The 61,722-nt window shown below is 34.2% G+C and overlaps 1 pseudogene across 1 annotated transcript; it reads right to left on the bottom strand.

Annotated features, from left to right (window-relative positions):
* Positions 1–16,847: 16,847 nt before the first annotated feature.
* Positions 16,848–45,889, bottom strand: LOC143246698 (uncharacterized; annotated as a pseudogene). The gene is made up of 5 exons (XR_013026098.1): positions 45,545–45,889; positions 24,796–25,067; positions 21,971–22,199; positions 19,656–19,819; positions 16,848–18,091 (listed from the first exon to the last, which is right to left on the bottom strand). The product of XR_013026098.1 is annotated as an uncharacterized LOC143246698 (transcript).
* Positions 45,890–61,722: the final 15,833 nt, after the last annotated feature.

Here is a 61,722-nt window from a genome sequence, read left to right as displayed (position 1 = left end):
AGATTTTTTTCTCGCGAAGCTGTGAGAAGAAACTAGGAGATGTAATTACATTACAACATACCAAAATACAGAGATAGCGAAAACAATAGGGCCTATTGTAGTAAGCTATTAAGGCATATTTTGAAACAAAACAATTAACGAACATTGATAAAAAGTTAAACAAAGCACGGCACGTGCTCCCGTAATCAGTACGATAGGTTATAGAAACAATCGCTTTTGTGAGGTGCATTCTTTATTCGTAAATCAAAAATAGCTTTAAATAACAACATGCGATAAACCACTGTATCAATAGCCGACTGGGAAACGTTGTTTTTCCTACGAAAATCAAGAACCGAATTTTGCACATGGTCATGTGCCCACAGAATGTAACAAATATTTATTCACGTCTAAATATGTTTGTTTGTTGGTTGTCAGGCGCAGTGTCGTGCCAACCGCAGGTGTCGAAACTCTGTTACAGGTTTTTTATAAGCTTTAAAACTCACCGTTGAGTGATGAGAGGGTTCACGGGTACGGATAAAAAGTGTTTGTTTTAAGCTACATAATGAACTATCTGTAACTATCTTGCCCACCACAGATATTAAAATCCGCATTTTTAGCGTTATAAGCCTTGAGGCTTACTAGGGTTGATAGTGTTGTGAACCCCCAATAAAGCAGAACACAAATATATACTGTTTAGTATTTGCTTGGTATAAAGTTGCACACAAAGTAACGGCGTCCTTTGCTAAACAGAGTAGAAAATTTACACTTCACGGGCATACCCACACCTGCCTATATTCAAGATTTACACTTCACGGGCATACCCATACCTACCTATATTCAAGATTCACACTTCATGGGCATATCCACACCTGATATTCAAGATTCACACTTTACGGGCATGCCCACACCTGCCTATATTCAAGATTTACACTTCACGGGCATACCCACACCTACCTATATTCAAGATTCACACTTCACGGGCATACCCACACCTGCCTATATTCAAGATTCACATTTCACGGGCATACCCACACCTGCCTATATTCAAGATTTACACTTCACGGGCATACCCACACCTGCCTATATTCAGTAACAAATGTGTTAATGAAGCTCAGAAAGAAAAGGCCAAGACCTGATGGTAATGCCATCCTTATTGTAGGGTTATTTCCGTGTGAGATACATAAGTGTGATATATCTCCGACCCCTAGATAAACAGTTTCGTCATTCTTTGCCTCGTACCTTATTCCCGGAAAGACCTTGCAGGTTTCTAACTATTTTCAGGAGTTTAGCCTACAAACGGTATTTAACTGAACCGTCAGGTAGTGGTTCCGTATTTAACCAGTATTATATTAGGGTACACAGTCAAATTTATTTACGAAATGATTCACTTTTCTGTGGCTCGGCGTATTAAAGTTTTCGGTTCCTAATCTGAGGGTCACGAGTCCGAATCCGAGTCGCACCAAACATCCTCGCCCTTTCAGCCGCGGGGGCGTTATAATGTAACGGTCAATCCGCCATTCGTTGGTAAAAGAGTAGCCCAAGAGCTGGTGGTGAGTGGTGATGACCAGCTGCTTTCCCTGTAGTCTTACACTGCTATATTAGGGACGGCTAGCACAGATAGCCCTCGTGTAGCTTTGCGCGAAATTAAACAAACAAACAAACTTTTCTGTACAGCATCTTCTGAGCTAGTTGAAGTACTCTTACCCCAAGATTAACCTTATAATTTAAGAAGTGAAATAAAATACAGACAAGTCCAAACCATACTATGGGGTATCAAATCCGCACCTTCAGGCTGACCACCCACCCTTTGTTTTTGATAATGGGATCATTCTGCATTCGAAGTTATTTTAACTTAAATTATCCATCAGTCGTTGAGGAGGTTTAGAAATATTACGTACTTGTTTCAATACGCGCCTCGAATCTTGGGATTTTTGATTCGCAACCTGAGAAGTTAATGACTCGCTTATCTTGGATGTTGTTATCCTTAAATGACTGGAGCCATTCTATTTAAATACACTAAATTAGGTTTATAATATTAACTTGGCTATTTTGAATATTTGGGTATCTAGGCCAGTACCACTTAAAATTAAATACACTATCTTGACAAAATTATGCAATATACAATAATAACCTTCAGCGTTTCATTTTCGTTAACCCTAAATTGAATGTCAGCCACTTCAGCTTATCCAATAAGGTAAGTTTAAAAAAACTTTAATATTATTATTTTGATAAAATTATTTGTGTAAATATTTTTGTGGTTTTTTTATGTTTGTTTTTAAATTTCGCGCAAAGCTACACGAGGGCTATCTGCGCTAGCCGTCCCGAATTTAGCAGTATAAGGATAGAAGGAAAGCAGCTTGTCATCTCCATTCACCACCAATTGTTGGGCTATTCTTTTACCAACGAATAGTGGGGTTGACCGTCACATTATAACGCCCCCACGAGTGAAAGGGCGAGCGTGTTTGGGGTGACGATGAAGAAAATTTGTTAAACCTGTCTCAGGCTCTGCTTTGCCGAAAAATTCATTATTCGTACAATGTGTTATTTTCATTCAATTGTTTTAAAATAGTTTTTCGAAAAATAGAAAAAATGTGTAAATTTTAATCAGCTACGTTTTTGTTTTTTCTAAAGTTTTGGTTTGTTTGTTTGTTTTTGGAATTTCGCACAAAGCTACTCGAGGGCTATCTGTGCTAGCCGTCACTAATTTAGCAGTGTAAGACTAGAGGGAAGGCAGCTAGTCATCACCACCCACCGCCAACTCTTGGGCTACTCTTTTACCAACGACTAGTAAGATTGACCGTCACGTTATAACGCCCCACGGCTGGGAGGACGAGCATGTTTATGCGACTCGGGCGCGAACCCGCGACCCTCAGATTACGAAGTGCACGCCTTACCATGCCAGGCCATTTTTTTTACTAAAGAAAAACATGTTGTAAAAGTAGAGTTATCATACGATTCGTGTGTAAAGTACGTTGTTATATATAAACATAAATTAATCTTATAATCATTAATTGTTTTCTCAAACTATTGAGGCCAAGGTTAAAGTTGATGTTATTTATAAGGATATATCACCTCGTGCTGAAAGCTAATAATACGTTATAAAACATTTTATCAGTTAGATTAAAACACAACAGTGAACTTTATGTTACCTGTAAGTAAAAAGTTATTATGCCAGCTGGTAACAGCCTGTAGCAGAGACCCTTAGAATACACCAAGTGTTTACATCTGTCCTATTAACACATATGCAAGAGTTTGGTCGCGGTCAAATAATGTTTTAATCCTGGTATGTTTCATTTTTCTGAATTTTATAAGTTTTTATAATAAGAATATAACACACAACTCAGCATGTCAATGTAACTAGGTCATTTATAAAATATAAAATGATAACTAACTAGAAAGAAAAAAATATGGTGCGCGTGCGTTGTCTCACACTCCCCGATTTGTGCGTTAGAACTAACACTCGCCACAGTGGCATGTGTTAAAAACAGTTTTTATCTTAGTCATATCATCCAACAAATTATTAACCCACCATATCTCTTTCCCTCACCACAACAGCTCGTGTTAGATGCACTTTATCATCCAACAAATTATTAACCCACCATATCTCTTTCCCTCACCACAACAGCTCGTGTTAGATGCACTTTATTATCCAACAAATTATTAACCCACCATATCTCTTTCCCACGTTTGACACAATTTTTTCATCCAATAAATTCTTAACCCACCATATCTATTTACTTTGTTATATGTAATTTGTATCCAACAACTGCTTAATCCATAGTATCCTTTCCCCTCACCACATCATCTGATGCGTTAGATCCAGTTTTTACCCAACAACTTCTTAACCCACAATAGTTCTTCCCCTCACCACATCATCTGATGCGTTAGATCCACTTTTACCCAACAACTTTAACCCACAATAGCCCTTCCCTCACCACATCATCTGATGCGTTAGATCCAGTTTTACCCAACAACCTTTTAACCTACAATAGCTCTTTCCTCACCACATCATCTGATGCATTATATCGGTCAGTTTTACCCAACAACTCTTAACCCACAATAGTCTTCCCTCACCACATCATCTGATGCGTTAGATCCAGTTTTACCCAACAACTTCTAACCTACAATAGCTCTTCCTCACCACATCATCTGATGCGTTAAATCCACTTTTTACCAACAATTTTTAACCTACAATAGCCCTTCCCCTCACCACATCATCTGATGCGTTAGATCCACTTACCCAACAACTCTAACCCAATAATAGTTCTTTCCTCACCACATCATCTGATGCGTTAGATCCACTTTTTGCCCAACAACTTCTTAACCCACAATAGCCCTTCCTCACCACATCATCTGATGCGTTAGATCCACTTTTACCCAACAACTTCTAACCCACAATAGCCCTTCCTCACCACATCATCTGATGCGTTAGATCCAGTTTTACCCAACAACTTAACCCACAATAGTACTTCCCTCACCACATCATCTGATGCGTTAGATCCAGTTTTTACCCAACAACTTTTAATGCACAATAGCCCTTCCCCTCACCTACATCATCTGATGCGTTAGATCCACTTTTACCAACAACTTCTTGATCCACAATAGTTCCTTCCTCACCACATCATCTGATGCGTTACATCCAGTTTTACCCAACAACTTCTTAACCTACAATAGTCCTTTTCCTCACCACATCATCTGATGTGTTAGATCCAGTTTTACCTAACAACTTAACCCACAATAGCCTTCTTCCCTCACCATATCATCTGATGCGTTGGATCTAGTTTTACCCAACAACTTCTTAACCCACAATAGTTCTTCCTCACCACATCATCTGATGCGTTAAATCAATTTTACCCAACAATTCTTAACCCCACAATAGCCCTTCCCTCACCACATCATCTGATGCGTTAGATCCAATTTTACCCAACAACTTTCTTAACCCACAATAGCTCCTTCCCTCACCACATCATCTGATGCGTTAGATCCAGTTTTACCCAACAACCTCTTAATGCACACAACCCTTTTCCTTACCACGGTATTTTCTAATGTGTTGGATACAACTTTTTTATCCAACAAATGGTTCACTAACCATGTCCCTTTTGATTACCACAATGAGCCACTAGGAATACGTGTATGAAGTGGAATGAAGTTTTGGAAGTAAAAGTTTTGCTTTATCAATGGCAAGAATAACGACAATTAATATAAAGCAGATTTTTTATACCCACTATAAATATTTCAGTTGAAGAGCTACACATCGTCTTTTATCACATGTGTTTCAGTTGAACAGTTACACATTGCCTTTTAACACATGTTTTCTACATCCTTGAACTAATATAGAAAATTTTTAAAGTTGGTTACTCGTGTAAGTATGTACAGTTTCCACATAATATATTGGTCTTTTAAGTTTCTTTTAACCTACATACCTATTGTTCAGTGTCATTCATCTGAAATAATACCTTTTCTCCTTCTATGTCAAAGTATCTTTTATCTGGTCATCTCCTTACACAGTATATTTTATTAAATCATCTCCTGTCAGAGTATATTTTAACTAGTCATCTCCTTAGACAGTATATTTTATCGGGTCGTCTCTTTACACAGTATATTTTATTAAATCATCTCCTGTCAGAGTATATTTCAACGAGTCATCTCCTTAGACAGTATATTTTATCGGGTCGTGTCCTAACACAGTGTATTTTATTTTAATTATAACAATTACTTTAGTGTCATTGTCACGGTAAAAGCTATGAGGCTATTGGACAGAAACACCACTGAACATTGTCAGTGAGGAGTCGAAGCAATAGGTGCCTGCCTTGGGGAGTAATCAGCAGTAGGTGCCTACCTTGGGGAGTAATCAAATCAATGTATATATGTGTGTGTGTGTACATTATAGAAGTAACTTTCGCAGCATATTATAATGATAAAAGCAAAGTGGATAAATGATTCAATTTGGTGGAAGACCCAAGCTGGAGTCGGGTGGGTGTGAGTGCGTAGTAGACTCAAAAAATAGGTAAACAATATTTTGTTGTTGTTGTGGATTGCTCCAGGTTAGACAGTCACACGGTGAGAATCAAGGATGAACAATAGCATGTGACCTTCAGAGAACAATATTCAAATTTATATTATAACGCGTTACAAAATGTTGGAAGAGAAACTCTTTCAAACCAGAGTCGCCTCAGAACAAAAATGCGGACTTTGAATAACATACGCCAGTTTGTAAAACACAGAAAAACACGAGCAAAAACCCAATCAAGACCTGGACATACCAGTCCATTTCGACCGCTGGTTTTACAAAAAAAAACAAAAAGTAAAACTTTGTTAGACTTCTACGTAACTATCTATACCTAATATTGCTGTACCGGTAGTAACGGAAATTATTTGTAATTATCTCTACCTGATATTGCTGTACCGGTAGTAACGGAAATTATTTGTAACTATCTATACCTAATATTGCTGTAGCGGTAGTAACGGAAATTATTTGTAACTATCTATACCTAATATTGCTGTACCGGTAGTAATGGAAATTATTTGTAACTATCTCTATCTAATATTGCTGTACCGGTAGTAACGGAAATTATTTGTAACTATCTCTATCTAATATTGCTGTAGCGGTAGTAACGGAAATTATTTGTAACTATCTCTATCTGATATTGCTGTACCAGTAGTAACTGAAATTATTTCATAAAATATTAAAGGAAAGTCTGTTTAAAAATTATTAACTTTTTTTGAATTTTTAAAAACATTAAACAGAGTAGGCCTCCCCTGATGAGACAACGGTAAGTTTATAACACTAAAACCTGGGATTCGATTTTCCCAGGTTGGTACAGCAGGTGGTTCAATGTGGCTTTTTCTTAACACACACAGCCACGTGGTCTTAACGTTGTCGTCCATTCACTGAACGCTCTGTTCTCTAAACCAGCGCTTCTGATTGGACAAGAGCTATGGTATTTCGTCTTGTTATACACAAGGTGTTAAACAGCAAAACATTTATTATGCTCCCTTCTCTTCATGAGAGGCCCGGCATGGCCAAGCGTGTTAAGTTGTGCGACTCGTTATCCGAGGGTCGCTGGTTCGCATCCCAGTCGCGCCAAACATGCTCGCCCTTTCAGCCGTGGGTGCGTTATAATTTACGGTCAATCCCCTATTCGTTGGTAAAAGAGTAGCCCAAGCGTTAGCGGTGGGTGGTGATGTCTAGCTGCCTTCCCTCTAGTCTTACCCTGCTAAATTAGGGACGACTAGCACAGATAGCCCTCGAGTAGCTTTGTGCGAAATTCCAAAACAAACAAACAATTCTCATGAGAATCGAATCGCAAACTGTTGTTCCACAAAGTTCATACTGTTAAACTATATTAAAAAGAAACGAAACTGTTTTAGTGGATGAAGATGAAGAAAACTGAATATATTTCTGAAATCACTTATATTTATTCTTCTCCTAAGATGACATGTTTAACACTGTCCACTTTTTTATATTAAAAGTGTACTTTTGTTTATTGCTTTGCACTGAGAATTTTATGTAAATAAATGATACACATTAATGATAAAAGTTAATGAATTAATGAATAGTTAAATTAGATGCAGTTGCACAGGGTCCCAAAAAAACTTTCTGTTTCAAGAACAAATAAAACCAGGATTGACAGTAACAAATATTTTTATTTCTTGCTTTTGAAGTTCATGTCATGCTGTGTTGCCTACCGAATGCATAATTCTTCTCGTGATTCATGGCATGCGCATATTTTACTTACCTCACAACAGTACAAATTCCAAAGTTAAGCGCCCCTGTGTGACTTAATTTCACTGTCTACTGACTGACAGACAGACGACATACTACTGTACAGTGGTTCGAGTGATTAAAACAGGCGACTCTTCCACGGGGTTTTTGGATCCCTTTCGGAGATGTAACATGTGTATAAAAAATAGTATGTTGCTGTTCCTGTAGTTCATGGTTCAACAACATAGACGGCACCACGCTATCCGGAATGCGCCTTGGAAAACGTGCTGTGTGACACGTTTCCATAACTGGAGGAAAATGGCTTGTGCTTTGTCCATCCCCCACTTCCGCTGGCCGAGTGGTAAGTCTGAAGAATTATAACCCTTCAAACCGGTTTCGATACTCATGTTGGGCACAGCAGATAAAGCCCATTGTGTATTTTGTGCTCGATAACAAACAAACATTGTTTTGACCGATATTTAAAAAAAATTCTCCCAGCGTGTAACTGTAACCATAATTGTTCTACGTTGAACACTTACAGTGTGAAGAAACCTGAAACCGTTTGTGATTAACTACCAGGTATTAAAAATAAAAGGAGTTAGCTCGTCAGAAGTTGGTTACGAGAAGAAAGGAAAAACGTATTTTTGTGGCTTCTTTTGAAGCCCCAGGTATCGAATCTCTCCAGTGAATCCTTTCAGAAATAGCGATCTTATTTATTTATTTATTTACGCCAAAGAAGTTCAACGGGTAATTTTATATGTTGGAAAAACACGTACGAAGTTAGGCCTAATATTTGCTTCCAACGTGCTAGCATTCACGCTAACGATCACAGAGATAATACTTTTTTGTACTTAAGCGATATTGTGAGATAACTTATTAACGTATTCTAAAGACGGCTTGTATGGGTAAAATAAAGTATTTATAATTGATTTTGGACACTGCATATCTATTTGTTAATATATTCATACTGGGCAGTGTAATTATATTCGGAACTGTATTTATAATTGATTTTGGACACTGCATATCTATTTGTTAATATATTCATACTGGGCAGTGTAATTATATTCGGAACTGTATTTATAATTGATTTTGGACACTGCGTATCTATTTGTTAATATATTCATACCATGCAGTGTAATTATATTCGGAACTGTATTTATAATTGATTTTGGACACTGCGTATCTATTTGTTAATATATTCATACTGGGCAGTGTGTAATTATATTCGGAACTGTATTTATAATTGATTTTGGACACTGCATATCTATTTGTTAATATATTCATACTGGGCAGTGTAATTATATTCGGAACTGTATTTATAATTGATTTTGGACACTGCATATCTATTTGTTAATATATTCATACTGGGCAGTGTAATTATATTCGGAACTGTATTTATAATTGATTTTGGACACTGCATATCTATTTGTTAATATATTCATACTGGGCAGTGTAATTATATTCGGAACTGTATTTATAATTGATTTTGGACACTGCATATCTATTTGTTAATATATTCATACTGGGCAGTGTAATTATATTCGGAACTGTATTTATAATTGATTTTGGACACTGCGTATCTATTTGTTAATATATTCATACTGGGCAGTGTAATTATATTCGGAACTGTATTTATAATTGATTTTGGACACTGCATATCTATTTGTTAATATATTCATACTGGGCGGTGTAATTATATTCGGAACTGTATTTATAATTGATTTTGGACACTGCGTATCTATTTGTTAATATATTCATACTGGGCAAGTGTAATTATATTCGGAACTGTATTTATAATTGATTTTGGACACTGCATATCTATTTGTTAATATATTCATACTGGGCAGTGTAATTATATTCGGAACTGTATTTATAATTGATTTTGGACACTGCATATCTATTTGTTAATATATTCATACTGGGCAGTGTAATTATATTCGGAACTGTATTTATAATTGATTTTGGACACTGCATATCTATTTGTTAATATATTCATACTGGGCAGTGTAATTATATTCGGAACTGTATTTATAATTGATTTTGGACACTGCGTATTTATTTGTTAATATATTCATACTGGGCAGTGTAATTATATTCGGAACTGTATTTATAATTGATTTTGGACACTGCATATCTATTTGTTAATATATTCATACTGGGCAGTGTAATTATATTCGGAACTGTATTTATAATTGATTTTGGACACTGCATATCTATTTGTTAATATATTCATACTGGGCAGTGTAATTATATTCGGAACTGTATTTATAATTGATTTTGGACACTGCATATCTATTTGTTAATATATTCATACTGGGCAGTGTAATTATATTCGGAACTGTATTTATAATTGATTTTGGACACTGCATATCTATTTGTTAATATATTCATACTGGGCAGTGTAATTATATTCGGAACTGTATTTATAATTGATTTTGGACACTGCATATCTATTTGTTAATATATTCATACTGGGCAGTGTAATTATATTCGGAACTGTATTTATAATTGATTTTGGACACTGCATATCTATTTGTTAATATATTCATACTGGGCAGTGTAATTATATTCGGAACTGTATTTATACTGGATAGAGTACATCTATCTGTTAATATAATTATACCGGATAATGTATTTCTATTTGGCAATGTATTTATACTGCATTGTGTATTTGTATTTTTTATGTATTCATATTAGACGGTGTACTTATATTCGGTAGTAAATTTGTACTGGATAGCGTATTTTTATTTGGTAGTGTATTTATACTGGTTAGTGTATTCTTCTTAGATTGAAACTGAAAAGTATTGATATGTTTTTGTTTTCTTTATTAGGGTTTTTAGATGGTCAGGTGGTTAGCGGGCTCGACTCGTAATCTGAGGGTTGCGGGATTGAATCCCCATCACACGAAACATGCTCGTCCTTTCAGCCGTGGAGGCGTTATAATGTTACGGTGGGTGGTGGTGACTAGCTGCTTTCCCTCTAGTCTCACACTACTAAATTAGTGACGGCTGGCGCCGATAGCCCTCGTGTAGCTTTGCGCGAAATTGAAACCAAACCGTCTTTATAATATTAATATCAGTTTAAGTTTTCAGAATGGTCTAGTCTTCAACTTGAACAACTATCATATAAATCAATTTGTAATCCGTTAATATAAACATATGTATCTAGATATGTGCGAAGTGTAAGGTTAAATCTATGTTTGGCTTGCTCTTTATATCTCGCCAATGAAACTTGAACCCGCCTTAGTCGCTGCTAACAAGTCTTATCTGAATGAACAACAGTTCACCTTTCATATCCCGTCAACAACGAGCAACTGAAAGTGTGATTTTCTATCTCATCTACATTAAACGGTGAACAGTCACCGTTAGCACGTAAGTGTTTATATTTAATCTAATATGAAAGCAAACCTCGTAAGTAAAATTCTCTGTTCTGAGCGACAGGACATTAGAAATTGGAACTGTAGTTTTTGCAGCTTATGATAAAAATGTAATTTTCAGAACACGGGATTTTAATAATAATATGCAGCTCTTACAAAATAGAATATAAAACTTAGGGTTCTGATTTTCAGTCGTTCTTTATTTTATTATAACAGCGTTATGGTGTTGGCTTCACAGCATTTATATAGTTTTACCGACTGAATGAAAATAACGAAACTCTGTCATAAATTTTATTACGTAACACAAAAAGTACACTTATTTATCAACGAACCAAAGGTTTAAGAAGAAGAACTTCTATCAGTCGGAAATATGTTTATACATAAACAACTAATATCTCTCTAACAGGGCCATGTGCTTAAGGTGCTTGAATCGTCATCTGAGGGACACGTGTTCGGTTTCCCGTCAAACTAAAATGCTCGCCCTTTAGGCGTCATAATTTAACAGTCAATATCACTACTTGTTAGTAAAATAGTTGGCGGTGGGTGGTGATGGCTAGCTGCCTTCCCTCTAGTCTTACACTGCTAAATTAGGGACAGCTAGCACAGATAGCCCTCGTGTAGCTTTGTGCAAAATTCCAAAATAAACACTCTCTCTCTCGTCTTACACTGTTAACCAGTTTAAATCAAATTTTTGTCCATTATTTTCTATCTTGAACAGTTATCAATCATAACACTGCATTTTAACTTAAGTGAATGTTAGTCTGTTTTCTTAGTGTGTTTTTTTTTCATTTCTCCTTATCCTATCTTTCTAATAAAACAAACTAATTTGATTTATATTAATAACGCACTGGGAAAGATAGCAGTTTGTTAATCTATCACATTAAAGAAATCCTTATAGCTAACGAGTTTATTTTTATATCATGTCCTGAATATGAAGAGTATCTGTCTTTACCACGTAATTGTTGCAATCGTACCCTTTGTATTGGTTTAACAATAAAAGTAAACTATATTTTACGAGTAAACAACAGTGTTGGCCTTTCATTGGATATTTATAAACTAGAAGATATACACTTGGCAACAAGCGAAACTGTTTGTACTTCATTAGTTTAACCATTGAAATATTCGTTAAGAAAAAAATGCATTTCGAATTGGTCCAATCGATGTAATTTTCATTAACTATAACTTGGTTCTCCGTGATGACGAGAAAACCCACTTGCAGCGAAAATTATATATGTAAAAAACGACTGGTATGGATAGAGGAAATATTATATAGAGGAGCTAACAACGTTTCGATCTTCTTCTGTCATCGTCAGGTTCACAAAGAAAGAAAGAGCTAACTGACCGATAGCTGACCTCATGTTTGAAGGGGGTTGTGTAATTGAGTGTATTAAAGCAGGCACAAAACTAAGGTCTACACTATGTAAAAACTACACTGACAAACACCACACCAACATTATTTATAAAATACAATGTGATAACTGCCACAACTTCTATATTGGAGAAACAAGTAGAAAAATGGAAACCAGATTTAAAGAACATAAAAAGTCACCTTCACACGTTTTCGAAAACTGCAAGTCAAATAAACACAACATAACCATAGAAAACATTCAAATACTAAATAAAGAAACAAACATAAACAAACGCAAAATTAAAGAAGCCTTACTTATGCAACAACTCAAGCCCAAAATAAACCAATATAAAGGAACACCTTTATACCTATATTAACAAATATAATGAAACATCTAAGCACACCCTCTACATTCCTACACTCAATTACACAACCCCCTTCAAACGTGTGGTCAGCTATCGGTCAGTTACCTCTTTCTTTCTTTGTGAACCTGACGATGACCGAAGAAGGTCGAAACGTTGTTCGCTCCTCTGCATAGTGCTTTCTCTACCCATACCAGTCGTTTTATACATATATAATTTTGTTCTAATCGCATAAGACTAAACAAAATAACGATTACAATGGCCTTAAAGTTTTCTTTCATACAAATTTACTGTTTGCGAGAAATATATCAATATTAACGTTTAAAGCAGTTTGTAAATTTTTCGCTACTGCCATCTGTCGGTGATTGTTTTAGTTTTGTAAATTAATATTTCTCCTACCTTTACGAAGAATACTTACGTTATATTTTCTTAAAACGTTACATAGGAAAACATAAACTTAGTTTAACAGTATTTGCTTAATGCATGAAAAAATTTGTAATTAAATTCACACAAAATATATTTAAATATCGAATGTTTTCTCTGGAATAAACTAAAGAAATTGTAATCTTGTATCAGTAAAACACGTTAAGATGTAAACGGTTTATCTTATAACTATAACTTGTTTCTAGTTATGCTACGAAAAATCATGCTACGAAAGAGTTGTAGAATCTTAATTAGAAGCTATTAGCTTATCAAACGTGTACCCTTTAAAATATAGCATCCGCACCATACTGTGACCACAATAATAATTAAAATAAAACTGTTCGTCCCAATGCGTATGTACACACACACAGTGTGTACAGTAAACAGTGCACGTTATTTAAGTAAAGACACCTTTTCGTATGAACAATAACGAGCACGTTTTATTTTGTGGTCTATTTTTCTGTTTCGAATGTGTTTAAAATTGTTACGCATTCTCTAAGAAACACGTATATAAGTCTACCAGTTTTTAGAGCCATCCTACCTTCTTTGTTCGTTCGACTCTGAGTGTTAGAATATTACATGTGGTTTATTTACGTAACTCGTTATATAGAAATTAGTTTCTAGTGTAGTTTGATGTTCCTGTTTACTGTAAATGGAGTATCAACACAAGTTTCGTTATTATATTTAATGTGTTCCACCATTTTAAAGACACGTGTACTGGTTTATATCGATTCGTAATGACGTAAACAGTAAAGTAAAGATGTCTTGCCGTGAAGCAAACATCACCTCTCAAAACCTTCAGAAACTATACTATGTCAGCAATGTCCTAATGTCAACATTCTCACTTCTCTTGTCCTCAGAAGTTCCAGCTTCTATTCTAACATTAATATCCCATAATAATATTATTTTCACATTTTCCGTGTTAATTTCAATTTCTTCATTAATTATCTCATAACAGCGACATCTCAACTATTTTAATACTATTCATACGTGTTTTACTCAAACATGAACATTATGACCATTATTATGCTTATGTGACATTATGACAATTGTTATCATTTCGACCATTGCTATGTTAAGATTTTGACCAATGTTATTCTAATGTCAACATTTTGACTAATTCCATGCTAGTACTAACTAAAATACATCATGCATTCCACAGATAGGCCTAAAAGATTTAACACCACCACTAACCATCAAAAATGTTCTATTACTATGAATTGTACCAATTAGTTGAAAACCAATTCTCAGAAATATTTACAAATCTCAAATTATTCTACACAATTTGATGTTCACATCGTTAGCTAGAAGTATTTACATCTCTTACATCATTCTACCTAATGTCATATTGATATGGTGACCTAGAAATAGTTACATCTCTTGCATCATTCTACCTAATGTCATGTTGATATGGTGACCTAGAAATAGTTACATCTCTTACATCATTCTACCTAATGTCATGTTGACATGGTGACCTAGAAATAGTTACGTCTCTTACATCATTCTACCTAATGTCATGTTGACATGGTGACCTAGAAATAGTTACATCTCTTACATCATTCTACCTAATGTCATGTTGATATGGTGACCTAGAAATAGTTACATCTCTTACGTCATTCTACCTAATGTCATGTTGATATGGTGACCTAGAAATAGTTACATCTCTTACATCATTCTACCTAATGTCATGTTGACATGGTGACCTAGAAATAGTTACATCTCTTACATCATTCTACCTAATGTCATGTTGACATGGTGACCTAGAAATAGTTACATCTCTTACATCATTCTACCTAATGTCATGTTGACATGGTGACCTAGAAATAGTTACATCTCTTACATCATTCTACCTAATGTCATGTTGATATGGTGACCTAGAAATAGTTACATCTCTTACGTCATTCTACCTAATGTCATGTTGATATGGTGACCTAGAAATAGTTACATCTCTTACATCATTCTACGTAATGTCATGTTGACATGGTGACCTAGAAATAGTTACATCTCTTACATCATTCTACCTAATGTCATGTTGACATGGTGACCTAGAAATAGTTACATCTCTTACATCATTCTACCTAATGTCATGTTGATATCGTGACCTAGAAATAGTTACATCTCTTACATCATTCTACCTAATGCCATGATGATATGTTGACCTAGAAATAGTTACATCTCTTACGTCATTCTACCTAATGTCATGTTGACATGGTGACCTAGAAATAGTTACATCTCTTGCATCATTCTACCTAATGTCATGTTGATATCGTGACCTAGAAATAGTTACATCTCTTACATCATTCTACCTAATGTCATGTTGACATGGTGACCTAGAAATAGTTACATCTCTTACGTCATTCTACCTAATGCCATGATGATATGTTGACCTAGAAATAGTTACATCTCTTGCATCATTCTACCTAATGTCATGTTGATATCGTGACCTAGAAATAGTTACATCTCTTACATCATTCTACCTAACGTCATGTTGACATGGTGACCTAGAAATAGTTACATCTCTTACATCATTCTACCTAATGTCATGTTGACATGGTGACCTAGAAATAGTTACATCTCTTACATCATCCTACATTCTTATTGTGATCTGTTAGAAATATTACTGGCTTATCATGATGTGTTGGAAATGTTTCCACACATACCATCAATCTCCTTCTATACTAATATCAACATATAGAAACCCCTAAATCACCAGTTCCATATTTTAGGGTAACACCAACTAATTATAATCTTCACCATATAAATTTGTATGGAAGATAAAGAAGAAGCCTGATCATCTCTGAATTTCACACATAACTAGCATCAAGTTAATATCAGAAACTCCCTTAGTCCAAACATGTGACTGTGTTTAAGTTAAGAGAAACTTCACATGTCACAAATAATTCTAGTAATTTCTATATCTTATTGTGAACATGATAATTTGTTTTGGAGGTTACATGCTTGCACGGATGTTACATCAGTTACAAGTGTTTTGTTAAGGTTATAATATTTTCTTTTTCTGACTACCTCTGGTAAGACACCATAACAACATTATAATAAAACTACTGTAAATATTATTAATTTAAAGAATTTAACAAAGTAGGTGGCGCGACGAGCTCGAAGACTCGTGGAATATGAAACAACTTTCTTCAGGACGAGAAACCCACTTGAAATAAAAATGTATCTCAGAATGACTGGTATGGTTCTTAACCTGAAGATGGCCTAGGAAGGTCGAAACGTTGTTTCCTCCTTATCAGTAAAAGTGTTAATACCCATACCAGCCGTTCTGAGATACATGAAACAACTTTGACGTTCAATAGCTTAACTGATGTCATTAAAAGATCTTTGGAGTGTTAAGAGGACCTCGGTTTAAGAAAGAAATGTCAACAAAAGTTAGGTACCTAGAGCACCAACACAAGAGTTGGCCAGGTACAAAATTCTCTGAGTGCCACGGAATTCTGGTTACATAAACAAGAGCGAGAAAACTGGAAGATTAGTAAACATTAAAAACTACTGTTATGGACACAAGCACTGGTCAGCTACAAGTGTCCAGAAGGCTAAGAAAATCAAATCACAGACACTGAAGGTAATGATAACACTTAAAGATTCCTGGAGTGCCGAGATAAAAGATAATAAAGATTATTAGAGTTTTTGTTAAAAAAACGAACACTGTTGTATTAGAGTTCAAGTAATTACACAATTCTAATAATCATTAAACACCATTTTCATAGATCATTTCTCTACCCTTTTTATATGATAAACATGGAAGTATAAAGATTTTATGGAGGAATAACTTAACAGATTTCTTCGGTTTGCAGCAGGTGGTATGTGCATCCGAGTTCTTATATTTAGACACCTTTACTATATTATGTAAAATATTTAACAACCTATAACAATAACATTCAGATAATGAATATTACCTTTTAATCTTAATGGCAAAAACGTGTTTAGATTTCAAATAGGCTCTTTATAAATTTCGTTCAAATACCATTCCATAAAAATTTGATATTCATTTATCTGCAAAAGTTTCATATCTGTGAAACCCTGGTATGGAAAGTTACAGACTAACCAGTGACATGCCCAACAGAGCTTGCCATGTCATGTTATTTAAACATTGGTATATCTCAGTTTTCCAGTAACAACGACATCTTTATATCTCAGATATCACCTTATTCCTAAAGACCCTTTCAAAGGACTGCTGTTGCTTACTGTGAGTTTAGCATTAAAAAACGGGGAGTCAGATTTAACACTGTTGTAAGCTTTTATCCTACGTTTGTATGGCTGCTTGAACACTGGCTGTCCATTCACTGTTAGGGGTATTATGTCAGGAGGCTGAGTAGAAAACGCAGATTTTTCAATGGTCAGTAAAGGTTGGCCATGGATGCTGCACGGTCGACATTCTTCTCCAGGAGGTCCTGTACTTCGAGAACTTTCAGTCCGAGATGTTTCATTTGAAGAACAGGAGACTAGATGGGTGTATTCCTTCTTTCCACTCACTATTGCATTTTTGTCTTGCTGAAGTTGACTGAAACTCCCTCTGTTGAACACACTAGTCAGAGGAGAATCTGGATGAATAAATGAAAATTCTGAAGTGGCTGAAGATACCCCAGTCTTCAGAAGTCGGGAGTCTGGGAGAGAAGGGACTTCTGGGTTGGAGAGTATATGTTGGGCATAGAGGGATCTTTGGGAGAGAGCCGGTGACACCTGCAAGGAACGTGGAGAGGATCTGTCCAAGTGGCTCCGCAAGGATCCTCGTCCGAGCGAGATAAGTGAAGAGTGGGAACCACCCGAACACTGAGGTGCCAGTCGAGGCGCAAGGATGAGACGAGATGGAGACTGATAGTCCAGTTCAAAAGGAATGCTAAGACTGCTCTCGTCCATAGACTCAACGTCATTAGTACCTAAGAAACATAAGACGTTTATACTAGAGGCAATAATTAGAGCAAGATGCACTGCTTAAAGTCAACAGTAATGATAACATAAAACAGATGACAATCAGCAGTTTCAAAACATAACAGGTGTCGCTGATGACTATGGAGCTAAAATAATTGTTTGTAATTAAACACAAAGCTACACAATGGGTTATCTGCACCACAGGTATCAAAACCCAGTTTCTAGTGTTGTGAGTCTGCAGACGTGATGCAACACCACTGGAGGACAGCTAAGATGCACCAGAAGGACATCAATAACAAGTATGGAAGTAGAACACAATACATATTTTATTCTTTTGATATTTGTGAAGCGTATTTATAGAATATAAATTCAATAATAATATTTTGCTGTTTTTCAAAATTTTTATTGCATACTGGAGAGATTTAGACATTATGGTAACAAAGATAGAGAGAAGAAACACGACCTTTACTCTCAAGATAATAATAAAAAATCTTTATTTCAGCCAACGTTTCAGCCTTGTGGCTTCACGAAAGTTAATTTTGCAAGAACTGTGAAACTAGCCCTGATGAAACCACAAAATGTTGGCTGATATATTTTTTTTATTATTTTCTGGAAAGTAAAGGTAATTCTTTCCCTAACGTTTTTGTCCAACATCTTCGTGTAATATAAAAGATTGAACATATGGTAAACCTCATTAGTTTGTTAGTAAATTGTGAAATACAATGAACACAAAAGCAAATATGAAACGCATAATTCAGAAAATATGCAACAGTTATAGCTAAACATTGGCTCCATTAGTGGATCAGCTACAGCATATGAATATTTATCCTCAAATCTAAAGTATATGAAAAGTCAACATTAGAAAAACAAAACTGAAACCGTTTACGATAAAACAAAGTTCAACATTTATAGCTCTTACTAAGTTACTGCATTGTTAAACTTTAACTTAAAGTTTTGTCTATTTTTCCCACAAAATAACCTAAATTTTGGTAACAGTATACAATATCACTTTTCTTTGAAACAAATATAATTGTTAACCCACACCAAAAAATGTCTGTTATAAAAGTTAACTTACCAATTTTCTCTAACCCTATATGTGCCCCCCGTGGCTCAGCGATATGTCTGCGGACTTACAACGCTAAAAACCGGGTTTCGATACCCGTGGTGGGCAGAGCACAGATAGCCCATTGTGTAGCTTTGTGATTAATTCAAAAGAACAACTAACCCTATATGTACTCAACACTAGCACCAATAGAGGGCTTTAAGGAAACTATTCAAACACGATTCAGGTATACAGTAATGCAATATGTCTTGTAGTGTGATAAAAAAAACGATTACAGCTTTTACAGTGAGGAAAACGAATGTCTTTATCCATCTCCAACACTTCTGTGGACATTATATATCTATAAAAGTTCATTTAATAAAAGAGAATTTAAGTATATTTTAAGAAACACTGTTCTTGGCAGTTATGATAATACTGTTTTATTTTTCAAATATAAATTGGTGGTAGGATTAAATAGTACAAAAATTTAACGGTACAACAAGCTGTAATGAAAAGGCCAATACACTCACCGCTAGTTTCATCTAAGTATCTTGCGGTCTGTGGTATCACTTGTCTCTCTGCTACAGGACGCAGGTCACATAAACGATGTAGGTCCATGCTGGTGTTGCGCCGACGCATTATAGGAGAGTCTACAGAGCTCTCAGACAGTGTGTGTTGCAGCGTGAAGAGTTGGCTGAAAGACAATGGACAGTAAGTCTCGACTCTTATTATGTTTTCTAGAGTAAATATGGTATTTATTATTATATTTTAATTTCACACAAGCCAGTCAGCTCTCGTTGTTAAACATGCTTGAAGGTGGTTAATGACCATTGGCTCCATGTAGGTTCTGAAAGTGAAATTATTCATTAACAGTTTATTATAGCTATTAAGCTTTCTTGGATAATTAGTTTTGTTTATTTTGAATTTCGCGCAGTTACACGCAGGCTACCTGCGTATAATGTTCCTTAATTTAGCAGTGTAAGAGTAGAGGAAAGGTACCTAGTCATCACCACCCACCGCCAACTCTTGGGCTACTCTTTTACCAACGAATGGTGGGATTGATCGTTGCATTATAATACTCCCACGGCTGAAAGAGCAAAGATGTTTGGTAGGACGTTAATTTGAACCCGTGACCCTCAGATTGCGAGTCAAGCGCCCTAACCACGTGGCCATGCCAGGCCCTTCTTAGATGGTATTAGCTACTGTAATTTTTGTGTCAGTAAACTTCGAGTTGTACTTAAAATGACATCTCCCCCCAAAAAAAAACAACCTACCAATCATATTTTTCTTCTTTTGAGTAGTCACAGCCTCATAAACACAACTATACAGAAACCGTTTCAAACCGAAAATTACAGAAACAGAAATTCAATTTCATTTATATACTAAATAACACAAAGTTTTAATATATGAACACAAACACTCAAAAGAATGCTTATACAAAGCGTGTCCTATCTAACTCTATATGTTATTTGTTCAAAATATTTAATTTAAATTAAATTTCAATACAGAGAAAATCTGAAAGTTTCGCTAAGCCTAATTTTGTAAGGTCGTAAAACCTTTAATCGTCAAAACCATATTTTATGAAGTACACAATGTGAAATAAGCTTTAAAACAACGGTTAATTACAACGAAGAAAAATTCTAACCTGTTCACCGGTTATATGTTAAGTTGAATCCACTGTCAAAATACTGTCTGTCTATAAACATAATTCTGTTTATATAACAAGGTTAAATATATATATATATTAATATTTTATAAACACCTTCTTCAGGTGAGTTTTTGAAAATATATAACGTTTCTCTAAAATATAAATATCTTTAAATTTCCCACTCACATTAGTGTTTCAAGTTTGATCGCTAGAGGTCTCAATATAGTACTTTGATGCTTTCAACGTTTATGTAGCCGATATGTATCGAACGCATCAAGTTTCTTTGCTTTTAAATCGCTGTGTTATTTAAATCTTATTTTGAATTTTAACTAAGTGTTTTTAACTAGTAGCAATATCTGAAAAAGGTATTGTATAAAAACAACGTTGAAAATAAATAACATTGTATTATTCTCTGTCACTACAGCACTGACTTTTAAAGGAAACCGACGTTAAGTAAATAAAACGAAAGTTGGTTCTTCGTTACTGATGTATATTCAAATATACATTCACACGACTTACGGTTTAGAAATCCAGCTAGCCATCTACAATATTTAATATTAATAATATGAAAAAAAAAACAGTAATAAAATAAAATAAAAATATAGTAAAATAAAGGAAGAAATAGATTTAAACAAAAGGCCGTTTGATTTAGTTTTAAAAAATTCAAACTCATAACGTAAAATAACGCATAAATCATCTATATTTAAATAAGAAATTTCAATAACGTTTTTCAACATTTTTATTCGAGTACAGCGCCCTCTATATAATTACCTAATGTAATGACAACGGAACGCTTTTTGTTTATGTATGTGTGAAACAAACCTAAAGTCGTGTCGCAATTTTAGTTTCCCTTTTCAGACATTAAAACTTAACTAAAATCTATAAGCTTTACAATATTATTATTTAATTTGTGTTTGTACTCTCAGCAGTTGATAGTAATATGAAATATGTTGACATTCTCGCCTGTTAATGTATTTGGCATTGTATGTTGGAGAACAAAAGTCGAGTGCTAATTTCCGTAACGCAAGAGTCTAGGCTAACATGGATTATTTTGAACTAAATAACTTATAATAGGAAAGAGTCTATTTCGGTGTGAAGCTCGCAGCAAGTGGACAGTTATACTGTAATTACCTGTGTATGAACTTTCACAATGATGTGCTTCATTCCTTGTGTCCAAGGAAACAAAAATAATCTTACCGTCTTGTTAAACCAGCATCAGACAGTTGGGGCACCAAAGTCTGTGACTTTCGGAGGACTTCCCGCCTCCCCTTACTGCGACTCATAGCATTTCGCAGAGAGAACATCCAATCATCTAAACCTTGAGGTGACCATAACAGCAACTGACCTTCTTGACCAACCCTTATTGCAATGACTCCATCTCGTTTTTGTCTGCCCACTGGAGACCATCAACATCTGCCAGATTAACCTGTCAATGACAGTACAAAAATATTACGTTAAGTATTTCTAGTTGTTTCTTTTGTAACCACGTAATTCCTGGTTAATAAAATGTAATGGTTATTGTTACTTATTTAAATGTCGCTGGTTTTTTTTTGTTTTTTTTTCAGTTTAAAGCAGATGCACCCAATATTGGAATGTTTAGGTTTGCTTGTCATTAAGCGGAATGCTACACAATTAACTATTTGAGCTATGCCCTACGCATGTCTAAGCCCAATTTTTAACACCACAGGCCCACAGACTTGCCGCTGAGCCAGTGAGGGACACAATGGCGGAAATGCAAAATCTCTTTGATTAGAAACTTCTGAAACTGAAATTATGTATTTGTCACGTGATTTTACTTCAGGGTGTTATCTAGTGGTTATTATATCAAAGGCTGTAAATCTGAGACTTCAAGGTTAGCGATCCTTTGCTACAGGAAAGCGCCCCGTTAACTGGAGCCGTGAGTGCTCTTTAAGAGTGATAGTCAGATCCTCCTATTCAGTCAGACAGGAATATCCTTCTGAGTTAGTGATGGGTAATGTTGACTAGTAAACTTTCCTGTAGTCTCTCAGTTCAAAATTAGGAACAGGTAGCACAGTTATTTAAACCTTGTGTAGATTTGAGCAAATTTTTGAAATAAAACACGTATATATTCGAATACATTAGACTGCAGAAATTTAATTACATGTTAAAGTTCAATACAAAATAACTTGTATGAAATAGGTCTATATAAATGTTTGTGTGTGCCAAAGAATTAGCCTTCAAATAACAACAATTTTGACAACAACTCTGGTTCCAACTGATTTATTTCCCCTAAGCTACAAATGGCGCTAGTTGTCATACAAAATGAACGAACACTGTTTCGACAGGTTTTATTTCCCTTGGTTAACATCACCACGTTAGTGGTGTCTCTCAGAGCTTTTTCTCTCTCTCTCTCTTTTAAAGAAACGTGCAACGCTGATCTTTCTGTAAAACTTCAAGATTTCTCACTAATGTGAAGGAACAGCTTCTTGGTTTTCGTGGACATTGTTATCAGATTATTTCTTTCCTAGTAAACGTTTTTTTTTTTTTTTCATTTCTTGTTATTTACCAATGTAGATAATTGTATCAAAATTAACCTTGGTAAAAATACTGCTACAACATTCACAAAAGGCGTTTTATTTTTAGGTCTAATTTGAATATTTAACCCGATTAACCATTATTTAAACCACTGATAATATGGCTGTTGTTATCGGTGATCTAGATTTTATATGCTCTAAATCTGCCAACATACAGGATGGCTCTTAAAACCCTACCAATCCATATATCTTATGTATCCAGTGCATCTGTGTGCTGTCCGTCATTCTCGCTGTATAATATTATGTCACAATACGCTCTTCAAGTGTAAATGGGCTTACATCGGCTATATTTCTAAAAAATAAAAGAAACAAATTTATAATACATGCATAAATGAATATAGCATATGGATGAATAAGGACTTACGGGCCTCTCTGTATATAAGCTAAGCCTACATTCCTTGGACTAATTGGTAAATTCGAAATGTTATAATTTATGTTTATTTATTAAGAATAAAATTAAAAAGTACTTGTGTTTAAGAGTCGATGTTTATTTAGCAAAGTTAAAACTAAAACAGATATGTTTAATTACTAACATCCACGCGATATAATTATCTAATATTTATGATTTTGTCATGTATAAAACGTTGAAAATGTTTAATATCTATCTATCTGTATACGTTAATTTATTAAATACACGTATCACTGTTACGTACCCGTATACACATTAAAGATGAGTTTGCTATTACTGCTTCATAAATACGTTTTATTTAATTTGCTACTGATGGATTTTTTTCTTCTGAATAGCATATTTAAACTACTTTTTATGAAAAAGAGCTGAGAAAGATGTTCTAAATCTGAGGCATTATGATATACGGTTAACCCTTACAGTTTTGGGCGCTTCGAGGCGTTAAGGTCCGTTAGTGTTTGAAAATAAGGGGGTCGTTAAATAAATTATTAACTTGTTTAATCGCTTCAGCAGGCTCGCACCTGCGGCTATAAAATAATTGTATGAAGCAGAATAAACGTTTTATCTGCTTTATATATTACAAATACAATGAGTTTACAATATTAAATTTCCAATAAAAAGCATCTTAGAACATATTATTTGAAATAGCTTTAGTAACATCTTTGTAAACATGTCAGCCCGGGGTAATAGCGGGAAAATGTTTGTTCCCTTCGATAAAATCGCCATCTAGTGAGATAAATAATTTCAGAGTCTATCACTTTTTGTTAATATTTCAGCAATCTAGAATAATACCAATAATCAGTTTGAAATTAATAAGAATTTATTTTGTAGGACAATTGTACGAGAAAATAGCTTCATTTCAAGTAACGGAATTGAAGACCACAGTCCAGTTAAATACATTAATAAAGTTATCCATGATTTGTCTCACGTTGTATAAATAAATTGAATTTATGTTTTTAATAACCTAGGCACGTATTATGTGCTTTAAGCTATTTTCACGTGCTTAAAGAATCTGAGAACTGCAAGAAAACACAAAACACGTGGTGGGGGGCTCGTCCTACCTTATAAAGAAAACTTCCCATCTCTGAAGTCCCTACTTTTGAACCTCTTTTGAAACAAGCTAAGTAGTCCAGCGTTAACATGAAATACCGCTCTTTCCAGCGACTGAAGAATTTATCCCTCTGTTGCCATAGTAACCCCTTCTTCAGCGTGGTGGTCTCTATCGTAACTGGTTTACAAGTTGATTCTGTTTCAGCGGAAGTCATCTTGCACGTTTTCAGAAATCGATTTGTGACTTATCTTCCGGTCATCCTTAGACTTGCTGACGCTTCATCTAGTTAAAAGGACAGACAAGGCTTGTGAACTCTCAAGCACAGAAAATAATAATATAATGTTAAAATGGAAACTAAAATTCGTTTTAATACTGCCCCCTATAAATGTTACTTTAAAAAGAAACATTATACTGCTTTTAATAGTTATTTCTTTTAAACACAGAAACCACGCTTGCAATTAACATAAAAACATCTGAGAGGTAACAAGACTCTAGCAGACTTAAGTTGTCATAAGCTGAGAGATAATAAGACTTGCAGAATTAAGTTGTCATAAGCCGAGAGATAACAAGACTAGCTGACCTAAGTTGTCATAAGCTGAGAGATAACAAGACTAGCTGACCTAAGTTGTCATAAGCTGAGAGATAACAAGACTTAAGTTCTCATAAGCTGAGAGATAACAAGACTAGCAGACTTAACTTGCCATAAGCCGAGAGATAACAAGACTAGCTGACCTAAGTTGTCATAAGCCGAGAGATAACAAGACTAGCAGACTTAAGTTGTCATAAGCTGAGAGCTAACAAGACTAGCTGACCTAAGTTGTCATAAGCTGAAAGATAACAAGACTTGCAGACTTAAATTGTCATAAGCCGAGAGATAACAAGACTAGCTGACCTAAGTTGTCATAAGCTGATAGATAACAAGACTAGCAGACCTAAGTTGTCATAAGCTGAGAGATAACAAAACTAGCAGACTTAAGCTGTCATAAGCCAAGAGATAACAAGACTAGCTGACCTAAGTTGTCATAAGCCGAGAGATAACAAGACTAGCAGACTTAAGTTGTCATAAGCTGAGAGATAACAAGACTAGCAGACCTAAGTTGTCATAAGCTGAGAGATAACAAGACTTAAGTTGTCATAAGCTGAGAGATAACAAGACTAGCAGACTCAAGTTGCCATAAGCCGAGAGATAACATGACTAGCTGATATTCAGGTTTATCATTGGCCTACATGAGAGACTACACACACTGTTAATTAGGGGAAATAAATATACAATATTCAGGTTTATCATTGGCCTACATGAGAGACTACACACACTGTTAACTAGGGGAAATAAATATACAATATTCAGGTTTATCATTGGCCTACATGAGAGACTACACACACTGTTAACTAGGGGAAATAAATATACGATATTCATGTTTATCATTGGCCTACATGAGAGACTACACACACTGTTAACTAGGGGAAATAAATATACGATATTCAGGTTTATCATTGGCCTACATGAGAGACTACACACACTGTTAACTAGGGGAAATAAATATACGATATTCAGGTTAATCATTGGCCCAAAACTTGCCCTTTAGATAAAGACTAAAACGAATTCATAGGGTAATCCTAAACACGAGGGTACCCAGTTTATAATGGCAGTCTAAAGTTTCACTGAGTGACTACCGCTAAGCATCCCGAACACCCGTAGGTACTGTGAGTCACCGTTAATAATGTATTGTACACATTACACAGTAAACCGTTATATTGATCCAAGCAACCCACGGTTCTACTCTCTCTTGGCGAAAATACTCTTTATGTGTGTTTATACATGAGCCCAACAGTCAAGTTGTAACAAGCTTGGGTGGAAATATTAAAAGTCAGTTCTCATGCTACGACAGATGCAGAAAGAACACGGCTCTTTATTTGTTGGACTGTTAAACTGCTCTTTTACTACCAAATGAGCATCACATTCAACAACCTCTAAAGAAATGGATTAGTCCATGACGTCCGTCAGAATGATGTGTCATTTGTAACTAAGCGATGGATAACTAGCAGGGGAAGAAAAGAAAAAAGTCGAATGTATTATTTTTCAAACTGTGAATTTTTAATCAACAAAGCAAGTTCTAAGAAACACACCATAGTGCACGTGAAAACTTTACATTATGGTGTGAAGTGCTGATATATTCAAACTTCCACAAATAAATTTCTAAAAAAAAAAACAACATTCGAATTAGACTTATCGCTCGAATGACATATAACTTCAGAAATAAGCAAATTTTGTAAGAGAATTCTAAAGAAATATTTGCCTCGAACTCCAGAGCTGCGAAGTTTCGTAACAGCTTTGCTAGAGAATATTTGATTTACATTTAACTTCAGATCTGAGGAACTGAAACATATATAAAGATTTAATAATCACTTGTATTTTGTTCTGAGAAAAGCCACATAGCAACAAGAACAGCATACGCTGGGTCTACAATTAGTCCTAGATTGTATGAATCGTTAGTAGAACTAAGCTATCTCACACTGAAGCCATTGAACTACAAAAGAGAACTATGTAATTAATGATACTGACCTACTATTCCTGTCACTATCGCATTGCATTTACAACATAACTATTGAGAACACCACCTACCGGTGGAAAGGAAAAGTGATTAAATAAATATGGCTAACTTCTCAAGCACTGTACCAATAACAGGTGTCAAATTTAACTTGATTTGCCTAAACCAAATCAAATTGGTAATCAAAAATTACCAATTATTCAGTTTTTTTTTCTAGTTTAAAGTCTTATTTAATTATTTAATTAATATATGAACGCACTTCATTTCAATGAAGTGTGTGTGTTTTTCTTATAGCAAAGTCACATCAGGCTGGCCATCTGCTGAGCATTTCAATGGAAATGAAAAAAACACCAAAACAAACTTGATATAAATATATTTTAGTAGACATTTTGTATAACGACTTGTTAAAATATAATAAAAGTTTTTAAAAAGAATAACGTTATAAGTTTGTTTACTGATAGTATAAAGTACGATAAAGTTTAACCCTAATTAAATTACAGGAAGAAATGTACACAAATTACAGTGTTAATTTATCTTTTTATCGAATATAGGCCGTACATAATAAAGGCTTAACTAATGTTAGGCCTAAGACAAATAGACTTACAGATTTCGGTGTCGGCGATTAGGATGCTTTTGTATTATTCTATAAATCGTGTATTTAAAGACGTATTGTTGCAATAAATATACTAAATTCACTGCATATGTTGTGCATGCTTCTACTTTAGATAATAATATCTTACATCAGCATACCCTATCAAATTAACATTACCTCTAGATGACTCAGTGGTCAGCTTGAGGGCTTATAGCGTTATAAAAATAAAAAGTAAGCGTTTAATACCCGTGGTGTATAATTTTGTGTTTGACAATAAAACAAACAAACAATAATTAACAGTATTGTAATTTCAATCAACAGAGGTTACGGCTTTAAACAATGTGTATAATAGGCCAACCTTTAACAAATCAAAGAGCCCAGCATGGTCAGATGGTTAAAGCACTGGACTCGTAATCCGAGGGTCGCGGGTTCGAATCCCTGTCACATCAAACATCCTTGCCCTTTCAGCGGTGGGGGTGTTATAATGTGACGGTCAATCCCACTATTCGTTGGTAAAAGAGTAGCCCAAGAGTTAGCGGTGGGTGATGATGACTAGCTGTCTTCCCTCTAGTCTTACACTGCAAAATTAGGAACGGCTAGCGCAGATAGCCCTCGAGTATCTTTGTGCGAAATTAACAACAAACAAACAATTTAATGAATAATTCATTTTTTTTCTCTTCTCGTTGTAACACAAATACATGAAAATTTATCGATACCAAAAGTTTTTGTAAAGTTATCGAATGAGTGATTCATACGAGTAAACGCAAGCAAAACAAATGATAGCTGAAGCAAGCGTATTTGTTTGATGGACTGGCGCGCATGTTCGAGAGAAAGCATCAGTCTTTTTTAGTTAAGGGTAATTTAAGAGTAGACGCGTATGTGTAGAATAAAATCAGAGGGGAAAAGAGCACACATGAAGTTTTCAACTCGTTTTAACACATAATTCATCAGGGACAGAATGATTAAAACTCCCTTTGGTCACACATTATACATTTTCAACTTATAACCAATCGGGAGCCCTTTTGCCAAAAACTGATATATTAGTAACCTTGGCTTTAATTTGCGGTCTTAAAACGGCCGCGGCCACATAGCCTACGTTATTTCTTGCTCAAACTTGAGGCCGCACCACGATTTTGGAGTTTGTAGCCTTAAAGATGTGACCGTGCATAAGGACCCGGAAAGAAATAGATAGAGAAAATTCGTGCCTATAGATACAGAAAGCATTATAAAAGTAAGTAATTATGTATCAAAATCACTCAGAATGAGTCCGATTTAATAACAATGTGGTCTTTGCTCAGTGACGAATGACATCTGCTCGAAACGTCACAGATAATAAACTGTAAAAAATGTCCAGATATGTCAGTTTATTATCTTTTATCTGCTATCTCAAAAAGCTGCTGTTCAGATGTTGTTATAATCATGTTTAACGATTCCATTATCGGCCAAGCCAACTCTACGTTATAGTTTTGCTTACCTTCGTAGCTTTAGGTTTAGGGACCGTTTTATCCAATGGGCTGAAAGAGCAGTTGTCCAGGCTCCACCGCGCGCACGTGAGAGAGAGAGTGCAATATAGTCAGGGGTGAGTGTGTGTGTGTGTGTGTGTGTGTGTTTTATAGCAAAGACACGTTGGGCTATCTGCTGAGCCCACCCAGGGGAATCGAACCCCTGATTTTAGGGTGGTAAATCCGTAGACATACCGCTGTACTAGCAGGGGGCTCAGGGGTGAGCGTGCGTTTTGTTTGTTTGTAATTAAGTCCAAAGCAACATAATAGGCTATCTGTGTTTTGCCTACAACTGATATCGGAACCCGGTTTCTAACGTTGTAAGTCCGCAGACACCTCGCTGTGCCATTAGGGGCTTTGGCTGTGAGAGAAGTGTCCTTCATTCATTTAATTTTAAAATAAAACAGTCTTTAAAATCGTAATTTTTCTCTTTTTTATTTATTTACTTATTTAATAGTCGAAATTGTTTTTTCCCAATCCCAATCCCCCAATTTTCGCGTATCTGTAAATCTTTCGGCCATGTCTTAATCCAAAAAGAATTCATTTAAAAATTTAATAAGAAATAGTCTCGTATCTGTAGTGGAAGTGATTTTGCAAATGGTTTTATGTCTCATAATTTGTACATAATTTCAAAATACTCTGGTTTGTTCTAACAAAAGCGCTGGAAATACGAAAACAAAAACACCAAAGAAACTGTAGTGTAAAAAAAAATCGAAAATATGAACAAAAGAAAAACAGGACTTAGATTTAGAGAAGGCCACCGGGCCTAAAGAAGAACAGGTTTAGAGTATGCGATAGGAAACTGAAAGATATAGTAAACAAACTAAAATTATTAAATAATAAATTGATATAAATGCGTAGAAAACTGTCATTACTAATACAACAGAAAACAGACTGTAGTTCAGTAAATGATAACAGTGATACTTAGCTTTACGAATTTCAAACACAAAAAGGTATTTGATTAAACTGTAATATAGGAAGGAACGTGAGCTTCAAAGTTTCGCTACGTTTCGGTCAGGCCCAACATGGCCAGGTGGTTAAGGCACTCGACTCGTAATCCTGAGGGTCGCGGGTTCGAATCCCCGTCACACCAAACATGTTCGCCTTTTCAGCCGTGAGGGCGTAATAATGTTACGGTCAATCCCACTATTCATTGGTAAAAGAGTATCCCAAGAGTTGGCGGTGGGTGGTGATGACTAGCTGTCTTTCCTCTAGTCTTACACTGCTAAATTGGGAGCGGCTAGCGCAAATAGCCCTCGTGCAGCTTTGTGCGAAATTCGAAACAAACCAACATCGGGATTTAAGTCTTGAATGCCTAGGAGGGTCAGGTGTTAAACACCCCTCTTCACTCCTTCTGAACTGTTGGTGTTCGAAGGACAGTGTGTATTTGTTTTTCGAATTTCATAAAGTTACACGAGGACTACTTGCGCTGGCCGTCCCTAATTTAGTTGTGACGGGCTATAAGGAAGATAGGGTCATAATAACCCCATAGCTAAAATTATGAGCAGGTGCGGTGACTGGATTCGAACCTGTGATTCTCAGGTTTCAGGTCGAGCACCTCAATCGCCAGGCCTATTTCTGTGGGATCAGATAAGTAATTGCACTATCTACTCATGTGTGCTAATACCAAATAATTTCAAACAACAGCTGTGCTTGTCACCACACCCATGTTATTTGGAACTTGGTAAACCTGTCCAAGCCAACGACAAGCTGTGTTTTCATCTCTTTCACTTCCTGGTACTGTTTCGTAATATTTAGTCGCTGAGTCAGATTGTGAAAACCACCAGGCAATCACTTCTCGATCGAAGAGACATCTATAAGTGTCTTCCACCTTTCACTTTCATACATAAGTAACCTGTGGGTGTTTCCCATCTAATACCTCATCCTGTTGGATGTTGCTTATGTTCTCGGGGGCAGTTCTTACCTCCTGTTGCTAAATATGTATATAGGATAAAAAATACAGAGGCAATGCTAGATCACAGGAGAGATGAAAGAGTTGTGATAAGAAACAGTTGTCTCTTGATACTGTTCATAACACTACAACAACAACAAAGTGTTTAGATGGACCACTACAACACTCACTGTTGAAACTGTTTATAACACTACAACAAAAACAAAGTGTTTAGATGGACCACTACAACACTCACTGATGAAACTTTTTATAACACTACAACAAAAACAAAGTGTTTAGATGGACTACTACAACACTGACTCTTGATACTGTTCATAACACTACAACAAGAACAAAGTGTTTAGATGGACCACTACAACACTGACTCTTGATACTGTTCATAACACTACAACAACAACAAAGTGTTTAGATGGACCCCTACAACACTGACTGTTGATACTGTTCATAACACTACAACAAAAACAAAGTGTTTAGATGGACCACTACAACACTGACTGTTGATACTGTTCATAACACTACAACAACAACAAAGTGTTTAGATGGACCACTACAACACTCACTGTTGAAACTGTTTATAACACTACAACAAAAACAAAGTGTTTAGATGGACCACTACAACACTCACTGTTGAAACTTTTTATAACACTACAACAAAAACAAAGTGTTTAGATGGACTACTACAACACTGACTCTTGATACTGTTCATAACACTACAACAAGAACAAAGTGTTTAGATGGACCACTACAACACTGACTCTTGATACTGTTCATAACACTACAACAACAACAAAGTGTTTAGATGGACCCCTACAACACTGACTGTTGATACTGTTCATAACACTACAACAAAAACAAAGTGTTTAGATGGACCACTACAACACTGACTGTTGATACTGTTCATAACACTACAACAACAACAAAGTGTTTAGATGGACCACTACAACACTGACTGTTGATACTGTTCATAACACTACAACAAAAACAAAGTGTTTAGATGGACCACTACAACACCGACTGTTGATACTGTTCATAACACTACAACAAAAACAAAGTGTTTAGATGGACCACTACAACATTGACTGTTGATACTGTTCATAACACTACAACAAAAACAAAGTGTTTAGATGGACCACTACAACAACGACTGTTGAAACCAATTATACATCACGTACCTGATAGAACGAGGAAAACCTGACATTATTATTTTATACTTAACAGCACAGATACAAGATGATACGTCGTGACTACGACAGAGGCCGGGCATGGCCAGGTGGTTAGGGCACGTGATTCCTAATCTGAGGGGCGCAGGTTCGAATTCCTCGTCACACCAAACATGCTCGCCCTTTCAACTCTGGGGGGGGGGGTATAAATTACGGCTAATCCCACCTTTTGTTGGTAAAAGAGTAGTCCAAGAGTTGGCGGTGGGTGGTGATGATTAGCTGCCTTCCCTCTAGTCTTTCACTTCTAAATGAAGGGTGGCCAGCGCAGATAGCCCTCGTGTAGCTTTGCTCAAAATTAAAAACAAACAAACATACATACAGACTGCGAGACAAAATCTTGCAATAACAAGATGACTAGAATATTTGGGTGAAAACATAAACCAGAAGTACGAAAATAAAGCTAGAGTACAGCTGACAACAAAAACCTTCAAAACCAGTGGAAAAAATAAAATAAAAACGATTTTTGCTTAAGTCAAATTATCTTGCACGTGACGAGGAAGGCTATTTAACAGTCTATTTTTATAAATTTTACCAAACCATATCTCAGTTGTTTGTTTTTAACTAAATGAATGCGGTAGTTCTTACAGGCTTCATCGTTTGGAGTCTAACATGAAAAATAATTAATAAAACAATGAAGTTTAATGAACCAGTGAGAAGAACGGAACATTCTTGTTACAGTGACTTAGTTATGACATTGTTTAAAGCTTGAAATATATATTAATACTCGATGTTGTATGTTTGTAACATTAACCATAAGAATGAATTAACACTGTTTGTGTAGAATTAACCACAAAGGTAAACAATGGGCTATCTGTGATCTGCCCTCAAGGGTATCGAAACCCGGTTTCTGGCAGTGCGAATCCGCACACATATCACTGTGCCACTAGGGGGCACATTAATATTGTATTTTGTCTTTTGTTACTGAATTTTGCGTTATAAATTTTATTTGAAATTGTACATTTTTGTTCTTTTGTAGATATAGCTTTAATTATAAAACTGAGCAAGTAACCAGTAGTTTCTTCTGTTATACTTGTGGTTTTAACTACAACGTTGAACTAACATTTTACTTTATTGTTTTGCTTTAGTTACGTTATTCATATTGTTGTTAAAGGTAAGCACGTGGTTTGAATGATTTCTTCGTTCAGGCCAACAATCTCTGGTTTTCTGTTGTTGTTTTTTGCCGCCAACACTGATATAATGCGTTCCTCAGTTTTTCGTGAACTTCGTAGTAAATTCGTTGAATGCATACTTCGATATTGATTCTCTATATCTTAAATCCACTGTTTGTTTGAGGTTAACCCCAAAGCTACACAATGGGCTATCTTTGTTCTGTTTACCACGGCTACTTTTCGAAATTAGGTTTCTTGTGTTGTAATCCAGCAGACATGCCCCTGGTGGGCTTTGGCTTCACCTTTAGGTTGAAATTAGAATATTAAGATTAAACATAAAGCCTGAATTACCATTTTTTTTTAATTGTTTACTCGTTCGAGTGTATAACCCCACCCCTCTTTTTTATATAAAAAAAACAATTATGCAGGACGTAAACAGCTTCCACGGAAACTGACGTGCCACACTTTATGGTCCGGTGATGGTAATAATATATAATGGTGCACCTACACAGGAAGCACGTGACACAACTGCTCACCTTTGCCTATTTTTCCTTCTCAGTATAAAGTATATCTTGAAGACATTCGTGAACTGCATAAAGGAAATAAATATACGTGAGTAATGCCCGCCTACACACAGAGAAGCTCCCCTATTTTATATTACTCAACAGAGCGTGGCGAACTTGTATATGTAATTCAGAAATCGTATTAACTCTTAACGAAACAAAGATAGACCATTTGACTTCCCTCGTACGAGAGCTGTAGTCTGCAACATACGGTTTGTTTATATACGTAATAAAACTAGTGCTAGCGTCGATTGTTTCCAACTGTTCTGAAAATAATAAAACCTCTGGATTTACACCGCCAAAAAATAATAATAAATTAAACAAATACTCTCCAAGAAACAAAGCGAATGTATATTAAGAATGTGTTATTTTACTTTTGACGGTTAAAGGCGATTTATATCATTTCTGTGTATATCTCCAAGAATAAGCAATATACATTATTTCGAATATTTAACACCAGATGCTATCGATATAGTCACGTCTAGACTGGAACTTAACACTCGATATTTTACGTTTCTACGTGGGTAGTGAAATCACTTCAGGTTAAGCCAGATGAGAGAGAGTGAATACGATAGCTAGACATGGCTTCTGCCCACGCATTATCACACACAATACAGGGTAAAGTAACAATCCTGTAACCAAGGGAACAAAGAAGAGATGCGAATAATAAATTACTGGCGAAGAATCAATGTTAAGATGTCACGAATGTACGAAATGTTGTAATTAGAGAAGATATGTGTCAAAATATAATATTGTTTACGTTTAAAAAGATAATATAGGGGATTGTTAACCTCGGAAACGTGATGTTAAAATATAAATAATATTGTTAATCTGGTAACTAAGTGACATAAAGTAAATCGTGTATGTAATGTTAACTAATATTTAGGCCTGATGATTAGAGCACTCGACTCGCATTTTGAGGGTCACGGGTTTGAATCCTGTCTCACTGAATATCCTCGCCTTTTCATCATATCAGAACTTTATAATGTGATGGTACCACTAAAACACTAGCGAAAGGTGGTTGTGACAATACTTGTGATTTCTCTACCACTAATAACTTTCTGACGGCTTTGCACAAAATTCCAAAAAACCCAACCACAGAACTTTTGATTTTTAAGTTAGAAATGTCATTTAGTTCCAGTTATTTCTTACGTACTAATTATACCTAACAATAATAAAATTATGAAAAAGACAAGATAATATATAATTTCGCACGAAATAAATAAATAAAAGTGTGATATTTTTTATTCCACGATACGCAATATTGCTGTATAACATATTCTGTTGTTGCGCTCTGCTGGATAACATATTCTGTTGTTGCGCTCTGTGTAAATTATTCCATCAATGATGTAAGGTTTGGCAAGTTTGACTAAAGGTTGCGGCTGAGACAATGTCTTCTTTCTATTAAACTGTATTGGAAAATATTCTTACATCTGTGTCGAATAATCTAATAGGATTACTTAGTGTTGTATTAATAAAGGATTAGTGTACGATGACGTAGTGGGGTAAAGTGAGATACTGAAGGATAATTTTGTGAGTGATGAGTTACTGAAACATTAGTGGAAGAGGATGCAGCAAGTGATGAGTTAGTGGAGGAATATTGAATGAAGAGTTAGTGAAGGGCTAATTAAGTGATGATACTAAAAGTGCTGGTGAAGATTATGGGCATGGCATGGCCAGGTGGGTTAAGGCGTTCGACTCGTAATCCGAGGGTCGCGGGTTCGAATCCCGGTCGTACCAAACATGCTTGCCCTTTCAGCCGTGGGGGCGTTACAATATGACGGTCAATCCCACTATTCGTTGGTAAAAGAGTAGCCCAAGAGTTGGCGGTTGGTGGTGATGACTAGCTGCCTTCCCTCTAGTCTTACACTGCTAAATTAGAGACGGCAAGCGCAGATAGCCCACGAGTAGCTTTGCGCGAAATTCAAAACAAACAAAGATTATAGTCCAGGTAAAGTTTTTTTAAGAGGATGTTCTTAATCAACGAAATTATATCTTTATTAAACGTAATTATTTACTTTAACCAACGAGATTATATTCTTGTCGAAAGAGATTATTAGTAAATAAAAAAATGTTATTAAAATATCAAGTCTTTCACAAATTCCGGGAGCCATTCATGAACCGTTTGGTTGTTTGTTGAATTTCGCGCAAAGCTACACGAGGGCTATCTGTGCTACCCGTCTGTAATTTAGCAGTGCAAGACTAGAGGGAAGGCAGCTAGTCATCACCACCCACTGCCAACTTTCTGGATACTCTTTTACCAACGAATAGTGGGATTGATTGTAACATTATAACGCACCCACGACTGAAAGGTGGAGCATGTTGGGTGCGGCGGGGATTCGAACCTAAAATTACGAGTCGAACGTCTTAATCAACCTGGCCATGACAGGCCTCTTCATAAGACGAAAATATTTAAGGTATTTTACTTATTAAAAGTTATTAACGTTAGAGTTAGGGCAAAGTTAAATTGGTGATATAAAATTATATCAATCACTCCATCACATAATATTTATGCCTATCGAGTATGATGAACTGTCTTGTGATTGGGCGTTTAGTCTATTATCATAAAGTAACCTGGATACGTGGACTTTATATCCTGAGAGATAATGAAAGTTCGTTTCAACATGAAATTTGCTCATGTCTGCCTAGTGCTTATGTTACATATTTAAAGTTGTAGTCAGTCTGGTACTGATGTTACATGTTTAAAGTTGTAGTCTGATACTGATGTTACATGTTTACAGTTGTAGTTTGATACTGATGCTACATGTTTAAAGTTGTAGTCTGATACTGATGTTACATGTTTAAAGTTGTAGTTTGGTACTGATGTTACATGTTTACAGTTGTAGTTTGGTACTGATGTTACATGTTTAAAGTTGTAGTCTGATACTGATGCTAGATGTTTACAGTTGTAGTTTGGTACTGATGTTACATGTTTACAGTTGTAGTTTGGTACTAATGCTACATGTTTACAGTTGTAGTTTGACACTGATGTTACATGTTTACAGTTGTAGTTTGCTACTAATGTTATATGTTTAAAGTTGTAGTCTGACACTGATGTTACATGTTTAAAGTTGTAGTTTGATACTGATGTTACATGTTTAAAGTTGTAGTTTGGTACTGATGCTACATGTTTACAGTTGTAGTTTGGTACTGATTAGACTACACTTACTGATGTTACATGTTTACAGTTGTAGTTTGGTACTGATGCTACATGTTTGAAGTTGTAGTCTGATACTGATGTTACATGTTTAAAGTTGTAGTTTGGTACTGATGTTACATGTTTAGAGTTGTAGTTTGGTACTGATGCTACATGTTTACAGTTGTAGTCTGATACTGATGTTACATGTTTAAAGTTGTAGTCTAATACTGATGTTACATGTTTAAAGTTGTAGTCTGATACTGATGTTACATGTTTACAGTTGTAGTTTGATACTGATGCTACATGTTTGAAGTTGTAGTCTGATACTGATGTTACATGTTTAAAGTTGTAGTTTGGTACTGATGTTACATGTTTACAGTTGTAGTTTGGTACTGATGTTACATGTTTACAGTTGTAGTTTGGTACTGATGCTATATGTTTGAAGTTGTAGTCTGATACTGATGTTACATGTTTAAAGTTGTAGTTTGGTACTGATGTTACATGTTTACAGTTGTAGTTTGGTACTGATTAGACTACACTTACTGATGTTACATGTTTACAGTTGTAGTTTGGTACTGATGCTACATGTTTGAAGTTGTAGTCTGATACTGATGTTACATGTTTAAAGTTGTAGTTTGGTACTGATGTTACATGTTTACAGTTGTAGTTTGGTACTGATGCTACATGTTTACAGTTGTAGTCTGATACTGATGTTACATGTTTAAAGTTGTAGTCTAATACTGATGTTACATGTTTAAAGTTGTAGTCTGATACTGATGTTACATGTTTACAGTTGTAGTTTGATACTGATGCTACATGTTTGAAGTTGTAGTCTGATACTGATGTTACATGTTTAAAGTTGTAGTTTGGTACTGATGTTACATGTTTACAGTTGTAGTCTGATACTGATGTTACATGTTTAAAGTTGTAGTCTGATACTGATGTTACATGTTTACAGTTGTAGTTTGGTACTGATGCTACATGTTTACAGTTGTAGTTTGACACTGATGTTACATGTTTACAGTTGTAGTTTGCTACTAATGTTATATGTTTAAAGTTGTAGTCTGACACTGATGTTACATGTTTAAAGTTGTAGTTTGATACTGATGTTACATGTTTAAAGTTGTAGTTTGATACTGATGCTACATGTTTACAGTTGTAGTTTGGTACTGATTAGACTACACTTACTGATGTTACATGTTTACAGTTGTAGTTTGGTACTGATGCTACATGTTTGAAGTTGTAGTCTGATACTGATGTTACATGTTTACAGTTGTAGTTTGGTACTGATTAGACTACACTTACTGATGTTACATGTTTACAGTTGTAGTTTGGTACTGATGCTACATGTTTACAGTTGTAGTCTGATACTGATGCTACATGTTTACAGTTGTAGTTTGGTACTGATGCTACCTGTTTACAGTTGTTGTCTGATACTGATGTTACATGTTTTAAGTTGTAGTCTGATACTGATGTTACATGTTTAAAGTTGTAGTCTGATACTGATGTTACATGTTTACAGTTGTAGTTTGATACTGATGCTACATGTTTAAAGTTGTAGTCTGATACTGATGTTACGTGTTTACAGTTGTAGTTTGGTACTGATGCTACATGTTTACAGTTGTAGTCTGATACTGATGTTATATGTTTAAAGTTGTAGTCAGTCTGGTACTGATGTTACATGTTTCAAATTGTAGTCTGGTACTGATGTTATGTGTTTACAGTTGTGGTCTGATACTGATGCTACATCTTTACAGTTGTAGTCTGATACTCATGTTACATATTTAAAGTTGTAGTCAGTCAGTTTTTTATATCACAAAGTTTCATTTTTTTTCTCTTGTTTATTTTTAAGGTTTATTTTACCATTCAAACATTACCCGAAAAAATGCCAAACAGATGTGTAACATTCAGTTACATTTAGGAGTTAGTGACGCTGTTGTGTCACCATCATTTTTAACGTTTCGGTTTCTGATGCTAAACAAATGACTCAAGATATCTGAACAACTGACAAGCCCGTATTTTGTCAGGATGTGAGTAAGACCTGCTTAGTTCAGCGTATTAAGTTTACTCACAGTAGCTTACAGAAAACCAATCAATACACTTAATTCTTTTATAGTAACTTACAGACAACCAATCAACACACTTAAGTCATTTATAGTAACTTACAGACAACCAATCAATACACTTAATTCCCTCACAGTATCTTATAGACGATCAATCAGTAGACTTAATTCACTCACAGTAACTTACAGACAACCAATCAATATATTTAATTCACTCACAGTAGCTTACAGACAACTAATCAAAATAATTTATTCACAGTAACATAGAGACTATCAATCAATAACGCTTAATTCATTTACAGAAGCATACAGACAACCAGTTAATACATTTATTTCACTCACAGTAGTTTATAGACAACCAATCTGTCGTCTTACAAAACCAAAGAAAGGGAAACCCTTGATTTTAGGTACATAAACAATCAACAACCAACACGTAATGTAACTGACCTTTATACACACATTTATCAACGTGAAATATAACTACCACACACACAGACAACTATCAACTTGTAATGTAACTAATATACACACAGACAACGATGAACTTGTAATGTAACTAATATACACAGAGACAACTACCAACTTGTAATGCACCTAATATACAATCAGACAACGACCAACTTGTAATGTAACTAATATACACACAGACAACGACGAACTTGTAATGTAACTAATATACACAGAGACAACTACCAACTTGTAATGCACCTAATATACAATCAGACAACGACCAACTTGTAATGTAACTAATATACACAGAGACAACTACCAATTTGTAATGCACCTAATATACAATCAGACAACGACCAACTTGTAATGTAACTAATATACACACAGACAACTATCAACTTGTAATGCACCTAATATACAATCAGACAACGACCAACTTGTAATGTAACTAATATACACACAGACAACGACGAACTTGTAATGTAACTAATATACACAGAGACAACTACCAACTTGTAATGCACCTAATATACAATCAGACAACGACCAACTTGTAATGTAACTAATATACACACAGACAACGACGAACTTGTAATGTAACTAATATACACAGAGACAACTACCAACTTGTAATGCACCTAATATACAATCAGACAACGACCAACTTGTAATGCACCTAATATACAATCAGACAACGACCAACTTGTAATATAACTAATATACATACAGACAACTATCAACTTATAATATAACTAATACACATGCAGACAACTACCAACTTGTAATGTAACTAATATACACACAGACAACTATCAACTTGTAATGCACCTAATATACAATCAGACAACGACCAACTTGTAATGTAACTAATATACACACAGACAACTATCAACTTGTAATGCACCTAATATACAATCAGACAACGACCAACTTGTAATGTAACTAATATACACACAGACAACTATCAACTTGTAATGCACCTAATATACAATCAGACAACTATCAACTTGTAATATAACTAATATACATACAGACAACTATCAACTTATAATATAACTAATACACATGCAGACAACTACCAACTTGTAATGTAACTAATATACACACAGACAACTATCAACTTGTAATGCACCTAATATACAATCAGACAACGACCAACTTGTAATGTAACTAATATACACACAGACAACTATCAACTTGTAATGCACCTAATATACAATCAGACAACGACCAACTTGTAATATAACTAATATACATACAGACAACTATCAACTTATAATATAACTAATACACATGCAGACAACTACCAACTTGTAATATAACTAATATACACACAGACAACTATCAACTTGTAATATAACTAATACACATGCAGACAACTATCAACTTGTAATATAACTAATATACTAACAGACAACTATCAACTTGTAATATAACTAATACACACACAGACAACTATCAACTTGTAATATAACTTATATACACACAGACAACTATCAACTTATAATATAACTAATATACTAACAGAAAACTACCAACTTGTAATATAACTAATATACACAGAGACAACTATCAACTTCTAATATAACAAATATACATACAGACAACTATCAACTTGTAATATAACTAATATACTAACAGACAACTATCAACTTGTAATATAACTAATACACACACAGACAACTATCAACTTGTAATATAACTAATATACACACAGACAACTATCAACTTATAATATAACTAATACACATGCAGACAACTATCAACTTGTAATATAACTAATATACTAACAGACAACTATCAACTTGTAATATAACTAATACACACACAGACAACTATCAACTTGTAATATAACTAATATACACACAGACAACTATCAACTTATAATATAACTAATACACATGCAGACAACTATCAACTTGTAATATAACTAATATACTAACAGACAACTATCAACTTGTAATATAACTAATATACACACAGACAACTATCAACTTATAATATAACTAATACACATGCAGACAACTATCAACTTGTAATATAACTAATATACTAACAGACAACTATCAACTTGTAATATAACTAATACACACACAGACAACTATCAACTTGTAATATAACTAATATACACACAGACAACTATCAACTTATAATATAACTAATATACTAACAGACAACTATCAACTTGTAATATAACTAATATACTAACAGACAACTATCAACTTGTAATATAACTAATACACACACAGACAATTATCAACTTGTAATATAACTAATACACATGCAGACAACTACCAACTTGTAATATAACTAATATACACAGAGACAACTACCAACTTGTAATATAACTAATATACACACAGAGAACTATCAACTTATAATATAACTAATACACATGCAGACAACTACCAACTTGTAATATAACTAATATACACAGAGACAACTACCAACTTGTAATATAACTAATATACACACAGACAACTATCAACTTGTAATATAACAAATATACACACAGATAACTACTGACCTCTAATGTATGTATTTCTGTGTGTGTATATATATAACTTTGTGTATGTGTACATAGTCCTTTGTATATATACACACACATATATATATATATACAGCTGTTTATGTGTACATATGTCTCTTGTATGTATGTGTATACAACTGTTTATGTGTACATATGCCTCTTGTATCTGTATACAACTGTTTATATGTATATGTGTCTCTTGTGTGTATGTGTATATAACTCTTTATGTGCACATATGTCTCTTGTATGTATGTGCATACAACTGTTTATGTGTACATATGTCCCTTGTATGTATGTGTATATAACTCTTTATGTGCACATATGTCTCTTGTATGTATGTGTATACAACTGTTTATGTGTACATATGTCCCTTGTATGTATGTGTATATAACTGTTTATATGTACATGTGTCTCTTGTATGTATGTGTATACAACTGTTTATGTGTACATATGTCTCTTGTATGTATGTGTATATAACTCTTTATGTGCACATATGTCTCTTGTATGTATGTGTATATAACTCTTTATGTGCACATATGTCTCTTGTATGTATGTGCATACAACTGTTTATGTGTACATATGTCCCTTGTATGTATGTGTATATAACTCCTTATGTGCACATATGTCTCTTTGTATGTATGTATACAACTGTTTATGTGTACATATGTCCCTTGTATGTATGTGTATATAACTGTTTATATGTACATGTGTCTCTTGTATGTATGTGTATACAACTGTTTATGTGTACATATGTCTCTTGTATGTATGTGTATATAACTCTTTATGTGCACATATGTCTCTTGTATGTATGTGTATATAACTCTTTATGTGCACATATGTCTCTTGTATGTATGTGTATATAACTCTTTATGTGCACATATGTCTCTTGTATGTATGTGCATACAACTGTTTATGTGTACATATGTCTCTTGTATGTATGTGTATATAACTCTTTATGTGCACATATGTCTCTTGTATGTATGTGTATATAACCTTTATGTGCACATATGTCCCTTAGTATGTATGTATATAACTCTTTATAAAAGTAATATATGTCTCTTTGTATGTATGTGTATACAACTGTTTATGTGTACATATGTCCCTTGTATGTATGTGTATATAACTGTTTATGTGTACATGTGTCTCTTGTATGTATGTGTATACAACTGTTTATGTGTACATATGTCTCTTGTATGTATGTGTATACAACTGTTTATGTGTACATATGTCTCTTGTATGTATGTGTATATAACTCTTTATGTGCACATATGTCTCTTGTATGTATGTGCATACAACTGTTTATGTGTACATATGTCCCTTGTATGTATGTGTATATAACTCTTTATGTGCACATATGTCTCTTGTATGTATGTGTATACAACTGTTTATGTGTACATATGTCCCTTGTATGTATGTGTATATAACTGTTTATATGTACATGTGTCTCTTGTATGTATGTGTATACAACTGTTTATGTGTACATATGTCTCTTGTATGTATGTGTATATAACTCTTTATGTGCACATATGTCTCTTGTATGTATGTGTATATAACTCTTTATGTGCACATATGTCTCGAAGATGGATATATGTGCTAACAACATGTAAGTGTTTACCAGAGTTCTATATTAGACGTCTCTCTAACAGTAATTTCCAAGTTGTTAAGGTTATTGAAAGGTAAAGAACGTTCCTTGTGTTGTAATCGATACTCTCTCTCCATATAATCAATAATAAACAGAACGGCTCTGAGTCCGAGGGTGGATAATTCAATAGACAGACGGAAAGCACTTCGTATGCACGTGAACGTGTATACACAGAAAGATAAAAAAAAAAAAACACGGAAAGTAAACAGTTTCCGAGATAAACTTGCGGGCTACATAAAGAGTTTAAAAAGAAAGGTGGACCTAATATAATTCATACAGATACGCACGAGATAAACAAGTTGCTGAGGGACTACCGAGACAGACTACTGGACACATAAACAGAATGAAAGGGAAAGGGATAATGTGATATAAGGTGAACAGCGACTAGTACAAACTAACAAGAGAGTTTAGCATGTAAAAATAGTGGAAAACTAGTTACAAATACTGTAAGATAAATACACAGATACAAACAGGTATTTTGGCACACTAGAAGATATATAAACTGTTTGAGAGGGAAAAACGTGCAGATATAGTAAAATAAATAAACCGATAAACATGTAGAAAGATAAACATGGACATCGAAACAGAGATATATTATTATCAACAACATTCTCATTCTAAGTATAAATAGACAGATTGATAAATAAAAGGAAAGAAAGATGGACAAATCAGGTGAAATATATAAAGTAAACTGAAGTAAACAGATAAACAAGAGAACAAGGGTGAGCAGGCTCGTCATAAACATGCGCAACAATAAACAGATATATATGTAAATAAATGGACGAAAGAAATTCTGATTAATGTATAAATATAGAGACAGATATATGTATGGTTATATATAAATGGAATGAAAGAGAGAAAATGGGATAAGAAAAGAAGAGAAAGACAAGCATGGGAAAATAAAAAAAAATAGGAACACGTGAAGAAATACTCGTGGAAAGGGAAGTTGTATAGAAAGGAATAGACAGAAATAAGAGAGGCAGATAATACGTGAACACATGAAAAACACACTTCGGTAAATAAGCTGAATAAAAATACATATGTATTTACCGAAACAGGTGAAAATAGATAGAAAAACAAAAAAAAGTGACAGATAGAAATATAAATAACGCGGAAAATAAACGGATAGATAAATAACAAATAAGACAGACAAGTATAAGAAATACAGAGAAGAATAAAAGGAACAACAGATAGGCAAACAGAGCGAAAAATGACAGACAGATACAAATAAAAACATTGATGTTTAAAGTTTTAGGTTTACTGCAGAATTTACACGAGTGACAAACTCTTAACCTCGAACCAGGCGATTTCTAACATTTTCAACACTAGAATAATCAGATGTGTTGACGACAAAAATGTTATGCTTTTAAGAAATAAAAGTTGTAGACAGTGCAGCTCACTTAACAACAGAGAAACAAATTCGTGGGCTACGAGAATTTAGGGTCCAGTGTAAACTCTATTTTAGGAATAAATTAATACACTTCTTACCTCGATTATTCGAACGCCTACAACATGACGTACTGGACAAGACAACTTCCAGCCTGGTAAAACCGGTAGATGATAACCAAAACTCGAGAATTAACGTTCAGTTTCAGGATTTATCGTGGATAGGAAGAAAACGAGTCGATTTCACTTCGGAAACTGACAACCTGCGGCCTCAAGATCCGCTGTCTTACATGTCAGCTTCTCTCAGTGACTCTCGCCGTCGTGTGGTGGGCGAGCTAACCTAGTGACACCCTTACACGTGCGCAGCACAGCACCACTTAACGCATGGGTTACGGAGTTTCACAAGATGGCATGCCATCGTTTCATCCGTTTCCATCCGTACAGAAGCAAGGGAAATTGTTGGCCAGCCTATATTCTACTCCTATATGTAGAGGTACATTTATTTGCTGTATAACCGGTTCCTGAGCGAGGAACGAGTCAGTTATCTCTTTACTGGGCCAAAATCAACATTGCTTCCAATAGCCAGGTGGTTCTTACAATAGCAAATAACAACTACATAAACTATACGATGTAATTAGTAATTTCTTTGTTTATTAGTAATGCAGTCTGGCCTCGAAAAACACCCCCTCCAAAAAAACCAACGAGTTTTCAATTTGTATTACAAACACATTTTGTGTCATAGAAATAAACAATTAATATTTAATATTTCTCAATATCGGAAATAAACAATTAATATATAATATTTCTCAATATCGGAAATAAACAATTAATATTCAATATTTTTCAATATAGGAACATGTCACCATCGTCCATATTTTACACATCTAACCTAAACACAGATCTATATATTTACAGATATAATCAAAAATTTATATATTGACATGTCTAACCAAATGTCAACATATTTGCATATCTAACCAAAGATACATATATTTATGGATATAACGAAATATATATATATATCTGCAGATATAATCAAAGATCTATAGTTTATTATAACCAAAAACAAGCTCAAACAATAATACAAAATGCTCCACTAGCTGAAAGGATCCCAGGGTACAGGTTATAATATGGGATATAAAATGTACCCTGAGTTGTGGAGGTGACTGTGGAAGTAGAACCCACACTGTGGTGGGGATATACTGTCTACTAGTCTTAACCTCCATTCAACAGTCTCACGTAAAGAAATAAAATAAAGGAGTAGCAAGAAATATAGAAATAGAAATTAGGAGAGCAAGATGTGGATGATCAAGCCTACAACGTCCCACATCTATATCACCCTTCACTGCCTGCAGATATTTGTGTGAAGGTGACTACTGTGCAAAGTAAAGAAAAAACAGAACTGAAAAAGAAGCAAAAATTAAATGTACACATCTAACCAGAGATCTGTATCTTTACACATCTAACCAGAGATCTGTATCTTTACACATCTAACCAGAGATCTGTATCTTCACACATCTAACCAGAGATCTGTATCTTTACACATCCAACCAGAGATCTGTATCTTTACACATCTAACCAGAGATCTGTATCTTTACACATCTAACCAGAGATCTGTATCTTTACACATCTAACCAGAGATCTGTATCTTTACACATCTAACCAGAGATCTGTATCTTTACACATCTAACCAGAGATCTGTATCTTTACACATCTAACCAGAGATCTGTATCTTCACACATCTAACCAGAGATCTGTATCTTTACACATCTAACCAGAGATCTGTATCTTTACACATCCAACCAGAGATCTGTATCTTTACACATCTAACCAGAGATCTGTATCTTTACACATCTAACCAGAGATCTGTATCTTTACACATCTAACCAGAGATCTGTATCTTTACACATCTAACCAGAGATCTGTATCTTTACACATCTAACCAGAGATCTGTATCTTCACACATCCAACCAGAGATCTGTATCTTTACACATCTAACCAGAGATCTGTATCTTTACACATCTAACCAGAGATCTGTATCTTTACACATCTAACCAGAGATCTGTATCTTTACACATCTAACCAGAGATCTGTATCTTTACACATCCAACCAGAGATCTGTATCTTTACACATCTAACCAGAGATCTGTATCTTTACACATCTAACCAGAGATCTGTATCTTTACACATCCAACCAGAGATCTGTATCTTTACACATCTAACCAGAGATCTGTATCTTTACACATCTAACCAGAGATCTGTATCTTTACACATCTAACCAGAGATCTGTATCTTTACATCCAACCAGAGATCTGTATCTTTACACATCCAACCAGAGATCTGTATCTTTACACATCCAACCAGAGATCTGTATCTTTACACATCCAACCAGAGATCTGTATCTTTACACATCTAACCAGAGATCTGTATCTTTACACATCCAACCAGAGATCTGTATCTTTACACATCTAACCAGAGATCTGTATCTTTACACATCCAACCAGAGATCTGTATCTTTACACATCTAACCAGAGATCTGTATCTTTACACATCCAACCAGAGATCTGTATCTTTACACATCTAACCAGAGATCTGTATCTTTACACATCTAACCAGAGATCTGTATCTTTACACATCCAACCAGAGATCTGTATCTTTACACATCCAACCAGAGATCTGTATCTTTACACATCTAACCAGAGATCTGTATCTTTACACATCCAACCAGAGATCTGTATCTTTACACATCTAACCAGAGATCTGTATCTTTACACATCTAACCAGAGATCTGTATCTTTACACATCTAACCAGAGATCTGTATCTTCACACATCTAACCAGAGATCTGTATCTTTACACATCTAACCAGAGATCTGTATCTTTACACATCTAACCAGAGATCTGTATCTTTACACATCTAACCAGAGATCTGTATCTTTACACATCTAACCAGAGATCTGTATCTTTACACATCCAACCAGAGATCTGTATCTTTACACATCTAACCAGAGATCTGTATCTTTACACATCTAACCAGAGATCTGTATCTTTACACATCCAACCAGAGATCTGTATCTTTACACATCTAACCAGAGATCTGTATCTTTACACATCCAACCAGAGATCTGTATCTTTACACATCTAACCAGAGATCTGTATCTTTACACATCTAACCAGAGATCTGTATCTTTACACATCTAACCAGAGATCTGTATCTTCACACATCTAACCAGAGATCTGTATCTTTACACATCTAACCAGAGATCTGTATCTTTACACATCTAACCAGAGATCTGTATCTTTACACATCCAACCAGAGATCTGTATCTTTACACATCTAACCAGAGATCTGTATCTTTACACATCTAACCAGAGATCTGTATCTTCACACATCTAACCAGAGATCTGTATCTTTACACATCCAACCAGAGATCTGTATCTTTACACATCTAACCAGAGATCTGTATCTTTACACATCCAACCAGAGATCTGTATCTTTACACATCCAACCAGAGATCTGTATCTTTACACATCTAACCAGAGATCTGTATCTTTACACATCTAACCAGAGATCTGTATCTTTACACATCTAACCAGAGATCTGTATCTTCACACATCTAACCAGAGATCTGTATCTTTACACATCTAACCAGAGATCTGTATCTTTACACATCTAACCAGAGATCTGTATCTTTACACATCTAACCAGAGATCTGTATCTTCACACATCTAACCAGAGATCTGTATCTTTACACATCTAACCAGAGATCTGTATCTTTACACATCCAACCAGAGATCTGTATCTTTACACATCTAACCAGAGATCTGTATCTTTACACATCTAACCAGAGATCTGTATCTTTACACATCTAACCAGAGATCTGTATCTTTACACATCTAACCAGAGATCTGTATCTTTACACATCTAACCAGAGATCTGTATCTTTACACATCTAACCAGAGATCTGTATCTTCACACATATCTAACCAGAGATCTGTATCTTTACACATCTAACCAGAGATCTGTATCTTTACACATCTAACCAGAGATCTGTATCTTTACACATCTAACCAGAGATCTGTATCTTTACACATCTAACCAGAGATCTGTATCTTCACACATCTAACCAGAGATCTGTATCTTTACACATCTAACCAGAGATCTGTATCTTTACACATCCAACCAGAGATCTGTATCTTTACACATCTAACCAGAGATCTGTATCTTTACACATCTAACCAGAGATCTGTATCTTTACACATCTAACCAGAGATCTGTATCTTTACACATCTAACCAGAGATCTGTATCTTTACACATCTAACCAGAGATCTGTATCTTTACACATCTAACCAGAGATCTGTATCTTCACACATCTAACCAGAGATCTGTATCTTCACACATCTAACCAGAGATCTGTATCTTTACACATCTAACCAGAGATCTGTATCTTTACACATCTAACCAGAGATCTGTATCTTTACACATCTAACCAGAGATCTGTATCTTTACACATCTAACCAGAGATCTGTATCTTTACACATCTAACCAGAGATCTGTATCTTTACACATCTAACCAGAGATCTGTATCTTCACATCTAACCAGAGATCTGTATCTTTACACATCTAACCAGAGATCTGTATCTTTACACATCTAACCAGAGATCTGTATCTTTACACATCTAACCAGAGATCTGTATCTTTACACATCTAACCAGAGATCTGTATCTTTACACATCTAACCAGAGATCTGTATCTTTACACATCTAACCAGAGATCTGTATCTTTACACATCTAACCAGAGATCTGTATCTTTACACATCTAACCAGAGATCTGTATCTTTACACATCTAACCAGAGATCTGTATCTTTACATATCTAACCAGAGATCTGTATCTTTACACATCTAACCAGAGATCTGTATCTTTACACATCTAACCAGAGATCTGTATCTTTACACATCTAACCAGAGATCTGTATCTTTACACATCTAACCAGAGACCTGTATCTTTACACATCTAACCAGAGATCTGTATCTTTACACATCTAACCAGAGATCTGTATCTTTACACATCTAACCAGATATTTATATATTTAAATATCTATATCTTTACACATCTAACCAGAGATCTGTATCTTTACACATCTAACCAGATATTTCTATATTTAAATATCTATATCTTTACATATCTAACCAGAGATCTGTATCTTTACACATCTAACCAGATATTTATATATTTAAATATCTACATGCTTACATATCTAACCAAAGATCTGTATCTTCACAAATCTAACCAAATATTTATATATTTAAAAGTCTATATCTTTACATATCTGATCAGAGATCTGTATCTTTACACATCTAACCAGATATTTCTATATTTAAATATCTATATGTTTACACATCTAACCAGAGATCTGTATCTTTACACATCTAACCAGATATTTATATATTTAAATATCTATATCTTTACACATCTAACCAGAGATCTGTATGTTTACACATCTAACCAGATATTTCTATATTTAAATATCTATATGTTTACACATCCAACCAGAGATCTGTATGTTTACACATCTAACCAGATATTTCTATATTTAAATATCTATATGATAACACATCTAACCAAAAATCTGTATCTTTACACATCTAACCAGATATTTATATATTTAAATATCTACATGTTTACACATCTAACCAAAAATCTGTATCTTCACACATCTAACCAGATATTTATATATTTAAATATCTACATGTTTACACATCTAACCAGAGATCTGTATCTTTACACATCTAACCAGAGATCTGTATCTTTACACATCTAACCAGAGATCTGTATCTTTACACATCTAACCAGAGATCTGTATCTTTACACATCTAACCAGAGATCTGTATCTTTACACATCTAACCAGAGATCTGTATCTTTACACATCTAACCAGAGATCTGTATCTTCACACATCTAACCAGAGATCTGTATCTTTACACATCTAACCAGAGATCTGTATCTTCACACATCTAACCAGAGATCTGTATCTTTACACATCTAACCAGAGATCTGTATCTTTACACATCTAACCAGAGATCTGTATCTTTACACATCTAACCAGAGATCTGTATCTTTACACATCTAACCAGAGATCTGTATCTTTACACATCTAACCAGAGATCTGTATCTTTACACATCTAACCAGAGATCTGTATCTTTACACATCTAACCAGAGATCTGTATCTTTACACATCCAACCAGAGATCTGTATCTTTACACATCTAACCAGAGATCTGTATCTTTACACATCTAACCAGAGATCTGTATCTTTACACATCTAACCAGAGATCTGTATCTTTACACATCCAACCAGAGATCTGTATCTTTACACATCCAACCAGAGATCTGTATCTTTACACATCCAACCAGAGATCTGTATCTTTACACATCCAACCAGAGATCTGTATCTTTACACATCTAACCAGAGATCTGTATCTTTACACATCCAACCAGAGATCTGTATCTTTACACATCTAACCAGAGATCTGTATCTTTACACATCCAACCAGAGATCTGTATCTTTACACATCTAACCAGAGATCTGTATCTTTACACATCCAACCAGAGATCTGTATCTTTACACATCTAACCAGAGATCTGTATCTTTACACATCTAACCAGAGATCTGTATCTTTACACATCCAACCAGAGATCTGTATCTTTACACATCCAACCAGAGATCTGTATCTTTACACATCTAACCAGAGATCTGTATCTTTACACATCCAACCAGAGATCTGTATCTTTACACATCTAACCAGAGATCTGTATCTTTACACATCTAACCAGAGATCTGTATCTTTACACATCTAACCAGAGATCTGTATCTTTACACATCTAACCAGAGATCTGTATCTTTACACATCTAACCAGAGATCTGTATCTTTACACATCTAACCAGAGATCTGTATCTTTACACATCTAACCAGAGATCTGTATCTTTACACATCTAACCAGAGATCTGTATCTTTACACATCCAACCAGAGATCTGTATCTTTACACATCTAACCAGAGATCTGTATCTTTACACATCTAACCAGAGATCTGTATCTTTACACATCCAACCAGAGATCTGTATCTTTACACATCTAACCAGAGATCTGTATCTTTACACATCCAACCAGAGATCTGTATCTTTACACATCTAACCAGAGATCTGTATCTTTACACATCTAACCAGAGATCTGTATCTTTACACATCTAACCAGAGATCTGTATCTTCACACATCTAACCAGAGATCTGTATCTTTACACATCTAACCAGAGATCTGTATCTTTACACATCTAACCAGAGATCTGTATCTTTACACATCCAACCAGAGATCTGTATCTTTACACATCTAACCAGAGATCTGTATCTTTACACATCTAACCAGAGATCTGTATCTTCACACATCTAACCAGAGATCTGTATCTTTACACATCCAACCAGAGATCTGTATCTTTACACATCTAAACCAGAGATCTGTATCTTTACACATCCAACCAGAGATCTGTATCTTTACACATCCAACCAGAGATCTGTATCTTTACACATCTAACCAGAGATCTGTATCTTTACACATCTAACCAGAGATCTGTATCTTTACACATCTAACCCAGAGATCTGTATCTTCACACATCTAACCAGAGATCTGTATCTTTACACATCTAACCAGAGATCTGTATCTTTACACATCTAACCAGAGATCTGTATCTTTACACATCTAACCAGAGATCTGTATCTTTACACATCTAACCAGAGATCTGTATCTTTACACATCTAACCAGAGATCTGTATCTTTACACATCTAACCAGAGATCTGTATCTTTACACATCTAACCAGAGATCTGTATCTTTACACATCTAACCAGAGATCTGTATCTTTACACATCTAACCAGAGATCTGTATCTTTACACATCTAACCAGAGATCTGTATCTTTACACATCTAACCAGAGATCTGTATCTTTACACATCTAACCAGAGATCTGTATCTTTACACATCTAACCAGAGATCTGTATCTTTACACATCTAACCAGAGATCTGTATCTTTACACATCTAACCAGAGATCTGTATCTTCACACATCTAACCAGAGATCTGTATCTTTACACATCTAACCAGAGATCTGTATCTTTACACATCCAACCAGAGATCTGTATCTTTACACATCTAACCAGAGATCTGTATCTTTACACATCTAACCAGAGATCTGTATCTTTACACATCTAACCAGAGATCTGTATCTTTACACATCTAACCAGAGATCTGTATCTTTACACATCTAACCAGAGATCTGTATCTTCACACATCTAACCAGAGATCTGTATCTTTACACATCTAACCAGAGATCTGTATCTTTACACATCTAACCAGAGATCTGTATCTTTACATCTAACAGATCTGTATCTTTACACCTAGAGATCTGTATCTTTACACATCTAACCAGAGATCTGTATCTTTACACATCTAACCAGAGATCTGTATCTTTACACATCTAACCAGAGATCTGTATCTTTACACATCTAACCAGAGATCTGTATCTTTACACATCTAACCAGAGATCTGTATCTTTACACATCTAACCAGAGATCTGTATCTTTACACATCTAACCAGAGATCTGTATCTTTACACATCTAACCAGAGATCTGTATCTTTACACATCTAACCAGAGATCTGTATCTTTACACATCTAACCAGAGATCTGTATCTTTACACATCTAACCAGAGATCTGTATCTTTACACATCTAACCAGAGATCTGTATCTTTACATATCTAACCAGAGATCTGTATCTTTACACATCTAACCAGAGATCTGTATCTTTACATCTAACCAGAGATCTGTATCTTTACACATCTAACCAGAGATCTGTATCTTTACACATCTAACCAGAGATCTGTATCTTTACACATCTAACCAGATATTTATATATTTAAATATCTATATCTTTACACATCTAACCAGAGATCTGTATCTTTACACATCTAACCAGATATTTCTATATTTAAATATCTATATCTTTACATATCTAACCAGAGATCTGTATCTTTACACATCTAACCAGATATTTATATATTTAAATATCTACATGCTTACATATCTAACCAGAGATCTGTATCTTCACAAATCTAACCAAATATTTATATATATTTAAAAGTCTATATCTTTACATATCTGATCAGAGATCTGTATCTTTACACATCTAACCAGATATTTCTATATTTAAATATCTATATGTTTACACATCTAACCAGAGATCTGTATCTTTACACATCTAACCAGATATTTATATATTTAAATATCTGTATCTTTACACATCTAACCAGAGATCTGTATGTTTACACATCTAACCAGATATTTCTATATTTAAATATCTATATGTTTACACATCCAACCAGAGATCTGTATGTTTACACATCTAACCAGATATTTCTATATTTAAATATCTATATGATAACACATCTAACCAAAAATCTGTATCTTCACACATCTAACCAGATATTTATATATTTAAATATCTACATGTTTACACATCTAACCAAAAATCTGTATCTTCACACATCTAACCAGATATTTATATATTTAAATATCTACATGTTTACACATCTAACCAGAGATCTGTATCTTTACACATCTAACCAGAGATCTGTATCTTTACACATCTAACCAGAGATCTGTATCTTTACACATCTAACCAGATATTTCTATATTTAAATATCTATATGTTTACACATCTAACCAGAGATCTGTATCTTTACACATCTAACCAGATATTTCTATATTTAAATATCTATATGTTTACACATCCAACCAGAGATCTGTATGTTTACACATCTAACCAGATATTTCTATATTTAAATATCTATATGTTTACACATCTAACCAGAGATCTGTATCTTTACACATCTAACCAGATATTTCTATATTTAAATATCTATATGTTTACACATCTAACCAGAGATCTGTATCTTTACACATCTAACCAGATATTTCTATATTTAAATATCTATATGTTTACACATCTAACCAGAGATCTGTATCTTCACACATCTAACCAGATATTTCTATATTTAAATATCTATATGTTTTACACATCTAACCAGAGATCTGTATCTTTACACATCTAACCAGATATTTCTATATTTAAATATCTATATGTTTACACATCTAACCAGAGATCTGTATCTTTACACATCTAACCAGATATTTCTATATTTAAATATCTATATGTTTACACATCTAACCAGAGATCTGTATCTTTACACATCTAACCAGATATTTCTATATTTAAATATCTATATGTTTACACATCTAACCAGAGATCTGTATCTTTACACATCTAACCAGATATTTATATATTTAAATATCTATATGTTTACACATCTAACCAGAGATCTGTATCTTTACACATCTAACCAGATATTTCTATATTTAAATATCTATATGTTTACACATCTAACCAGAGATCTGTATCTTTACACATCTAACCAGATATTTATATATTTAAATATCTATATGTTTACACATCTAACCAGAGATCTGTATCTTTACACATCTAACCAGATATTTCTATATTTAAATATCTATATGTTTACACATCTAACCAGAGATCTGTATCTTTACACATCTAACCAGATATTTCTATATTTAAATATTTATATGTTTACACATCTAACCAGAGATCTGTATCTTTACACATCTAACCAGATATTTCTATATTTAAATATCTATATGTTTACACATCTAACCAGAGATCTGTATCTTTACACATCTAACCAGATATTTCTATATTTAAGTATCTACATGTTTACATATCTAACCAAAGATCTGTATCTTTACACATCTAACCAGATATTTATATATTTAAATATCTACATGTTTACATATCTAACGAGATATTTATATATTTAAATATCTACATGTTTACATATCCAACCAGAGATCTGTATTTTTACACATCTAACCAGATATTTCTATATTTAAATATCTATATCTTTACACATCTAACGAGATATTTATATATTTAAATATCTACATGTTTACATATCTAACCAAAGATCTGTATCTTTACACATCTAACCAGATATTTATATATTTAAATATCTACATGTTTACATATCTAACCAAAGATCTGTATCTTTACACATCTAACGAGATATTTATATATTTAAATATCTACATGCTTACATATCTAACCAAAGATCTGTATCTTCACAAATCTAACCAAATATTTATATATTTAAAAGTCTATATCTTTACATATCTGATCAGAGATCTGTATCTTTACACATCTAACCAGATATTTCTATATTTAAATATCTATATGTTTACACATCTAACCAGAGATCTGTATCTTTACACATCTAACCAGAGATCTGTATCTTTACACATCTCACCAGATATTTATATATTCAAATATCTATATCTTTACATATCTGATCAGAGATCTGTATCTTTACACATCTTACCAGATATTGATATATTTAAATATCTGTATCTTTACCCATCTTACCAGATATTGATATATTTAAATATCTATATCTTTACACATTTAACGAGATATTTATATATTTAAATATCCATATATTAAAATATCTAACATAAGATTTATATATTTAAATATCTAACATAAGATCTATATATTTACATATTTAACATAAGATTTATATATTTAAATATCTAACATAAGATCTATATATTTACATATTTAACATAAGATCTATATATTTACATATCTAATATAAGATCTATTTATTTACATATCTAACATAAGAACTATATATTTAAATGTCTAATATTAGATCTATATATTTAAATGTCTAATATAAGATCTATATATTTACATATCTAACATAAGATCTATATATTTACATATCTAACATAAGATCTATATATTTAAATATCTAACACAAGATCTATATATTTACATATCTAACATAAGATCTATATATTTACATATCTAACATAAGATATATATATTTACATATCTAACATAATATATATATATTTACATATCTAACATAAAATCTATATATTTACATATCTAACATAAGATATATATATTTACGTATCTAACATAAGATATATATATTTACGTATCTAACATATGATCTATATATTTATCTATCTAACATAAGATCTATATATTTACGTATCTAACATAAGATCTATATATTTACATATCTAACATAAGATCTATATATTTACATATCTAACATAAGATATATATATTTACATATCTAACAAAAGATCTATATATTAACATATCTAACATAAGATATATGTTAATAATTTTTGTTTCATTTCTTTGTCAAACATCATTTATCTTACACAACATTTAAAATTTTTAGAAATGAACAATCTTGTCACGTGATTAGTTCCAGAATTTTCAAAACACTTTGGAGAAAGTTCCAGACTTTCAGGTCCTTTCCATTACTTTATGTCCAGCTTCCTCCTGACTAGTCCGTCGGAGGAACAGTAGTAAGACTAATGATTTACAACAATAAAATCAGCGGTTAGATTTCTCTCAGTGAAAAAGCATGTGGCCCGATATAGCTTTGCTATTAAAACAAACACACAAACTCAAATTCCTTCTGGCCCAACAACAATGCAGGTCTCTCTCTGATTCCTGATAGTAATTTTGGTTCAAAATCTTTGGAGCCCCAAGGTCCCCGAACAATAAACAGAGGAGTCGGAAACATTGTCTCTCTTCATTTAACATGGATCTTTAGAAACGTTTGTCTCTCTTTGTATAACACAGATCTCTAGTAACATTAGTCTCTCTTCGTTTAACACAGATCATTAGAAACATTAGTCTCTCTTTGTTTAACACAGATCTCTAGAAACATTAGTCTCTCTTCTTTAATATGTATCTCTAGAAACATTAGTCTCTCTTCGTTTAACACAGATCTCTAGAAACGTTAGTCTTTCTTCGTTTAACATGTATCTCTAGAAACATTAGTCTCTCTTCGTTTAACACAGATCTCTAGAAACATTAGTCTCTCTTCGTTTAACACAGATCTCTAGAAACATTAGTCTCTCTTCTTTAATATGTATCTCTAGAAACATTAGTCTCTCTTCGTTTAACACAGATCTCTAGAAACGTTACTCCCTCTTCGTTTAACACAGATCTCTAGAAACGTTAGTCTCTCTTCTTTAATATGTATCTCTAGAAACATTAGTCTCTCTTCGTTTAACACAGATCTCTAGAAACGTTAGTCTTTCTTCGTTTAACATGTATCTCTAGAAACATTAGTCTCTCTTCGTTTAACACAGATCTCTAGAAACATTAGTCTCTCTTCGTTTAACACAGATCTCTAGAAACATTAGTCTCTCTTCTTTTAATATGTATCTCTAGAAACATTAGTCTCTCTTCGTTTAACACAGATCTCTAGAAACGTTAGTCTCTCTTCGTTTAACACAGATCTCTAGAAACGTTAGTCTCTCTTCGTTTAACACAGATCTCTAGAAACATTAGTCTCTCTTCGTTTAACATGGATCTCTAGAAACGTTAGTCTCTCTTCGTTTAACACAAATCTCTAGAAACATTAGTCTCTCTTCGTTTAACATAGATCTCTAGAAACGTTAGTCTCTCTTTGTTTAACACAGATCTCTAGAAACATTAGTCTCTCTTCGTTTAACACAGATCTCTAGAAACATTAGTCTCTCTTCTTTTAATATGTATCTCTAGAAACATTAGTCTCTCTTCGTGTAACACAGATCTCTAGAAACATTAGTCTCTCTTCGTGTAACACAGATCTCTAGAAACATTAGTCTCTCTTCGTTTAACACAGATCTCTAGAAACGTTAGTCTCTCTTCGTTTAACACAGATCTCTAGAAACGTTAGTCTCTCTTCGTTTAACACAGATCTCTAGAAACATTAGTCTCTCTTCGTTTAACATGGATCTCTAGAAACGTTAGTCTCTCTTCGTTTAACACAAATCTCTAGAAACATTAGTCTCTCTTCGTTTAACACAGATCTCTAGAAACATTAGTCTCTCTTCGTTTAACACAGATCTCTAGAAACATTAGTCTCTTTCTTTTAATATGTATCTCTAGAAACATTAGTCTCTCTTCTTTTAATATGTATCTCTAGAAACATTAGTCTCTCTTCGTTTAACACAGATCTCTAGAAACGTTAGTCTCTCTTCGTTTAACACAGATCTCTAGAAACATTAGTCTCTCTTCGTTTAACACAGATCTCTAGAAACATTAGTCTCTCTTCTTTTAATATGTATCTCTAGAAACATTAGTCTCTCTTCTTTTAATATGTATCTCTAGAAACATTAGTCTCTCTTCGTTTAACACAGATCTCTAGAAACGTTAGTCTCTCTTCGTTTAACACAGATCTCTAGAAACATTAATCTCTCTTCGTTTAACACAGATCTCTAGAAACGTTAGTCTCTCTTCGTTTAACACAGATCTCTAGAAACGTTAGTCTTTCTTCGTTTAATATGTATCTCTAGAAACATTAGTCTCTCTTCGTTTAACACAGATCTCTAGAAACGTTAGTCTCTCTTCGTTTAAACACAGATCTCTAGAAACATTAGTCTCTCTTCGTTTAACACAGATCCCTAGAAACATTAGTCTCTCTTCTTTTAACACAGATCTCTAGAAACGTTAGTCTCTCTTCGTTTAACACAGATCTCTAGAAACATTAGTCTCTCTTCGTTTAACACAGATCTCTAGAAACGTTAGTCTTTCTTCGTTTAATATGTATCTCTAGAAACATTAGTCTCTCTTCGTTTAACACAGATCTCTAGAAACATTAGTCTCTCTTCGTTTAACACAGATCTCTAGAAACATTAGTCTCTCTTCTTTTAACACAGATCTCTAGAAACGTTAGTCTCTCTTCGTTTAACACAGATCTCTAGAAACATTAGTCTCTCTTCGTTTAACATGGATCTCTAGAAACGTTAGTCTCTCTTCGTTTAACACAAATCTCTAGAAACATTAGTCTCTCTTCGTTTAACACAGATCTCTAGAAACATTAGTCTCTCTTCGTTTAACACAGATCTCTAGAAACATTAGTCTCTCTTCTTTTAATATGTATCTCTAGAAACATTAGTCTCTCTTCTTTTAATATGTATCTCTAGAAACATTAGTCTCTCTTCGTTTAACACAGATCTCTAGAAACGTTAGTCTCTCTTCGTTTAACACAGATCTCTAGAAACATTAGTCTCTCTTCGTTTAACACAGATCTCTAGAAACGTTAGTCTCTCTTCGTTTAACACAGATCTCTAGAAACGTTAGTCTTTCTTCGTTTAATATGTATCTCTAGAAACATTAGTCTCTCTTCGTTTAACACAGATCTCTAGAAACGTTAGTCTCTCTTCGTTTAAACACAGATCTCTAGAAACATTAGTCTCTCTTCGTTTAACACAGATCTCTAGAAACATTAGTCTCTCTTCTTTAATATGTATCTCTAGAAACATTAGTCTCTCTTCGTTTAACACAGATCTCTAGAAACGTTAGTCTCTCTTCGTTTAACACAGATCTCTAGAAACGTTAGTCTCTCTTCGTTTAACACAGATCTCTAGAAACATTAGTCTCTCTTCGTTTAACATGGATCTCTAGAAACGTTAGTCTCTCTTCGTTTAACACAAATCTCTAGAAACATTAGTCTCTCTTCTTTTAACACAGATCTCTAGAAACGTTAGTCTCTCTTCGTTTAACACAGATCTCTAGAAACATTAGTCTCTCTTCGTTTAACACAGATCTCTAGAAACATTAGTCTCTCTTCTTTTAATATGTATCTCTAGAAACATTAGTCTCTCTTCTTTTTAATATGTATCTCTAGAAACATTAGTCTCTCTTCGTTTAACACAGATCTCTAGAAACGTTAGTCTCTCTTCGTTTAACACAGATCTCTAGAAACATTAGTCTCTCTTCGTTTAACACAGATCTCTAGAAACATTAGTCTCTCTTCTTTTAATATGTATCTCTAGAAACATTAGTCTCTCTTCTTTTAATATGTATCTCTAGAAACATTAGTCTCTCTTCGTTTAACACAGATCTCTAGAAACGTTAGTCTCTCTTCGTTTAACACAGATCTCTAGAAACATTAGTCTCTCTTCGTTTAACACAGATCTCTAGAAACGTTAGTCTCTCTTCGTTTAACACAGATCTCTAGAAACGTTAGTCTTTCTTCGTTTAATATGTATCTCTAGAAACATTAGTCTCTCTTCGTTTAACACAGATCTCTAGAAACATTAGTCTCTCTTCTTTTAACACAGATCTCTAGAAA

The sequence above is a fragment of the Tachypleus tridentatus genome, chromosome 3, assembly GCF_004210375.1.
Source record: "Tachypleus tridentatus isolate NWPU-2018 chromosome 3, ASM421037v1, whole genome shotgun sequence".
In the NCBI taxonomy this organism is placed as follows: domain Eukaryota; kingdom Metazoa; phylum Arthropoda; class Merostomata; order Xiphosura; family Limulidae; genus Tachypleus; species Tachypleus tridentatus.
Note: the sequence above shows the minus strand (reverse complement) of the source record. Positions and strands in the feature narration are given on the sequence as shown.